Source organism: Eleutherodactylus coqui, chromosome 1 (assembly GCF_035609145.1).
Source record: "Eleutherodactylus coqui strain aEleCoq1 chromosome 1, aEleCoq1.hap1, whole genome shotgun sequence".
NCBI classification, from domain to species: domain Eukaryota; kingdom Metazoa; phylum Chordata; class Amphibia; order Anura; family Eleutherodactylidae; genus Eleutherodactylus; species Eleutherodactylus coqui.
Genome location: NC_089837.1, coordinates 471,934,937 through 472,007,025, shown reverse-complemented (window position 1 = coordinate 472,007,025; position 72,089 = coordinate 471,934,937). Strand labels below are relative to the sequence as shown.

At 45.3% G+C, this 72,089-nt stretch overlaps 2 protein-coding genes across 4 annotated transcripts in view; both read left to right on the top strand.

Moving 5' to 3' along the window:
- KIF5A (kinesin family member 5A) overlaps positions 1–11,708 on the top strand; it is a 141,467-nt gene extending 129,759 nt beyond the window's left edge. For 2 of the 3 annotated variants that reach the window (XM_066584422.1, XM_066584421.1), the window contains exons 26-29: positions 2,086–2,168; positions 4,463–4,490; positions 9,086–9,206; positions 10,906–11,708. In XM_066584422.1, coding sequence (XP_066440519.1) covers positions 2,086–2,168; positions 4,463–4,490; positions 9,086–9,164 — 190 coding nt within the window. In that variant the 3' untranslated portion in view covers positions 9,165–9,206; positions 10,906–11,708. The remainder of the gene's footprint in view (positions 1–2,085; positions 2,169–4,462; positions 4,491–9,085; positions 9,207–10,905) is intronic. The other variant, XM_066584423.1, reaches the window with a different exon arrangement.
- Positions 11,709–24,381: 12,673 nt separating this feature from the next.
- Positions 24,382–69,181, top strand: PIP4K2C (phosphatidylinositol-5-phosphate 4-kinase type 2 gamma). The gene is given in 11 exon segments (XM_066584420.1): positions 24,382–24,729; positions 42,205–42,302; positions 47,145–47,241; positions 51,824–51,970; positions 55,616–55,655; positions 55,658–55,761; positions 57,717–57,755; positions 59,874–59,987; positions 65,029–65,278; positions 65,525–65,628; positions 68,222–69,181. Coding segments are annotated over 11 exon segments (1,422 nt in total). The 3' UTR covers positions 68,303–69,181.
- The last annotated feature ends 2,908 nt before the right edge of the window (positions 69,182–72,089 follow it).

The window sequence follows — 72,089 nt, the reverse complement described above, 5'->3', positions numbered from 1 at the left end:
GCTTCTCATCATATGCCAGTGATTCGGTTGGTGTCTGCTGACAGCCGCATTGTTTTGCTTGTTGACTTTTATGCATGGTAAATTTTTTATTTGCTGTTTCGATTGTAATGCTTTTACTTTCCTCCTATAGTTCGTCTGGCTCTTTTTCAGAGGTATTAAGCAATTTGAAACGTTTCTTTTTCTGCATTAAGTGGGAGGAACTGAGTCAGCGTTGAACTACAATGATGTTGCTGTCCTGCGATTGCAGAAATGTAGTTTAATTTTGGCAACAAGCAATTGGTGGTCAGTAGAGATGAGCGAGCACCCAAATGCTCGGGTCCGCGTTATTTGAGTCAAGCTTTTCGTAAAATTCGAGAGCTCTACTCGAGTAATGAACCCCATTGACTACAATGGGAGACATTTTTGTATGTGGGACACCGGGTGCCGAGCTTTTTCTTTTTTTTTCTATGTTCGTCTCTCTCTCTCTCTCTCTCTCTCTCTCTCTCTCGCTAATACTCGAACGAGCATCAAGCTCGACAGAGTACGTTCGCTCAACTCTAGTGGTCAGAGCCACAATTTATGCCTGGAATGTTTTTGCTGCTAGATAATCGTTAATCGATTTTTCTTGGCAAAATTGGAAAAGTCAGTCACCGGCATCATTTTGTTCTTCTAAGCCAAATTTCCCTAATATTGGTGTTTCTTCTGCGTCAATTTTTGATTGAAATTGCTGATTATGTAAACGATGTCCCTTTTCAGGATTTGCTGCAAGGTTTCCTTTTCGATGTGTTCATCCATTGCGCCAGCGCTAGGGGCATAAATTGTGTATTACAGAAACGCTGCAAGGTTTTCCGTTGAACGTCATGATTTTATCGCTTATGGCACAGAAATCATTGACAGCTTTACTAATTTTTTGTTCGCAATGAAGGTGACAACATTCCTTCGGATGTTTTAATTTCCTGAGTAATAAACTGTGAAATCGCTGCTGGTAAAGTATCAGTTCCCTGTCCAGTGAAGATCACCGCTCCCCAGAAGGTCCTTTTTATAATGTGTACTTTTCCAGTGTTCATTCCACATTGGTTACATTTTCCAATTTTATGCATTTTAGTAAAGTGCGAGTGATCTTTTTCGCCGCAGGCAACATCAGCAGGCCGGCGCCTGGACGAGTTTCCCTTGTCTGCGTCACAAATTCCTGAGTTACTTGAAGTCCGCCGTTGCTCTCATTGTAGGAGCTTTCCCACCAAGGCGCCCAACTTCCGCCACTGTATCTTAAAACGTGTTTTCGAGAAAATGCATTATTTTGGTGGTATACAGTGGAGTAGTCACAACGTCTTTCTCCACCACTCCCCATTTTACGAGGAACTGATACATAGCTGTGTTACGAATGTTGTGTTTAGTCGTCAACCCAACCATGCGGCTTGGTTGGTCTAGGGTACACAAGCTTAAATATTAGAAGGCTTAATAACTTCCCGCTTACTAATGTGCTTAGATTAGATAAATTACTAAAGGATAATTATAATTAATGCCTTCAGTCTTTTAGATGCAATTATTTTCTTTTCTCTTACTTTTTATGCATAATACACTTCTAAAGAGCATCTCATTTAGTAGTTGTCACTAAGTGATACTACGATATCAGGAAAATCTACAGTTTTCCAAGTGGGTTTTAATTTGGTGTACATTCACATACGGTATATCCTTTGTGTTCCTTTTAACCTGAGGTGGACACATCTGATGGAAAAAGTTGTCGGACAGAAAAGTTTTGTGCAGTGTTTCAGTTTCCATCTTGCTCAGACGTCTGGCATCACAACTAGTGTCACTGCATGCAAAACTGACCCCGTAGGCAACTATGAAATCTGTTTTGTCATCAGTTTCCCTCCTGCAGTTCTATACTACACCGGAGTGAAAAGAGACTGGAGAGCTAAACCTCTGCGAACAGGTCCTTAGAAAATACTATGGTTAATGGCTTTCTCAGGCTTCATTCCCTGGAGTGATCATATTAAATCTACTTATTTTGTGTATTACTACATATGTAATATTCAACAGCATTTAAAATAGAGCGAAAAACCCCTACATACTGCATTAACTCAGGGCTAACTTTTTTGTCACTAGTTTCTCCAACCCATGTTCCACTGCAAGAAGCAGTTCTTCCACTAGCAGCTTGCTTCCCTACCAGAAGATGAATGTGGACAATGGTAAGACAAGTAAATTACAGGGCAGGAAAACTATATTAATGTGTGTTCTTGCAGTGCTTTGCAAACTGTGTGGTGCCTCAGTTGTTGGTCAAGCCGGGCTGCTGAGACAGTTTTGACAGGAGGGATGATATGCTGAACCCTCCTCCTGCACAGGCCTTTAACTGCCCGCAACCAGATCTGATTTAGCAATACAATTTACCCTTATTTTATAGTTTTATTGGGTTCGTGAGAAAACTGTAATATAAAAAAAATATTAAGTTAATTTTTTTGCATGGATTTTGACTATTGGTCAAGCCCAATCATGATCATGTTCTTACTTGGGCATTTCGAAGCTTGAGAAGCCCTGTATTGTATCTTACTACATGATATATTAAGCTGGCTACAATTGGGGTTTTGTAATCTTCTTTGCACAGTAATATTCAACTAATCCGACACATATTAGTCAGAAAATAATATTAATTTGGCATGTGACGAATACTTTCATGCTGGATTAACAAGAATATTACCTGGCAATTTGGCAAGTCAACAGTAGCTGGCTGCCAACACGAGGCATCATACTTTTATCCCTGTCAATGGAGCTGAGGGGAAAGTAGCACAACATGTATGTGTGGCAGCATCGACCTACATTATATTCAGAGGTCATATAACCTGCACATGCATCATGACACTGGTGCCTACATGTCTACATCAACACATATGAAGGAGCGGTTAGCTGGCCCCTGAATGTAATATATGCCAATAAATGTATATGCTTCGCCTCTTTCTCGCTGAGCACATATGAGAAAATATTGTCAGCGACACAACCAGGGCCTACTAGACATCACTCACAACATTTCCAATAGTTTGGACTTTCCAGTAATCCAGCACTCCAAATTTAATAAGGGTGTTAGATTCTTAAAACTTTGTGAAAAAAAAAAGACTTAAAGGGGGCATAATAAGATTTAAAGTTATACCTTGTTGACAGGATGGAGGATTACTGTCTGATCGGCGGGGGTCGACCATTTGGATCCTCCCTCGTCTCTCCCCCCCAAAAAAACACTAGAGCAAGGATCCCATGTCCATCCGTGAATGGGGTTGTTGTTGAGTATGTGTTCTGCCCCTCAATTCATCTCTAAAAGGGCCTTAATACACGGGCGCATATATGCTTGCCACAACGGAACGTATTTTCACATGAAGCAGTCAAATTTTTTTTAACTGTTCATACTGCGCACTATTGCGCACAAAGAAAAAAAAAACGAAAAGATGGGGCAAGTCCTGTTTATTTTTTCTCGCTCGTAGCAACATCGTGCAAAAATCACGCTAGTGAAAATGAAACCATTGAAATTAGAGATGAGCGAACGTACTCGGTTCGGGTGTTTTTGCACTCGAGCACCGCTTTTTCCGAGTAACTGACTACTCAGATGAAAAGATTCGGGGGGGGGGGGGTTGTTAGCAGTGGGAAACAGGGGGGAGCTCTCTCTCTCCCCCGCACCCCCACTCCCCTCTGCAACCCCCCACTCATCCCCGGCGCCCCCCGAATCTTTTCGTCCGGGTAGTCAGTTACTCGGAAAAAGCGGTGCTCGAGCGCAAAAACACCCGAACCGAGTACGCTCGCTCATCTCTAATTGAAATCAATGGTTTAGTTTCATCACTTTTTGCGGCCGTGATTTTGTATTGATGAAAAATACTCGCTCCAGCAATGCACCAACAGGTCATGGGAAAAACAGGACTTCCAGCACTCTCATAAATGAAACCTACATGTTTCAAGCCATATAATCCACAGCCAGGGTTATATGGCTTGAAACATGTAAGTGTTCCTGTTTCTATCTTCTGCTTCCCACTGCGTTGCCTTTTAGAAGATGCAATAAAAGTTACATTTATTTATGAGAGTGCCGGAAGTCTTATGACTGATAGCCGAGTGCTTGAGAGTTACTAAAAACCTACAAGCTCATACTTTAATTGGATCCCAGAACTCCCTGCTGACTTCTAGTATTTGTAACACTAGAATTCCTTCACGCCACAAGGCAGGTTAGATATATTATTAGAGCTGCTACAGCAGGGGAAAGAAATAGAAGTGTAGAGATTATTACTGCTCAGCCATGGAATTATTGCTAGTAGCCATGTAACATAGTAAACCACTGGATAACTGGGTAAAACCATGATCTACCGATCTCCAAGTGTGAAAATACATTTTCCTGCCAATGTGACGTTAGCGTATTATACACTATGGTATATAGCAGTAAAGTTCATGCCTAAATGCCATATTAAGAGAATCTATAACAACTTGCTCTTTTTGCCCATTGTGCTGACAACAGGCAATGCTACAGACATCAATGATAACCGGTGAGTCACAGGAATACATCTTCATTGTGGGATTACTATTGTTGCTGTACTGCATGCCTCGCATTTACTATGTGATTGTTCGCAGCAAGAGAAGCCAAGTAATCTTGTAGATATGATAGCTTTTAATGACTAACAAAAATACATGATGTAATAGCGAGCTTTCGAACCTCTCAGGGTCCTTCATCAAGGCATAATGAAATAGATCCAAAGAGGCAAATATATATACACACATACGTATGACAAGGCATATGTTAGCCATTAAAAGGTATCATATCTACAAGATTACTTGATTTCTCTTGCTGGGAACATTCACATTTTACTCTACGGGCTAACACCGCACCAAACTTTTTTCGCATTTATTAAACGTGGGTGTAACTGGGCTCGTCTAGTCGTTCGTGCACTGATATGGACTGGCAAGGTTTGCTAAGATTTCAGTTATTCTAGGTAAAGGTCCTTTGGCACTATTGTCGGGCGCTTTAAGTTGTCCCATTGATTATTGCTCCTTTGGTTTCATACAGGAGTGATAATCGTACAGTGAATGGAGGTGGAGTGCGCCAGAGATCGCTTCCAGCCAACTGCTTTCATTCGCAGTGAACAGGCAGTCATTCATGGATGAACAACTGCCTGTTCACATGACTCAGTCGTCGTTTGATTTTTATGCCTGCATAAACTGAACGATAAGCGGATGAATTATTATTGGTCGTTCAGTCGCTGGCAGAGTTTACACTGAACAATTATCGTTTAGTTTTGCACGGTTCAGCAATAAACTGAATGGTTATCGTTCCATGTAAACAGGGCCATAAGATGTGGAGACCTTGTACTAACCATTTATTAGCCATTACGTATATAGCACCTACATTCTACGACCCTGTATTAAGATTGTAATCGCAGTAGTTCCTGTGCCCTGAAGGCTCGCAGCCTAATGGTCCTTTTGCATGCAAGGATAAATTTGTGAAAGCAAGCTTCGTCAGTATGGCGACTTTTAACATTTAAAAGATATGCATTTTTCTCATCCATATCATTGGGTATAGCTATCACAATGACCTTGGGTCTAGCTACCACCACTAGGGGGCAGACACTAGGTGCAAAACGTGTTTCTCCCTCCCACCAGCTGTACCTTTCCTGTAGGCACTAAATCTAAAGCAGTTCTTCTCTGGGCCACACGCTCGACATTGCTAGCTGCCAGTCATGGTCTTTGCCTTCCTGGTTCCCCGCTGAATGCACCTCATCGGCATAGGGGGCTAATGGCCTTCTCTGAGCATCTGGTGCTTAGTCCTACACTGGCATCGCTCGCAACAGATGCAACCAAGCTGGCGCTGCTAATTTAAGTCTTGGCTGCACAGGATTGGGGCTGGAACTTCTGCTTTGTACACTTAAGGGATGCGGGACCTCGTCCCACAGAGTGCCTTCTTCCTCTTATACACTATAGGCCATCAGTCCCTTCAGCCTCCGTCCTGGGTCTCATCCTCACACAACCCTGGGCCTATCCACCTCCTCCACTTGCCCAGTGTCACCACTTACTACTTCTATAAACTCCTAGGTCCTCCAGCTTTCAGCTCTACAGTTCATAACCTTTATATACTGCTTCACAAACCAGGTGTGCAGCAGACACACATGACAGCCCTATGGCAGATTTCTAGTTGACCCTAGGTGTCCTGCATCTGACCAGGTGAGCTCAGCTCCTGATAATGTCTCCACACCTCCCATCTCTCTATTCCACAGAGGGAATGACCATTGATCCCCTTGGTGATACTACTTTTTCAGTGTGCCAGCCTGAATCCCCCTATCCTAATGGTTGGGAACCAAGACAGCCATGCGGTGGTCCCCATACTCAGACCCTAGTGGGTGCTGATGCTGCTTGCAGTGTTTGACATGTCTTTTACCTTGACTACACCACAATCACGAACTCAACCCTATTCAAAATGAGTCCAGAGTTGATTATGTGGCAGGTGTCACTTTCTGCGTCACAGGGTATCCATCATTAAGCATGGCTGCAAAAGTTTCTATGGTTTCACATTACCCCCCTTCCGTAGGTGGAGTAGTGGTAGCGTGGTGAGCCCTTCGACATTAGCCGTGTCTACGTAGCATTTGGGAACCTTACTCGCCTAATTACCCTTTTCCATCCAAGGAATGGTATCCCTGCTAGAATCTGCATGACTATGCAGTTACGGCGAGCATCAGATGTCTCATTACTCTTTCCATAGGAGCGTAAGAGTATCCTGGCTCGACTCTGTACAAGTCATAAGACATATCCACTGCCACATTTCCCTTTCTGTAGAAGGCTGAGCATGTTACTGCTTGAATCTATATCTGATACAACAATGCAGTTACGACAAGCATCTGCAGTCTCATTACCACTTCCTAGGAGGGTACATGTTGTAGTGCCAGACCCTGTATACGACATGCCACCAAGTCAGGAGTGTCATCCACCTTACTTTCCTTCTCATAGGACGGTATTTGTATTGTTGCTAGCTTTTGTATTGCATAACACTAGTAGTTTTCATTAGCTCTTTCATCGAAGAGGAAAGTATGACGGTTGGACTTAGTATTCAACATGTCTGCATTCCTGTACAAATCCAACTTTATTATCTTCTAACTTCAAACCATTGTTGCTTCTCTTCAGCACCGGACCCACCTGCTGTTCACTCTCCGTTCCATTCCAAATGCTTCAGCATTGGTGCCATGGCTCTGTCAGAATTCCGCCACACATCAGTCAGTGTGTGGAGGTCCACTTTCCAGCCCCTTGGCAGTCTGCATACCTGGAGTTGACAACGGGGTTGTCAACGTCCTCGACTGAGATCGTGTCGATCCAAGGGTTGAGTCTTTCACCCATTCATAGCCAAGGTAGCTGGTCATCTTCGACTTTGGATCGATCATAAGATTGTTTTTTCTCTTTGCCTACTAGCATTGGAAAGACATTCTTTTTTCCACTTGTACTCAGGCCCACTAAGAGGTTGGCTTTGGCCCTTCCTCTTACCTCCTTCCGTCACCAGGTATCCTTGCAGAAGTAAACCCTTGCTCTGCATACCGCCCCCCCAACCATTGTTTTGTGGGATATTCCTCAGGTTGTGGCTTCCTTACCTTCTCTTGGTGATCCCTCCATAATTGCCTCTGACTTTTCCTTTCACTTAAGTGGTCTCAACCATTTGCTGTTGTCCAGCACATTGTCATTCCGCAGTTGCCTTTCCACTTTTGGCTTTTGCAGGGTATTCCTGAAGAGTAGCAAGAACTCACCCTCCTGGGGGTCTATGTAGTTCTTTCTGATGCTTCTTTCACGGACAGTTTAGCATTGAACCTTCTCTTCACACTCCCACTAGGTTTTACAATGCAGCTTGCCGTGCATCTTCAATTCTCATGCCACGAGCCATATGGGTTGGGAGTAAAGATGAGCGAACCTACTCGTTTCCAGTAATTACTCGATCGAGCACCGCGATTTTCGAGTACTTCCGTACTCGGGTGAAAAGAGCCGGGGGGAGGCGTGGCGGAGCGGGGGGTAGCAGCGGGGAACAGGGGGGAGCCCTCTCTCTCCCTCTCCCCCCCACTCCCCACTGCAACCCCCCACTCACCCACGGCGCCCCCCAAATCTTTTCGCCCGAGTACGGAAGTACTCGAAAATCGCGGCGCTCGGGCGAAAAAGGGGCGTGGCCGAGTAGGTTCGCTCATCTCTAGTTGGGAGCAGACTATACATGAGCAGCACACACTATTCCTTTTCCCACTCCTTGGCCATTGCTCTAGAACATCCCATGGTCTTGCTGTATCCCCCAAAGATACGGACGAGTAAACAAGATTTTTGTTACTTACCGTAAAATCCATTTCTTGCCATGTTCATTGGGGTACACAGTGCCCACCCAATTGTTCGTTCCTCGCTACCTTAGTGTTTTTCTCCAGGGAAGCCTCTAACTGGTCTGCTTATATCTGCTTCTTTGTTTCTTATGGTCTGTATTGATTGATTTCATGAGTTGTTCTCTCCTGCTGCTTTTGTACAAACTGATTAACTTGGTGCCTGCAGGAGGGGTAAAGCTGCTGGGAGGGACTAACACTTTTTACACTTAGTGTCTGCCTGCTAGCGGCAGCAGCTATACCCAATGAACGTGACGAGAAAGGAGTTTTATGGTAAGTAACAAAACTTCTGCTAAATGTGACAGTAATTTTACATCTTTTATACGCAAGCATTATGAAACGCCCTTCATTTTCATACACACACAAACCATTTCATAAACTCCAGTTAACCCCTCATTATAGTTCTGTGGGAGCAAATTAGAGTATCTAGAGGAAACCAATGCAGTTTTCCCATTGGAGTGCAAAAATTAGTCTCCTCTCTTCCACAAGTCGATTTATGCATGTTTATTCATTGTAGATTTATTGTCATTTGGTACTCTAACTTTATAAATCAGTCCAACAGTTGTACCGTACCTGTATAAAAACTCATCCAGATCGGGAACATAAAGTCGTACATACCAATCATCATACTAGTTTGCAAATGAAGTTTAGAAAATACTTGCCACCATTGTTGATCGCTTGTAATAGTCTCTACATGATCACCCTTTATAATATATCTTTATTAAACATTTCTTTTCTATTGTATCTATTTGTAGAAGTGACTTGCCATGCGGCTGTGAGGCTGATGAACAGTCCCAGATATTTCCCCTTCACCAGGAGACTGCCGCCAGCTAATAACAGGGTTCACTAGATACGTCTTTTCACCTGCACTTCCAGGTAAGTCAGCAAAAGTCAGGTTTTCCCATTTCTAACATTTCATGGTATTAAAGGGGATTGACATCTTAAATATTTATGGCATATCCACAGAAGACGGGCTTTAAAATACCCATCTGTTGGGGGAATAGGCGATCCTGTGATCCCCATTCACTGCTTCAAAGCAACTGATGGCTGATTTTCCCATTAAGTCAATAAAGAGTTGGCCATGCATGCATCCAGCTCTCTTTCCACTGAAGTTTATTGAAGTTTTGAAATGGGAAGAGAGTTGTTCTTTTTTTGATTGCAGTTTAAGGGTTAATGCCCATGGCCAGATTTTTGCTGCGTTTTAGGTGGCGGAAATCCGCAGCTATTAGGTTCTATTGAGCCTAATCGCCCAATGTTCATGCTGCGGAATTCCTCCGCTGAATTCCCCAGCGTGAAAGAAAACGTGGCATGCTGCGGGAATACGCGCGGCCGACTAACATTGTAGTCAATGAAAGCTGGTCGTCACTCTATACTTCCGCTGTAGCACAACGGACGTATCGTGTGAATACGTGTCCGCGCTGGCTGGTTATCTGGATCCGGAGTGGTGAGTATGGGGTTTTAGGGGGCGCCGTGGCAGACTCCGCTGTGATATTCCGCTGGCAGAGTCCGTCACAGCTGTGGGTATGAGACCTAAAAAGTGGATGTTTTGGCTCTGCAAATGGGATCACATAACCCTCCCCCATTGTTCCATTAGGGGATGGTCTTATGAATTGGATCCATACTAATCTGACACTTATGCCGTAAAAGATAGGAATATTCCTTTAATACTCCAATTTTAATCAGTCACCCCTAAAATGGGAATACCAGCCTGTATGCCAGGGTCACAGGTGGCCGAAAGAACTGAAACGGCTGAGCTTGCTGCTCTACGCTTTTTTTTGTAGTTCCCATTTACTTCTATGAGAGTTGCAGAAACAGTGTAGAACAGCCAGCTTAGCTTTTTCTATAATCCAGGCCACAGCATACAGAACCGTGTTTCCATTTCAGCCCTCAGTGACTGAGTTGTAAATATTCATTTAAAGGGGTTGTCCAATTGCAAATTATTGATGGTGTTATGCACAAGACAGGCCATCAATACTAGATCACTGGCATCTGCCGCCTGAAATCCCTGCTGTTCAGCACGGACTAGTGTGCTTGTGCGCTGAGCTGATTTCTGAAGGAAGCAAACAGTTCCGTTCTCACTGCAGTGACCATATTTGGAATTGCAAGCCAAACGAGCCATTGAAGTGAATAGGAGCTTTACCTGTAATACCAAGCCTGGCCACTGCAGTGGGAACAGAGCTGTCTGCTTCCTGCAGAAATCAGCTTAGTGCACGAGCACACTGGCCTTGCAAACAGCGCATCGATGGGGTTCCTGGGCAGTGGAGCCCCCCCAATCTACTACTGATAGCAACTGGACAACCCTTTAAGCATACCCCTTCACGACTTTAAGTATCCAGTTTTAGGGCTCTTAAATAGTTTGCAAAAATACAATATTTGATGTGGAATTCTTCTTTCGTACCATTAGATTTTGACATATCTTGATCTCATAAGGTCAGGCACATTTCAGAACCAGCAGTGTAGCACTAGAGCAAGCACACAGTAGTATCCGTCAAGCAACGCACCGCTGTCCTTTCACCTCTAATGCACTAATCTATTGACCTTTCTCTGCTTTCTCTTCCTTCTTTTCCACTTCCAGTCTCCAAAGGAACTGAAGCTTATTCCCAGCATGCTGCAAGTTAGCTTCCTGTGGCCTCTGCTGCCAAACATTATCTTCCCTGTATGACCCTAGCTCAATGTCTTTCTACCGTGCTCTGTTAACGTACTGTATACTAACAGCTGCTAATGTTTATTCTATACCTTTGCAATGCACTAGATTATGTACCCACTTGTGTTTTAAACTCAGTCCCCTAGGAGAACTTCATGTATACCTGTCAAATCACACACTGTGTCATTAAACTGGGGTTAGTAATGTATCCAAAGGAATGGAATAAAATGTGACAATTCAAATTATGTATAGTTGTCTTTTCAGTGCTATGACCTCAACAATATGCCGGATGGGAAACATGAGTAAAGGGAAATTTCCATTAAAACCAGAATCTTATATTTGGGACTATGTGATTGACTATTTGTAAACGGTCTGCGTTCAGTCCTTGGTATGTATCAACAGTACTTGGATGCTGATGCAAGTAATGACCTCAGGGGAAACTTTATAGCAGCAAGCGCAGCGGCGTTGTATACAAATGGTCGGCTACTTTGCAGAGTAGAGAGAGTAAAACTTGTAGGCTGCGAAGAGCAACGTAGCAGAAGAGAAAACATCAGTCACTGTACGGAACATAAGAGGTTTAATGAAACTTTCCCTTGTAGCGAGCATGATCCACCGCACTGTCCTGTCTCCGGTGTATGTCTGCGTCTTGAATTTACAGATACTATTTATTATTGTTTTATTTTTTAATTATAGAGGAAGTTGGGCAATTTACAATAAAGATAATTCAACTCTTATTTTGTTTTATAACATTTTTTGGGGAGAATTCGGGAAATTACATAAAATGACTGACCCGTCCTGTGAGAAATGTTACATGGAGCTGACGATCGAAAGGAAGATAAGGACTGGAAACGAGCACTTGGTTCAGATAAATGGCTTCGATGTGAACCCAAATGGTGGATTTTGAGTTGAGTTTCAGTTGCAGCAAAAACTTCCTTCATCCAGTCAATTGGCTCATTGTGTAATAGAAAACTGGCGACTTAAATTGGTGAACGAGCGCACAAATCCAACGTTTGTGCGCCCGTTCAGATGGCATGGGTCCCGGCGCATATGCGCCGAGACTACCATTCCGTTGCCCCTCCCCCCGCCCCATCGCAGGCTCACCTCTTTTTTCCTCCTCGCTCATTCTTTGCAATGGGAGGGGACAGGGGCGGAGCTAAGCGCCGTCTCGTCCCGCTTAGTCCCATTGATGGCTATAGAGAGAGAGCGGGAGCATAGCTTCGCCCATATCGCACCCCTTGTCCACAGCCAGCAACGGGAGGAGGTGGGATGGGCCAGCGCTTAGCTCCGTCCATTGCAGAGAGCCAGTGGGGAGGAGAAGAGAGGTGAGCCTGCACAGGGGGGAGGAGAGCAGAGGGAGGGAGTTTAGCAACCATTCTGCTGAACTTCCTCCCACCTCTCATAGGAGCCAGTGCAGCGGCCGACGTATTCCGGCCCAAAAGATGGTTCCAGGACTATCTTTTGGGCCCGACGTAAAAACGCCCGGCGCTATATTGAGCCAGCCGGGCGCTTTTACGTCTCAGGGCTACAGCCTTGTGATCTGATGCATTGGAACCCAATGCATCAAATCACAGCATATATCAGCCGGACGTGAAAACGGACGGCTGATATACGCTCGTGGGAAAGAAGCCTTAGACACATTTTACGCCTTAGTAGATAATTTCAAAAGTGTATAAAAAAGGCTGTGTGGCTGAGATGAGTCTTAAAGGCAACCTATCACCAGTTCTTAGCCTAATAAATTCTTTTCACTTTAAAGTAGCAAACGTCTTACAGCAATCTGTTGTTTATACTAACCACATAAAAGATGCAAGGTTCTTAGCACACATTTTGATCAAAACATGTGGGCCCATCTTCCACATCCAAGCGAACCTTATTAATGGGTTCCTAGCTCTATAGACACGTCTCCTTGGGCTAAAATACCTCCAAATGAATGGGAAAGATGCATACCTGGCTATATACTCTCACTAAGCACCTGGGACAGATGGGTAAATTGAGTGCATACAGTGTAAGCAGCCACTCGACACAAATGCAAAAAGCAAAGCCAGCACTTCCAACAAATGAATGTGAAGATACATGTTAGGCATGGCTGCAACAGAGAGAAGATAAAGACTGAACACGAGCCCTTGTCTACAAATGGTTCAGAGGAAGAAACCGCTCTGATAGAAACTCAAATGGTGGATTTTTTAGTTGATTTTCAGTTACAGCAAAAACTTCTTTCATTCAATGAATGGTAAGGAGTGGGGAGGGGGGGGGCTTAAGGCCCTTTTACATGGACAGATTATTGTTCAAATGAGTGAAAATCATTCATTGTAAACACGGCCAGCGAACGAACAACTAACGATAACGATCACTTTTCGTTCATCATTCATTTTATGCAGGCATAGAAATCATCGTTGGCTCGTTCGCTAATTATTTGGTTGACATACCGATCATTTATTTGTTTTCATTCACTTATACTAAACGGTTCTCGTTTAAACAAGTCAAAGATGTATCTGCCTGCATAAACAGGCTGCCCAAGCAAATTCTGACATCGTTCGTTCAAACCATAAATCAATTGGTCAGAATTAGAGATGAGCGAGTATACTCACTAAGGGCAATTGCTCGAGCGAGCATTGCCCTTAGCGAGTACCTGCCTGCTCGAGACAAAAGGTTCGCGGGCAGGGAGCTGCGGGGGAGCGGGGCGGAACGGAGGGGAGATCTCTCTCTCCCTCTCTCCCCCCCGCTCCCCCCTGCTGACTGCCGCTACTCACCGCTCCCCTGCGCCAGCACCTGAACCTTTTCTCTCGAGCGGGCAGGTACTCGCTAAGGGCAATGCTCGCTCGATCAATTGCCCTTAGCGAGTATACTCGCTCATCTCTAGTCAGAATATTAGCTCATCGTGCACTGAACAACTAGTGTACACGGCTTGTGGTTAAAATGAGTCTTAAAGGTAACCTGTCACTAGGTTTTGGTCTAATACATACTATAATAAAAGTAACTTTTTGGTCTTTGCCGCGCTTCCATCATTTATTACAACTATGTTTTTTTGAGATCACAGTTGCTGCTTTCTGCCCCAAAACTTCATTTTATTATGGTGCACTCTGTATGCTAATTAGACCCTCCAGTCAACGGGGTGGTGCTGAAGACCTCCAAATTCCAGAATCACTCCTTTGTTCGCACTCATTCCACTTTGATTAACCATGTCCGCAACCCCTGATATCACATGCGCCTTCACTTACCCTTTTTCTTCATGTGCAATGCAGCTAGGTGTTTTCGGACCAGCTTCAGATTTGCATTGTGTCTGTGCCAGATCCTGTGGGTATGTGGCAGGGGTACTTTTGCAGCTCATTCAGGGGATGCCTAGCTTCACTGTGTATTACCAGAATGGATAAGTGAAGGCGCATGCATGAGAGCTGACATCTGGATCATTGGAGGTTGACAATCAAGGGGAAACGGGCGAGGACAAAGGAATGACTCTCTGACTCGGAGGCATGCAGCAACACCCCAGTGACCCCGAGAATCTAATTTATAGAGCACGTCAGAATAAAAGGTAGTTTTTTGTCAGAAACAGAAATGGTGATTTCAACAAAAAACCTAGTTGTACTACATATTGGAAGTGCTGTCGTGGCGTGTAGAGAGTTTATTGGCCAAAAGCTACTGACCGGTTCCCTTTAAAGTTTTAGTGCAAAATACTGGTCTAATGTAAGCCAACTAGAGATGAGCAAGCGTACTCGGTTCGGGCGTTTTTGCACTTGAGCACCGCTTTTTCCGAGTAACTGACTACTCGGACGAAAAGATCCGGGGGGCGGCGTGGTGGAGCGGGGGGTAGCAGTGGGGAACCGGGGGGAGCTCTCTCTCTCCCCCCCCCCCCCCCCCCACTCCCCTCTGCAACCCCCCGCTCACCCCCCGGCGCCCCCCGAATCTTTTCATCCGAGTAGTCAGTTACTCGGAAAAAGTGGTGCTTGAGTGCAAAAACACCCAAACCGAGTACGCTCGCTCATCTCTAAAGCCAACTAAGATAAAGTGCCTAACAAATGTGGTCAGATGTTCCATATCGCTCAGTGAGCCACTGGGATGGATTTAGTGCATCGACTGGCTTTCTTGTCTAGTTTTAAGCTGTCTATATTTAAGACAGCAGCCATAAATCTGCCCCCAGCGTTCGGGTGAATACTGTACATAACTCTATATGGATTACACTTCTAGTTGTGGATTAGGGAATGCAATCTGTTTTCCACCATCTCACCGAGATCATTCTGATTCATTATAGAACACCTATATACACGGCTCATGTACTTGTCAGCACTGCGCCAGCTTTCACAGTTTAACACTTTCACCAACAAGTTGCATCCTATTAATGAAGGGGCTTTTCAAGATTAAAAAAAATTGTATCAGCATAAAATGGGACAAAAAGAAAAAAAATAAGTAATACACATTAAATGGCCCCCTATCTAGTCCAATCACATGGTCTCCGCCACTGCAGTTCCAGAAGCTTCTGCAGTGGTTGTGTGCCGTTCATTGTTCATGTGACCAATGCAGCCAATCAGTGGCTTCAGTGGTCATGTGCCATTCATGCCAGTGATTGGCTGCAGTGGGCACATGAACATTAAACAGCAGGTGAGTTTTGCAGCAGGTTGTGAGACTGGAGTGGGGGGTACTGGTGTAGCCTCCCTAGGCTAAGGGACCAATAAACAGGTTAGTATTACTTGTTTGTTGTTTTATTCTTTTTCCTGCCCATAAGCCTTTTTTTGCCTTGATAACCCCTTTTAAATGCCTGATGAGACTGTAGTGAAAAGGAATTCACGGAAGCTCCCTATATAGTGGGGCAGTGATCTTCAGCCTTCGCCTACTACAGCTAATGAAGCCTGATTTGAGCCGTACTGTTGCAATAGCCACAGGTTAAATACCCAGGTATCTGTCTCTTACAACCCCCTGTAGCAAACCAAATGTACTGCCAATAGCCCTAGATGACCTTGTAAGTTGGGCTTCTCAAATTGGGAGCCACTTTTATAGGAGTGTTTGTGTGTTAATCTCTTCCACTACACAGACCTTACTTTGGATAAGGCCCATTGAGACCCAACGATTCTTGCTCAAAGCCATCTGAGCCAAAGCGATTCTGGTCTATGATATGGGACATAGTACGACATGTTAGGATTTTTTTTTCTTAGAACCATCAATACATCTGAAGAAATAACTGTGTATAGCCCTTGAAATACATCGACAGCACGAAGGCAGAAAACACGCCTGTGTGAATGGGCCGCAAATGTCCTACAGTGAATCTCAGTAAAAGGGGACTTGTGCTTTAACCCTTTAAAATTTGTATCCTGGTTTTCCTAGGGGGCTTACTCTTTTTCTGCCATTATACAATGGCGCTATCTGCTGGCTAAAGCCAGTACTGCATGAGGTGACACATTGGATAGGTTCCGACAGCAGAGAGACCTGGCAATATACAGTAAGAGAACCCAAACAGACGTCTTTGAACATCGGAGCTGTACAGCCTTAAATCATAATGTCTCCAGACGTCAGACAGTGGATTGGAAGGGTTAAAATGCAAAATAGAGGAAAAATTCCACTATTTGGACTATGATTCAGCAAGGGAACACTAGTTTATCTTACTTTTGCTATTCAGTTAAATGGAATCTAGTGTTGTCTGTAAGCAATTAGGGTCTAGGGATAGGGTGACTATAATGGTTCTCAATGGAATTACTGTTAGGGAGGCCAAAAACTATCTGTCCCAAATCAGGATTTTATCTCTAAGGCCTTATGTCCACGGGGAAAATCAGATCCGCTGCGGATTTGTAACGCGGATTTGGGCTGCGGATGCACTGTAATTGTCTTTTATTTTTCATGCGGGAGATCAATTGAGCTATGTGCTCTATGAGCTCCCGCACGCGTGATCCGCACTAAAATGGAGCATGTCCATTTTTTTTCATGCTCCAGAAATTTTTTAATTACCATCCACAGGTATTTATCTACCCGCGGGTGGTCAATGCAATCCTATGGGGCGCGGATCCGCATGCGGGAAAAACGCTGCGGATTTTAATTCTTATTTTCCCCGTGGACATGAGGTCTTATATCTCAGGTTCTGATAATTTCATTGACTATTCACATACATACTATATATCTGACTGCACATTATAAGCTGCACTTTTGTAAGATTCATACTTTAGGCTTAGGTTCAAGAATTTTTATTAAAAACCGGAAGAGTCTTTTAGGCTAAGGGTGCGTTCACACGAGCGCATAAACGGCGCGTTTTTGCGCCCAATCGTATAAACGTGACCATCTGAGGCAATGGTTTCCAATGTATTCATTCACACGGGCGATTTTACGGCGCGTAAAAACGGCAACCCGAAAAAAAAACGGAACATATGCGACCGAAATACGCGCCAACGCATATTCGATGGCCGAAAAGATAGTTTGCAAAGTAGGAACAAACGATAATACGCTTTCTAGCTCTGGTCATGATCGCCGAAAAACGTTCTTTCCGGCGATTAAACGCTGCGCACGTGCGAACGTAAATACGCCTACGCTCGTGTGACTGCGCCCTAAGGTATACAGGTATACAAAACCAGTACAAATTATACAGAAAGCAAGAATAGGCTCTCATAAAACTAGTAGAACAACCCAAATAATTGTATATGAAGAAAATGAATAGACAACCACACCCAACCAACAAGTAGACACAAGGGGAAGGAGGAGCAAGAAGCCAGAAAGGGAAAAAGGAAGGTGGACTAAAAACTGCTAATCCCAAGAGCTTAAAGGGGTTTTCCAGGGAGAATACGATTGATGACCTATCCTCAGGATAGGTCATCAATAGTTGATCAGCTTGGGTCTGTCGCTCGGGACCCTGACCGATCAGGTGAGTGGGCGCATGGTGTCAGCGTCACAAATACACAGAGGTCGAAGCGGAAGCCTCCGTGTAGTGGCCGGCGCTTGTAACTGCAGGCACGGCTCATGTTGATTTCAATATGGGTCAGCATTACACTTTAAATTAAATGCACTCTTCCTTTGGCGTGTGTATAGGGATTAGTCTGGGGGTTGCATGGAATATATTCTATCCCTGAAGAGCCTGAGAACTCAAGTAATTGTAAAAGATGTCATTTGACCTAAATTACCGTAATGAATTAAATAATGCCTGAAGAATTAAATCTTCTACGAAGTGTCACATGTCTCACTGCATCACATACATGCGTAAAAGTAAAAAAAAACTTTGTTTTTGCCTTATCCTGCGTAAGTATGTTAGTAGATGACTATATGGAGGTTATTAAAGGGTACCTGTCAGGAGTTACAAGCAGGTAAATCACTTAAAGCTACAGAACACTTTCCAAATCTTATCTCGTTATAGTGCCTGACGACAGCATAGTCTATAACGTGGTCCCTATCTGGCTGAGTAACCCGGGTGGCATTTACTACATCACCCAAAGACGTTCCAAGTCTCGCACATGCAGGCCGCCAAATTGTGCAACTTTTTTTTTTTACACCGAAAAGCATTGATAAATTTCCCCCCATAGTTTGGAGACAGGAGGAAGCATGGTGGCTCTTTGTCACTGATGCATTGCAGTGCTTGGGCATTGAGATCCAGTCTGACCCTTGTCAACATCTGGATGGAGTTTGTGTGTTCTTTGTATTTGCATGGGTTTTCTCCCACATTGCTAAATACATACTGAGACAAGATTTTCCAAGAATTTGAGGGGAGAGTTATATTACTTGGTGTCATGTTTTTCCCTGTTTGGCTGTCAATCCATCTATTCTAGGGGCCCCTCTTCATACTTCCAAGATGGCCATGGCGATTCTTAGACTACCTATCTTAGTTGTCTAAGATATTACATGCTGCTCTGAATGGCCACCGTTGTCAAGTACCTGGAAGAAGTTGTCAGAATTGACTTTCTGTGTCTGATTGTACGTAATGTTTAAATAAATAAATGATTACAGTATCAGAGCAAAAGGATAATTGATTGTGGAAAACTGAACGCTTAAGGCCGCCTGCAGACGGGCCGGGTCGGATCCGGCGGCGAGAATTCTCACCGCGGGACCCGACCCCAGCGTCTGCAGGGAGGAGCGCGTACTCACCCATGCTTGGCGGCCCCGGCTCTTTCATGTGCCGGCGCATGCGCAGACCGGAGCCGGCGGCCGGGTGAGTGACGTTTCTGTGCGAGGCTCTGCGAGCCCCGCACAGAAATAGGACATGCCGCGGTTTGTTTGCCAAGTGACATTTCGCGCGGCCAAACCGCGACCGTCTGCATAGGAGTGCATATAGTAATGCACTCCTATGCAGGCTTTCAGTGGCGGAAATCCCGCGGGATTTCCGCCCATGTGCAGGCAGCCTAAAGGGAGGCTCTAGTATCCTGCTGTACCGCCTCTAGCTTGGATACAAGATGTGATAAAGAGGGCATGGAGGCTCTAGTACCCGATTGGGCCCCCTCTAGTTTGGGTAGAAGATGTAATACGGGTGGGCATGGAGGCTCTACTATCCTGTTGTACCTCCTCTAGCTTGGATGCAAGATGTGATACAGATGGACATGGAAGCATACAGATTACATATCGTATCCTGCAGTGTATCACTCCACATTTGCTGTAGCTGAGCCTCTAGATCGTGCAAATTTGTAGGCTGTAGAAGTTGTCGTCCCAGATAGTCCCATACATGTTCTATTGGCCGTAAATCTGGCTATTGGGCAGGAAGTGTGACAATGTTGGGGACATTCCTGTGACCCCCTTGTGTTTGCGGCCGAGCATTATCCTGCTGGAAAATGCCTCCTGGAAGCCGCCATGAGAGGAACACATGTGGCTGCAGAATGTCGTGAACATATCTCTGAGCTGTCATTATCCCTTGTACCACTACTAGGGGGGACCGACTGTCATATGCGATATCACCCCCTTCCCCCCAGACCATCACACTAGCGGGGGCAGTGTGCTACTCCACAGCAAAGGCAGGATTGAGGCTCCCACCCCAGGTCTCCAGACATGAACACGGTCATCGTCAGTGCCCAAACTAAACCGTTGATTTGTTGCTGGCTAAACTCCATTTGCAGTGTTGTTCACGACACCACTGCAAACGAAGACGGGTGGGTGTCATAGGCAGTACACATAATGGGCACCATCAGACCAAATCTTCAGCCAAGCGCCTGGAAACGGTTCCAACAGACATGGATCTGTAACAATGATGCGACCTGTCTTTGGATGGTGGACAACAAAACAGCTGGAATGCCTTGTGCTTGTCCGATGATCCTCTCTACTGGTAGCCTGTCAGAGATGTCCTCAGCCCGGTCGCCTTGTGTGCCCTTACACATCCATTCTTCTCAACACCTCCTAACAGTCTGGTCAGAACAGCCCACGTGGTGGCAATTTGTCGATACAACCATCTAGCTTCTCACATTCCAATAATGCGCCCCTCTCAGACTCTGGTAACGGGGTGAAATCTCTTTGACTGCGTCGTAGAGACGTCTAGTGGTCAACAGGCTCTGCACAAGCGGAAGAAGAGGTCACTACACACAAGGAGCCTCTGAGAGCCTTTTTATAGACCAAGGGTGGAATGCCTTTTAGGGCCTTAGTTGACACGACTGTTCATCTAATCACACCACAATCTAATCACTTCTATATCTGCCTGAGATGTAATTGCATGCCGAGTTTTGCACCAAAATTACAACTCCCTCCAAGGGCTTGATCTTTTTTTTTTTGACAGTATAACTCACATCCCCTCTGGTCTGTGGACAACTTTATGTCCCTGGGACTGGATGGTTACCTTAACTGACTTCTTATGAAATTGACCCGAATGTGTGCATGTCTGAGAAAGATGCAAATAAGGGAGATGGAATAATACATCCACAGCGCCACCTATTGGAAGGCAGCATTCGTTCAAGCCAAAGTTAGACTCTTTATACAAGCCTTGTAACTATGACTAGGAATTAAAAGCAAAGCCAGACTCCATGTACATACAGCTGTTTCAGGGTATTTGCCCTTCATCAGTGTGCATATTATCCCAGTCATTGTTACAAGGGTTATAAAGACTTTGGCTTAAAGGAATCCTGTCTTCCAATAGGTGGCATTGTGGAGGTATGATTCCATCTCCCTTATTTGCATATTACCCAGAGGAGCATGAATGGCCTTTTGAGTCCCCTCATTCACCGTCTTGGTGCTCTCCCTAAGGAGAAAAGATGACCCCTGTCTAAAAAAAGAGAAATGAGCCCCATTGGGGACAGTAAGTTATGGAAGCTTCTGGAACGTGTCATGGAATATGTTGGTGCTATATAAGTTAAATCAATAAACAGAAGTGTGACTTTAGCTGCTTTGTTCCTGGTGATGACTGGTTTTCAGCAGAGTTTGTTCTGCTTTTCCTGTAAAGAGTGCAATGTTTTTAGTGGCCAATTCCTCCGGCATACAGAATCCAATGGAGTAGGCTACTTTTTGGTCAGATTCGTATGGTACCCCAAAAACTGCAAATTAAATCACTTTTCTGGGCTCTATATTCTGTCCCCATACGACTTGGCTGTTGTACGGAGCAGTAATACAGCTGCGCGAGTCCTGGCTCACTTTAAAGCGGTTTTCCAGTGAAATACTATTGATGACCTATCATCAGGGTAGATCCTTAACCCTTTCCAGTCCAATGTCGGGCCTGCCCCGACATCATAATTTCCCTCCACAACTCCGATGTCGGGGCAGGCCCGACACTGCAGTGCAGGAGTGGATCTGCACCTGATCGTCAGACACATCGGGTGCAGATGCATTCCTGCACTGGTCCTCATCAAGGACCCCCGAGGAGAAGGCAGAAAGGGTTTTTAACCCTTCCTGCCTTCTCCTTTACACATTACATAGCGCTCAATTAGCACTATGCAATGCATAGAGATTTCGGCGGGCGATCATGTGACCGCCGGTGTTACCTGACCCCCAGCTGTCACATGATCGCCGAGTCGGGAGGCAGAAGGAGAATGTGGAAGACGCCGGACAGGTAAGCAGGATCCCTCCACGATGCAGTGAGCACCTACACCCTCCTGAACTCTGTCAGTTCAGGAGGGTGCAGGAAAATTTATTTTTTCTCACCCATTCTCCCCAGCTCCAATTTATTTGGAGCTGGGGAGAATGGGTGAGAAAAAATAAATGGATTGGAAAGGGTTAATAGATGATCAGCGGGGGTCCATCGCACGGGATACCGACCGATCAGCTGTGTGGGCACATGCTGTCAGTGCCGCAATAACACAAAGGTCTGAGCGGAAGCCTCTGCGCCGACCTCCCATGTAGTGGCCGGCACTTGTAATTGTGGGCATGGCTCTCATTGAAATCAATGGGAGCCGTGCCTGCAGTTACAAGCATAGGCCACTACATGGGAGGTCGGCGCAGAGGCTTCTGCACTGACCTCTGTGTATTTGAAGCGCGGGCGCAGCTGATCGGTCAGGGTCTTGAGTGGCGGACCCCGGTCAATCAACTATTGATGACCTACGCTGATGATAGGTCATCAGTAGTACTTCACTGGAAAAACCCCTGTAATAGAAAGTCTCAAAAAATTCTGGTCGCTTCTTCAATAGGGTGCAGTAAGGCCGCTCTCACACCGCCCACTTTTCACCATAATTAGCGCGGTGTTTCGTGCGCCGTGCTAATCGCGGTACAACACTCCAATTGATTTCAATGACGCCTCGCAGACCTGCGCTCAAACGCGGCGATTTTTGAGCGCCGTCTGTTCTATTCTTCTGCGTTTTTTTATGCTTTTCATCACCCATCACAATGACGGGTTGCGTTAGAAAGCGCTGTCAAACACTGTACCGTGTGTTCAGATAAACAGCGTTCTAAACCGTCATTCTACCGCGATTTCGAGCAGCGTTTTTGAACGCATGTGTGAGAGCGACCTTACACGGACCAGTGCAATATCAGTCCGAGTTCACACTTGCAAACCTGCAATCTTTATGCAAGTGCGCTGCACTTTTTTTTTGAGAAAATCACCCTCGCATCGCTGCGCTTGTGATTTTTACGTGCGTTACAATCTGCCATTATACTCTATGGGAGCTAAAAAACGCATCACATTGCACTCGCATGAAATTTGCATGTATATGCAGGTGCGATACGATTTTCTTTTCTGGTCCCATGGGTAAGGATGGGCGATTCTTCACTAGAATCGCCCAAAAATAGGACACGCTGCAATTCTTTTTTCGCATCGTTTTTTCTTGCATCTCACGGGCAGATATTATGCACCCCTAAATCTAGTGATTAGAATGGCTGGGCAGACTTGTGGGACCCCCATTAGGTGAGGGTCCCAGCGGTCTGGTGCCTATGTGCATATGCGGCTAATGTACATGGGCCGCCCACACTGCCATATTGTCATCTGTGAAACGCACGCGTTTTTACCCCAAAAAGCAGATGAAATTGTAGCGTTTAACAGACTCATAGACTACAGAGGGTTAAACTGCTTAGCAAGTCGTAGTTTTCGCGAATACATATTTTTTGCGGGGTTGAGAAGCGTAGGCTACTATACGTTTTTTCTATCGATGCAAGACGATATGAAAATATATGGCTGTTCGCGTACGTTTTTTGTGATGAAATGCTTTAAAGGCAAAAGAAGGCTTAGGCCACACCCACACGGGCGAGCACGATACCCTGCCATAAAAACTCAGCCCGATATCGCGCTTGTCAGCGTGCATTTACCTGCAGATGCGAGGCGTTTTTCATGGAAAAACACCTCACATTACTTCTCTCAAATTCCGGCGCTTGTTTCACGTGCGTCAGAGAATCGGCAAGTGTTTCCCATTCATTTCAACGGGAAACGTCACATCGCGCGGCATGCGATGCGTTTGACCGTTCCATTGAAAACAATGGGCAATGCTTTCCGAGGAACGCAGAAAAATAGAGGACATGTGGCGGTTCTTAGCATCGCAGTGAGGGGGAAAAAAATCGCTCATGTGTATGACCCCGTTCAAAAGAATGGAGTTCATATTTACGTAGGTTTCGCGCTCGTGTGAATGTCGCCATAAATCACAACTTCGTTAAGAAAAAAGATTGACAAGTTTTTCATATAAAAAACATCAAAGCGTATCAAAATATTTACCACGCATGGGATTTAAAAACGTTAACGTATGCTTAATATGTGCGTGTTTTTACACGTTTTTTGAGAAACTTATGTTTCTCAAATTCGTGACAGTGCCAGTGTGGGCAGGAATAGGGTGAGTGGTGCACTTAGTAAGGCTGCCATGCACAATAATGTAAGATCTGGGGACTAAAAAAACCCAAAATGGAACATTTCAGGAGCAAGAAGGGTCAGAAGAATTTGAGTGAGAAGTCTGGACTCCTGCTGGCACAAGCCCTGGGCAGCACTGTGCAGAGAACCGCTGCCATCAGTAGCAGGACTGCCCTTTCTTGCCCTCAGTCAAGATGGTTCCCGAGGTGGCATTTGGCTTCTCAGGATAAAATCTCCATGGTGACGCGGGCGCGCCAGGCGGTTGGTCACGTGACCCTATGAGCGGGCTGGGTGGAGGTGGGGAGCCACTGCGCAGGCGCTCCCAGCGCCCAGGTGAGTTCGAAGGGGCGGAGAGAGTCAGCAGCCCGGCCGGGCGGGGGAGCACCCGCTTGGGACAGAAGAAGCAGAAGAGGAGGCGGCTCGGGGGTCGTGGTCGCTGGCGGCCCCGCGGTGCTGACATGTCTTCCAGCGCAGTGCCCGGGACTTCGTCGGCAGCTGTCAGCATTCTGCCCGCCACCACAGCCAAGACGAAGACCAAGAAGAAGCACTTCGTGCAGCAGAAAGTGAAGGTGTTCCGGGCCAGCGACCCGCTCGTCAGTGTCTTCATGTGGGGAGTCAATCACTCGGTGAGGCCCGGCCTGCGCCCCCCGCAGGGGGAAGGGAGGAACTGCTGACACCTGTAGAGTAGTGAGCGCCCCCCGGAGGCTGATGGAGGGACAGCACAGATCTGTCAGTGAGAGAGAGCTGTATGTACTGCCCTTCCAGACGCTGTATATACTGCCCTCCTAGACGCTGTATATACTGCCCTCATAGGTGCCCTGTACGCACTGTATATACTGCCCTCATAGGTGCCCTGTACGCACTGTATATACTGCCCTCATAGATGTCCTGTACACACTATATACTGCCCTCATAGATGTCCTGTACACACTATATACTGCCCTCATAGATGTCCTGTACACACTATATACCGCCCTCATAGATGTCCTGTACACACTATATATACTGCCCTCAGAGATGTCCTGTACACACTATATATACTGCCCTCAGAGATGTCCTGTACACACTATATACTGCCCTCATAGGTGTCCTGTACACACTATACTGCCCTCATAGGTGCCCTGTACACACTATATACTGCCCTCATAGATGCCCTGTACACACTATATACTGCCCTCATAGGTGTCCCGTACACACTATATACTGCCCTCATAGATGCCCCGTACACACTATATACTGCCCTCATAGATGCCCCGTACACACTATATACTGCCCTCATAGATGCCCCGTACACACTATATACTGCCCTCATAGATGCCCCGTACACACTATATACTGCCCTCATAGATGCCCCGTACACACTATATACTGCCCTCATAGATGCCCCGTACACACTATATACTGCCCTCATAGATGCCCCGTACACACTATATACTGCCCTCATAGATGCCCCGTACACACTATATACTGCCCTCATAGATGCCCCGTACACACTATATACTGCCCTCATAGATGCCCCGTACACACTATATACTGCCCTCATAGGTGTCCCGTACACACTATATACTGCCCTCATAGGTGCCCTGTACACACTATATACTGCCCTCATAGGTGCCCTGTACACACTATATACTGCCCTCATAGGTGCCCTGTACACACTATATACTGCCCTCATAGGTGCCCTGTACACACTATATACTGCCCTCATAGGTGCCCTGTACACACTATATACTGCCCTCATAGGTGCCCTGTACACACTATATACTGCCCTCATAGGTGCCCTGTACACACTATATACTGCCCTCAGATGTCCTGTACACACTATATACTGCCCTCAGAGATGTCCTGTACACACTATATACTGCCCTCAGAGATGTCCTGTACACACTATATACCGCCCTCATAGGTGCCCTGTACACACTATATACCGCCCTCATAGATGTCCTGTACACACTATATATACTGCCCTCAGAGATGTCCTGTACACACTATATACTGCCCTCATAGGTGTCCTGTACACACTATACTGCCCTCATAGGTGCCCTGTACACACTATATACTGCCCTCATAGATGTCCCGTACACACTATATACTGCCCTCATAGATGTCCCGTACACACTATATACTGCCCTCATAGATGCCCCGTACACACTATATACTGCCCTCATAGGTGTCCCGTACACACTATATACTGCCCTCATAGATGTCCCGTACACACTATATACTGCCCTCATAGATGCCCCGTACACACTATATACTGCCCTCATAGGTGTCCCGTACACACTATATACTGCCCTCATAGATGCCCCGTACACACTATATACTGCCCTCATAGATGCCCCGTACACACTATATACTGCCCTCATAGATGCCCCGTACACACTATATACTGCCCTCATAGATGCCCCGTACACACTATATACTGCCCTCATAGATGCCCCGTACACACTATATACTGCCCTCATAGATGCCCCGTACACACTATATACTGCCCTCATAGATGCCCCGTACACACTATATACTGCCCTCATAGATGCCCCGTACACACTATATACTGCCCTCATAGGTGTCCTGTACACACTATATACTGCCCTCATAGGTGTCCTGTACACACTATATACTGCCCTCATAGGTGTCCTGTACACACTATATACTGCCCTCATAGGTGTCCTGTACACACTATATACTGCCCTCATAGGTGTCCTGTACACACTATATACTGCCCTCATAGGTGTCCTGTACACACTATATACTGCCCTCATAGGTGCCCTGTACACACTATATACTGCCCTCATAGGTGCCCTGTACACACTATATACTGCCCTCATAGGTGCCCTGTACACACTATATACTGCCCTCATAGGTGCCCTGTACACACTATATACTGCCCTCATAGGTGCCCTGTACACACTATATACTGCCCTCAGATGTCCTGTACACACTATATACTGCCCTCAGAGATGTCCTGTACACACTATATACCGCCCTTATAGGTGCCCTGTACACACTATATACTGCCCTCAGAGATGTCCTGTACACACTATATACTGCCCTCATAGGTGTCCCGTACACACTATATATACTGCCCTCATAGGTGTCCCGTACACACTATATATACTGCCCTCATAGGTGTCCCGTACACACTATATATACTGCCCTCATAGATGTCCTGTACACACTATATACTGCCCTCATAGATGCCCCGTACACACTATATACTGCCCTCATAGGTGTCCTGTACACACTATATACTGCCCTCATAGGTGTCCTGTACACACTATATACTGCCCTCATAGGTGTCCTGTACACACTATATACTGCTCTCATAGGTGCCCTGTACACACTATATACTGCCCTCATAGGTGTCCTGTACACACTATATACTGCCCTCATAGGTGTCCTGTACACACTATATACTGCCCTCATAGGTGCCCTGTACACACTATATACTGCCCTCATAGGTGCCCTGTACACACTATATACTGCCCTCATAGGTGCCCTGTACACACTATATACTGCCCTCATAGGTGCCCTGTACACACTATATACTGCCCTCATAGGTGCCCTGTACACACTATATACTGCCCTCATAGGTGCCCTGTACACACTATATACTGCCCTCAGATGTCCTGTACACACTATATACCGCCCTCAGAGATGTCCTGTACACACTATATACCGCCCTTATAGGTGCCCTGTACACACTATATACCGCCCTCATAGATGTCCTGTACACACTATATATACTGCCCTCAGAGATGTCCTGTACACACTATATATACTGCCCTCAGAGATGTCCTGTACACACTATACTGCCCTCATAGGTGCCCTGTACACACTATATACTGCCCTCATAGATGTCCCGTACACACTATATACTGCCCTCATAGATGCCCCGTACACACTATATACTGCCCTCATAGGTGTCCCGTACACACTATATACTGCCCTCATAGATGCCCCGTACACACTATATACTGCCCTCATAGATGCCCCGTACACACTATATACTGCCCTCATAGATGCCCCGTACACACTATATACTGCCCTCATAGATGCCCCGTACACACTATATACTGCCCTCATAGATGCCCCGTACACACTATATACTGCCCTCATAGATGCCCCGTACACACTATATACTGCCCTCATAGATGCCCCGTACACACTATATACTGCCCTCATAGATGCCCCGTACACACTATATACTGCCCTCATAGATGCCCCGTACACACTATATACTGCCCTCATAGGTGTCCCGTACACACTATATACTGCCCTCATAGGTGTCCTGTACACACTATATACTGCCCTCATAGGTGTCCTGTACACACTATATACTGCCCTCATAGGTGTCCTGTACACACTATATACTGCCCTCATAGGTGTCCTGTACACACTATATACTGCCCTCATAGGTGCCCTGTACACACTATATACTGCCCTCATAGGTGCCCTGTACACACTATATACTGCCCTCATAGGTGCCCTGTACACACTATATACTGCCCTCATAGGTGCCCTGTACACACTATATACTGCCCTCATAGGTGCCCTGTACACACTATATACTGCCCTCATAGGTGCCCTGTACACACTATATACTGCCCTCATAGGTGCCCTGTACACACTATATACTGCCCTCAGAGATGTCCTGTACACACTATATACTGCCCTCATAGGTGTCCCGTACACACTATATATACTGCCCTCATAGGTGTCCCGTACACACTATATATACTGCCCTCATAGATGTCCTGTACACACTATATACTGCCCTCATAGATGCCCCGTACACACTATATACTGCCCTCATAGGTGTCCTGTACACACTATATACTGCCCTCATAGGTGTCCTGTACACACTATATACTGCTCTCATAGGTGCCCTGTACACACTATATACTGCCCTCATAGGTGTCCTGTACACACTATATACTGCCCTCATAGGTGTCCTGTACACACTATATACTGCCCTCATAGGTGCCCTGTACACACTATATACTGCCCTCATAGGTGCCCTGTACACACTATATACTGCCCTCATAGGTGTCCTGTACACACTATATACTGCCCTCAGAGATGTCCTGTACACACTATATACCGCCCTTATAGGTGCCCTGTACACACTATATACTGCCCTCAGAGATGTCCTGTACACACTATATACTGCCCTCATAGGTGTCCCGTACACACTATATATACTGCCCTCATAGGTGTCCCGTACACACTATATATACTGCCCTCATAGATGTCCTGTACACACTATATACTGCCCTCATAGATGCCCCGTACACACTATATACTGCCCTCATAGGTGTCCTGTACACACTATATACTGCCCTCATAGGTGTCCTGTACACACTATATACTGCTCTCATAGGTGCCCTGTACACACTATATACTGCTCTCATAGGTGCCCTGTACACACTATATACTGCCCTCATAGGTGCCCTGTACACACTATATACTGCCCTCATAGGTGCCCTGTACACACTATATACTGCCCTCATAGGTGCCCTGTACACACTATATACTGCCCTCAGAGATGTCCTGTACACACTATATACTGCCCTCAGAGATGTCCTGTACACACTATATACCGCCCTTATAGGTGCCCTGTACACACTATATACCGCCCTTATAGGTGCCCTGTACACACTATATACCGCCCTTATAGGTGCCCTGTACACACTATATACTGCCCTCAGAGATGTCCTGTACACACTATATACTGCCCTCAGAGATGTCCTGTACACACTATATACTGCCCTCATAGGTGTCCCGTACACACTATATACCGCCCTTATAGGTGTCCCGTACGCACCGTATATACCGCCCTCATAGGTGTCCCGTACGCACCGTATATTCCGCCCTTATAGGTGTCCCGTACGCACCGTATATTCCGCCCTTATAGGTGTCCCGTACGCACCGTATATTCCGCCCTTATAGGTGTCCCGTACGCACCGTATATTCCGCCCTTATAGATGTCCCGTACGCACCGTATATTCCGCCCTTATAGATGTCCCGTACGCACCGTATATTCCGCCCTTATAGATGTCCCGTACGCACTGTATATTCCGCCCTTATAGATGTCCCGTACGCACTGTATATTCCGCCCTTATAGATGTCCCGTGCGCACTGTATATACCGCCCTTATAGATGTCCTGTACACACTGCCCTTATAGATGCCCCGTACACTCTGTATATTCCGCCCTTAGAGATGCCCTGTACACACTGTATATTCCGCCCTTAGAGATGCCCTGGACACACTGTATATTCCGCCCTTAGAGATGCCCTGGACACACTGTATATACTGCCCTTAGAGATGCCCTGGACACACTGTATATACTGCCCTTATAGATGCCCCGGACACACTGTATATACCGCCCTTATAGATGCCCCGTACACACTGTATATACTGCCCTTATAGATGTCCTGTATATGCCACCCTTATGGATGCCCTGTACACACTGTATATACCGCCCTTATAGATGTCCCGTACACACTGTATATACCGCCCTTATAGATGTCCCGTACACACTGTATATACCGCCCTTATAGATGTCCCGTACACACTGTATATACCGCCCTTATAGATGTCCCGTACACACTGTATATACCGCCCTTATAGATGTCCCGTACACACTGTATATCCGCCCTTATAGATGTCCCGTACACACTGTATATCCGCCCTTATAGATGTCCCGTACACACTGTATATCCCCCCTTATAGATGTCCCGTACACACTGTATATCCCCCCTTATAGATGTCCCGTACACACTGTATATTCCGCCCTTCTAGATGTACCGTACACACTGTATATACCGCCCTTATAGATGTACCGTACACACTGTATATACCGCCCTTATAGATGTCCCGTACACACTGTATATTCTGCCCTTATAGATGTCCCGTACACACTGTATATACCGCCCTTATAGATGTCCCGTACACACTGTATATACCGCCCTTATAGATGTCCTGTACACACTGTATATTCCGCCCTGATAGATGTCCCGTACACACTGTATATACTGCCCTTATAGATCTCGTGTACACACTGTATATATCACATCTACGCACCCAATACGCAGAGTAGAGCCCATGGACTTCAGTGGCTTCGGTCACAGGCTTGTATCCTGTGCATTTTCACACCTGAAGCCCCTGTAGAGGTCAGTGGGGAGGAGCGGGCGCCCGCGCAGTAGGCAAGGCTATGCTTTAGACAAAGATATCTGGAACTAATTAGCCATTTAAATCGGTGTTTTTGCCATGTGCCAAGGAGCGTACCCTTATGTGGGCACAGAGAGTACAGTAAAATACCCCGATGCTTGTGCAAAAAAAGCATTGTGCGGGGCGCAAAAAAGTGTCTCTGGGGCACGCACCAATACTCGTACGCTCGTGTGAAGGGGCCTTATGGTGTATTGATATGGGTGAGTGCATTGCAGTTCAGTGATAATCTACACCGCACTCGTATCGTTTTGTTTTTTTTCTTAGTTTTTGCCGCACGTACGATGCGTTCTGCTTTTTAAAACGCACAATTCTCCACAATGGACCCATGTTTTGTGGCTGAAAGAAAATTGCATCTGGTCCAAGTACTTAAAATGGCAAAAGAAAACGCGTCGCACTCGCATGCCAATCACATTTTGATACGGCTTTCGTATACGTATTTAGCATTCTAGGCAGTTGGGTTTGGCAAAAAGAAATAAATGCAGTACAGAACTTCTTAGTGTTGTCGTCCTAGCTGTGTAGGGTTGGGTTGTCAGCTGTTAGTCACCCCCTTCTGCCTTCTCCTTTCCCGAATACACAGCGCTCAATGAGCGTTATGTACTAACAAGTGGAAGTGTTTCTTCTACTACACGAGCCGGCGATCACATGACCGCCAGGATCTCCTGGCACAGCAGAGCTGCAGAGTCCTAGAAGACCCTGATCAGCTCTTTCGGTGGCTATTGTCACCACAGGGGATGTTTTCCCTGTAACTAGGGCTCCTATGGATGCCCCAACTACAGTGGGAATGTCCCCCAGAGGTCTTACATGATGTCATGGGGGACATAAGATAGTAAAAAACATAATTACATAAATGTAAAACAATTTACAGAGTAAAATAAAAATATATACGTAAAAAAAGAAAATAACCCAAAGCCGATGCCAACCAAAACCGTCGCCGTGTGTGCTCTGTAATCCCAAACCATACATACTATATATCAAAACGTCCAAAACAAAATGAGGAACCCGTTCCTGTACTTTTAGCGTAAATATACTAATTAAAAAAAACTATAAATGTAAAAAAAAATATTTTTTTTTCTAGCTTTTTACCCCCAGTAAAACAAAAACCATAGGGGAAAAAAGTCAGTAAAAGAGATATTTAAAAAAAAAAATAGCCCTAAAAAAGGCAGCAAAAATAATTCTGGTAGCTGAAAGAAAATAGGGCAGTAAAACCGCCATATGGGTAAAATCCCAAAAAAGTGTCTGGCCCTTATGGTGCAGAACAGCTTGGTCCTTAACAAGTTAATGTAGGTTGTTTTATAGCGCATATCTGTCCTATACTTGATGATACCATAAAGCAAACCTGTCTAAAGGCCCGTTTACACTGAAAGATAGTCGCTCAAATGACAGTTTGAGTGACGGTTTTGGGCGATCATCTTTGCATAACTCTAAGTAGCTAATAAACTACTAAAGAGTTAATGCAGGCAGAGCGGGATACCGCCGCAATGGCTCCAAGAACAAAGCAGCTGTTTTGTATATGCAAACAGCTGCATTGTTCTCAGAGCTTTCAGCTGGTGTCCCGCTGAGAACTGTTAGCGGGATACCAGCTGAAAGAATACTACCAGCGCCGCCTGCTAAGAAAATCAGTGTGCAGTGCTGATAACAGTCATTGGTGATTTCTAGCTTTTGAGTGATAATCGTTGTGTCTAAATGGGCCTTAACACAAGGCCCGGATCGGAGCTGCAACCTGGGGGAGTGTAGAGCCTGTAGGGATGTCGCCCAGCCAGAGGCCGATTGGGAAGTTGCTGGCCAAGCAGCATCCCTGGTGCTACTATGATGGCAATATTGAGGCTCAATCACACGGGGGCGTAAGTGCATTTCAGTTATGCAAATACACTGTGAATCAGCTTATGCCCTCTGGGGAGAGTACAGAAAGGAACAAAGGGGAGGTGGGTTACAAGTACAATCGCACAAAGGTCCAGCGTTTGTGTGCAAATACACTTCGAAGGCAACCATAATGCTGATGTGGCCCCGGTGAAAATAAGTTAGACCCCTCCCCCCACCCCACCTTAGAGCATGCATAGGGCTACCATAGTGCTCTCTGGGGGTCTACTTGGTGGCGCCAGGATGCACAGAAGTTGGATTGCAGTGGTTTCAGTTAATCAGTTAATGTTCCTGCGTGTACCACGGGGGCTCATGAGTGCTGCGCACATGGGGGCACTCGGACGGGGCGCACCTGATTGTAAAATATAATACTGGCTACTAATTGGATGACAGTAAGAGGATTCTTCCTCCCTGCAAGGTCAGGAGCCGGGCTGCACACAACTTTGTGTATTTAGTCATTGTCATGGAGTCTATTACAGTTGTCGCCGCCGATTAGTAAGCAGCGGGCATTTGTCTACCCTGCAGGCTTGGCAAGTCCCCCTCTGGTTGGCATTGCCCTGCTGTATGTGCCAGGCTGCGGACCTCCTGCTCCTCAAGGCTATATGGCAGTTTCTGGGCTCAGTGGCTTCTGCATCCCGGCAGACCGCTCATCCAGCAGAAGTAATCACTTTGTTTCCCATCATTGGTGGGACAGACGCATAGCTGGGAGGCAGTGATGCAGATCTGGCCACTTCCTGACATCATGGATCACGGGCCTTTTTTTTTTTTTTTTTTTTAATTTAGGTTTTCAAAAACGTGCATTTCTCCAGTATATAATCTATACCATATATAGTCTCCAAACGGTCATTACATTCCTAGGCTATCACTGTGACAAGCGACGCTGGTAAAGGGCCTGCTGCCGCCTATGAGCGCTGAACCAACTCGATAAATCTAAATGTTGTTGGCGTTTCTGATCTTTGTCGCAGTTTTTGCATCGACAATACCTGAGCTGCTGTGATCGAAAATAATGGTACGTACAAGCGTGGTACTCCAGGGGCTTGGACAGATTGCTGCTTATAAATGTACATTCACATTGTAATTAGCCTTTACTTTCAGGGGTCTCGTTCCAATTCACGGCTGAAGTCCCTCATATGGGATCGGGACGGGACCCCTGGATGTGATCTGTCGTGGCCTTTATAGACAGCGGCTAAAATGGAGACGATTAGCTGTCCGTTTCAGCTGGACTCCAGCATTTTGTGCCTCGAAGAATAACCTTGTCCACCAGTTAGAACGAATGGGGGTCCCGCGTTCCCTTTACTCCTCGCTGCACGTTCGCTTCATGCTCCAAAATTAGAAGGAAAACGAATTCTGGTCATGTAAAGCGCACTGACGCTCCGTTAGCTTTCAGTGGGACTGTGGCGATGGCCGAGCAGCGTTTAGGTTTTTCTGTCAGTCCTATTGAAATGAATGAAGCGCCAACTTATAACCACAGCAAAAAAAAATCAATAACTCCGTTTTTTTGATGTAGTTAAACACCAAATGTGAACGCCGCCTCAGGCCCCAAACCGCTTTCTTCTGAAGCAGAAGTTTAGCGCTGCCGTAATTGGGCTAGAATGTCATGAACCGTTTACGGGTACTTTCACAAAGTGTGGTGATCTGATAGAAGCCGTACAATGTTTAGCAACAAGGTGCCGCATTTTAATGGATCTGTCAGCTTAATGTGACCCTTTAGTCTGCACAGGACCGGAGGTGTGGGGGGTTAATATGACCTGCCGGCCCCGTTTTGCACCATTTTGCAAAAGCGTTCCCCATCCTCCTCCACACCCAGGTACATCCATCAGATTTGAAGATGGAATAGCGCAATTTGTTACAACGTTCTTCCATTGCTTAACTGACTGACCAATGACACCATGCACCATTGTAGATTGGCTGTTGCAGATTCTTTGAAAGAACTCGACAGACATTTGCAGGATGAATGTAGAGAAATTCCAGCTGAAGTGTATCCGACGTTAGTAGAAAGTATGTCATGGAGAGTATCCGATGCCAAATGAGCAAGCAATCTCCTGTTGGCTGGCGAAACGGGCGTAGCGATATCCCGTCCAGCCTGTCCACGGGCGTAGCGATATCCTGTCCAGCCTGTCCACGGGCGTAGCGATATCCCGTCCAGCCTGTCCACGGGCGTAGCGATATCCCGTCCAGCCTGTCCACGGCCGTAGCGATATCCCGTCCAGCCTGTCCACGGCCGTAGCGATATCCCGTCCAGCCTGTCCACGGCCGTAGCGATATCCCGTCCAGCCTGTCCACGGCCGTAGCGATATCCCGTCCAGCCTGTCCACGGCCGTAGCGATATCCCGTCCAGCCTGTCCACGGCCGTAGCGATATCCCGTCCAGCCTGTCCACGGCCGTAGCGATATCCCGTCCAGCCTGTCCACGGCCGTAGCGATATCCCGTCCAGCCTGTCCACGGCCGTAGCGATATCCCGTCCAGCCTGTCCACGGCCGTAGCGATATCCCGTCCAGCCTGTCCACGGCCGTAGCGATATCCCGTCCAGCCTGTCCACGGCCGTAGCGATATCCCGTCCAGCCTGTCCACGGCCGTAGCGATATCCCGTCCAGCCTGTCGACGGCCGTAGCGATATCCCGTCCAGCCTGTCCACGGCCGTAGCGATATCCCGTCCAGCCTGTCCACGGCCGTAGCGATATCCCGTCCAGCCTGTCCACGGCCGTAGCGATATCCAGCAGAAGACAGCTGGCGGTTCTCTGCACTGAGCCGATCTGACAGGCTCACCACGGAGAATCGCAGCAAATCACAGCATGCTGCGATTTGAAACCCGTGAGCGGAGAATCGCTATGGTTCTTCGCTCATGGACGCCACGGCTGCGCTTGCCATAGCGACGCAATGGAAAGCTTCAGACAGTGTGATTCGCCGACGTGCCTGTATCTCACAGGCATTGCTGAAAGCGCCGCAATTTAAAACGCGTCGCTTTGCCGTGTTTTACTTCTCATTCTCGGAGTATTAAACGCCCCCCTAAAAAAGAATCGAACAGCGTCCGTTCTAAAATTGCGGCACTGGAAAGCGCCGCGATCAAGTGGCTGTCTGAGGCTGTGCGAGTGTTTCCCACTGATTTCAATGGAAAACCTCACAATGTGTGCAGGCCTCCTAGAAGAATGTGCGTAATGACAACGGCTAATTCTGGTTGTCCTTACAGCTCTTATTTAATTACCGTCCGGTCACGTGGCGCCCGTGCCAGCCGCTCAGTAAACTGTTTTGTTTAACTTGGTGTCTGCTGTCATATTCCGTTCTGTTACAGTCATGCAAATAATCTTCGTGCCAACTTTTAGCGTCATCAGTCTAAACATTGGAAAGTTTGTTGGCGGGCGAAGCGATCTGCACGCGTCTACGTGAAAATCATCCGCGCCTTAAAGTGTACTTGGTACCTGCTTGTCAGAAATCTCATCATATACAGAAATCGTATTCTCCTCTGTATACGCTTGTATAGAATCATTCAGTCACATGACCACACGAAGGGCGAAGTTACAAGCTGGAAACATCAGCCCAGGCCTGGAGGGGTCCCAGGAATAACGCTGCTAATGGACCGAAAAGTAAAAGAAAAGCCGGTGTGTAACTTTTGGGAGTTTTCACTTGGCAGTCCTTATCTTTCCTTGCTCTGTGTAACTTCCTGCTGGCTCCTACGTTTATCTTACGCCTTAACATGGGATTATTTTATTCATCCGAACACTCATTATTGTTAATGTGAATTTAAGCAGCTTATGTATCGGCAAAAAGACTCGCATGTTCTGCAAAGTTCTGATATTCTCTGGGTTTTCGATTACTCCGTTTTCGAGATCTCTACTTCTCGTAGCTCCTTACAAGAGCCCTGTTATAGTCAAAGGGGTGGTTGTGTCAAGACATAGTCTAGCAAATAGGCCCTACTATAGCATGGGATCAGAAAAAAGGGGCTTAGACGCTCGGCAAGGGTCATAAATGACTGGAAGTGAAAGCAAATGCATTAACCCCTATGGCAAGTTTCCTAAAATATAACTTTAATTAGATATACATTTTTTTAATTCACTCGCTAAAGGTTAAAAATCTAGATTGCAGACTGCCTGAGTGCGATTTACCTAATACTACTTATTAGGTATATCGCCCGTATTAGAGTACAGATTTGCCCTATTTCCCAGGGACATGAGTGCAAGACTCCAACTCCCTCCAAGATAGGAAAATGTATTTAAAAAAAAAATTAATTTTATACATACATACATACATACATACATACATACATACATACATACATACATACATACATACATACATACATACATACATACATACACACACACACTTGAGAGCAAAGGATTGCATATAAAGAAAAAGGGGGAAAATCATCAGGTGATGCATCCAAACGCAGGTGAAAAACTGCCCTAAGCGCAATATGAACAGAGAGTAAGGCCGTCTGCAGACAGGCGGAAATTCCGCGGTGGAATTTCCACCCCTGGAATCCTATGCAGACAGCCGCGCGACAAACAAATCGCAGCATGCTCTATTTCTGTGCGGCAGCCGGCACATGAAAGAGCCGGGGCCGTGGGAGAGGTGAGTGCCCGCGCTGCTCTCTGCAGACAAGCGGATCTGGTCCCACTGCGAGACGGATCCAACCCGACCGTCTGCAGGCGGCTGAAGACTCAAACTCCCTCCTCTGTATCAAGGGGATTCATTGCAGAGGACAAAACACAGCCCAGCAAACGGTGCTTTAAAAAAAACAAACTGCTGTTAGCCCCCAAGGTGTTTCGCCAGCTCCCTGGTGTCCTCAGGGGATATCAATCATTAGCCTTATAAGCGATCCTTTGCCCCTGATTGTGATCATACATTTCAAGCAGTTTCTTGTATTGAGAAGGGAGTTGGAGTCTTCCACTCATGTCCCAGGAAAATAGGCCAAATCTGTACAGGTGACTTACCTAATGAGCGTTAATTTGTTTCAGGCAGCCTGCAATCTGGATTTTTAGCCTTCAGCAAGTGAATTTGAATTTATATGTAATAAAAGTAATATTTTAGGGACTAATGCCTCTGGCATTTCCTATAGCATGTGGACCGCTGACAACGATCTGCTTAGAATGCACCTACATGAGCAGAGAGCCACCAACAAAACCTGCCACAGCTTTCATTACTTATTTACAGCAGTACTTAAAAAAAACTTTTAGCCATGACTGACACTAAGTTTGCTGCTCCAGTATTTTTAGATCTTTTAGTCGATGTTTGATGTGCTGAAGCACAATTATATAAAGTATTTCATAAGTTTAAGGCTGGGTTCCCACAGGGCGGAATCCTGCTGGATATCTCGTGGCTTGGCCGCAGCCAGATTTTGCCTGATCGGTGCTCGGCGTTTCACAACTTCTGTGTTTTTTTTTTTTTTGTTTTTTTTTGTCCAATCTCCTTTTGAGGATTCGATCACAGGTTTTCATTTGGATTGTGATCTGTGGAATTTCCTGGCCCTGGGCCAAAAATGTCAGTGCTTTGTTTTCCGAGCCTCTTGGTTATCACTTTTTAGCTTTGTCTAAAGGGGGCTACATCAGAGAAAATACTATACAGGGACTGGAGTAAAGTCGTTTCCTTTTGTGTAGGTCTCAAACCTTCTGGCCACAACCTGGATTGACCATTTCATTCTCACCAAAGATTCCTGTTATAGGCCTCCTGCAGACGGGCGGAAATTCCGCAGCAGAATATTCGCCCGTGCCCGCTGCCATAGGAGTGCGTTACATAATGCAATCCTATGCACACAGCCGCGATTTGAAAACACGCGAGGAACACAAATCGCCTCGCAGAGGCCCGCACAGAAACGTCACCGGAGACGCGCTGGCTGGGCCACAGCCGGCACATAGAAGAGCGGAGGAGACGTGGTAGCAGGTAAGCCGCACTGGTCCCTGCAGCGGCACGGCTCACATCCGGCTGTGAGAATTCTCACAGCGGGATCCGACCCGTCCGTCTGCAGGCGGCCATAGGCAGAGGGCCATTTAATGTAATGAATGTTTAATATATTAAAAAAAAAGAAAATGCCCAGCACCCATACAATATATTTCGATCTCCGTATTAGCATTACACGATAGTAAGAATAATCCACCTGCGGTCATTTTGCGATTGTCAGAGCTGTAATAGTTGGAATCTTTTTGATAATAAAAACTAATAAAAACTTTGTCAAAACTTACGTTACTGCAAACTTTCTAAAATCTTGCGTGTTTTTGGGCAGGCATGGCTTTTGCTCTGCAATGTTCATGTTCCACATGGCAGTGCCGGATTCTCCACTTCCTATGTGCATTTAAAGCGATGGTGGTAGGCACCATAATGTAGAAAAGACAGCTGATTAGGAAGTATTGCATGGAGGCGAGTAGGAAATCTGTAACGTCTGTCCGGCCCTATTGGGATAAAAGTCCATCGGAATGCACAAACTATGACTAAAAGGGCAGAACCAACAAGATCTCACAACTAGAGCCAAAAGAAACAGTTGTTAGCATAGGAGATGTTGGTTTCTCATGGTGATACCAGTATATCAAACGTTGGCTCCAGGCACTCAGAAACCTGTTCCTGCAGATTGCAGATCCTTATCACTGAGTACAGCAATCTGCTGCTACTTGCCGTGAACGCCTCGGGCTTGGAGCTTTAACTTCAACCAATTGATCCTTACCTAAAAAATGAAACACAGGTTATTTAGAGGACATAAAAACTTAATTTATCTTCAGCTGGCAGCCTCACGGTAAAGCGTATGGGTCTTCAGAAAATGGCGTTTTTTAAAGGACTTTTGTGGACTAAGATATTGATCACTAATCCTCAGGATACTTCTTTGACAGACTCCCACTAATGTGATATTAATCAGCTGATTGAAGAGGCCTGTGCTGTCACATTCATCAGTCACATGGCCTAAGAGTGGCTCAATATCAAGTGCATGGGATGAAGATGCTATACCAGGCATAACCACTATGCAATGTACAGTGCTGTAACTGGTATGCGGTAAAGTGGCCATGTTACTCGCCTGATCATCGTGGTCACTTCAGACAGCTAATCAGCACATAGAACACGAATATCTTAATGCTGGAAAATCCCTTTAAGGCCACCTGTCCATGGGCGTTATGTTTTTCCGTCCACGGACAAGCGGATTTTCCCCGTTGGAGAACACTAAAGTCACCGCAGTTTTCCGCGATTTTTATACGCGAGCTGAAAATTTGCGTCGAATTTCCACTCGTGTACATCAGGCTGCGCTCTCCATAGTTATCCTCTGGAAAGCGGTCAATGCGTTACCTGCATGCGGATCATCGCCACGGATAACGCAATGAAGAATCGCCTGTAGACAGGAGGCCTAAGACTACCTGCAGACGGCCGGGTCGGAGCTTGCAGCGGAATCCGACCCGCGCCCCTGCAGGGACCAGTGCGGGGTCTCACCTGCTCCCTCGGCTCTGGCTCTGCGATGTGTCTGCACATGTGCTGAGCCGGCCCGGCACTACTGACATTTCTGTGTGGGTCTCGCAGAGCCACCTCATGCCACAGATTCTTATTTGGGTTGAGGTCTGGGCTTTGATGAGACCATTTCAAGATATTTTCAGGTTTCCTCCAGTGTACCGTTATGCTTATATTTAGGGATATTGTCCTGCTGGAAGGTGATCCTTGATCCCGGACTCATATTTCTGGTAGACTGAAACAGGTTTTCTGAAGACTTGCCCTGTATTTCCTGCGGTGTGGAGTGTGGGGGTTATATTTGTCATGTGGACATGGACTTTCACCTCCGCTGTGGGTTTTTGAGCTTTTACAGAGTTCTCACTGGTGTCTAAGTGTCTGATGCCCCCTGTCTGGTCTGTGAGTTTGATGGGCGGCCTTCTCTTGTCAGGTTGGTAGTTGTGCCATATTCTTTCCATTGTGTTATAAAGGATTTAACCCTTTCCAATCCACTGTCTGACGTCTTAAGACATTATGATTTAAGGCTGTGCAGCTCTGATGTTGGAAGACGTCCGTCGGGGTTCTCTTACTGTATATTGCCAGCCTCTCTGCTGTCGGAGTCTATCCAATGTGTCACCTCATGCAGTACTGGCTTTAGCCAGCAGATAGCACCATTGTATAGCGGCATGAAAAGAGTAAGCCGCCTAGGAAAACCAGGATACAAATTGGATTGGAAAGGGTTATTGGGGCTCCATGGGATGTTTAAAGTTTGGGATATATAACCCAACCCTGATAAATAGTTCTCCGGAACTTTTGTCTCAGGCCCATTTGGAGAGCTCCTTGGTCTTCATGGTGCAGACTTGGGGGGAACTATCAGAACATGTATTTTCTTGCGGGCATCCTGTGACACAGGGGACCGTATTCAACTTCTAGAGTTAATTTGTTGGACTAGACCTTATTTAGGGGTTTATAGCAAATGGGGTTAATACTTATATACTCACAATATTTCAGTTTTCATTTTTTAAGCTAGCTGTTTTTTAATTCCACTGCAACAATATGGATTATTTAGTCGGGTTCATTACATAAAATGTGAATTAAATTAAAAACCGTTTAAATTCCAAGTTGTAATGCAGAAAAACGGGAAACGCCAAAGGGCTAGCTGTGAATAGTTTCACAAGACACTGTCACAAAGTGTCACAATAATCATAGATGGCTATTCATTGGAATGCCCACCATATGATTTAGGGCTCCTGTCCACGGGCGATGATTCGCTGATCTGTCTGCCGCCTCCCGCTCCGGGGCGGCGGGCAACGCCCGTGGACAGGCAGCCTTACTTTGGCATTGTCACATTGGCGATCTCCGAGACAACCCTTATATTGTAATACTGCCGGCCTATCCCTTCCCTGAGACATTTCTCTGTCCATCGAGTCCCATTCATTTCAGCTGCCATAAAACAATACTGGAAGCATACATTCCCAATATGGACGATTCCATGGAAGGTTCTTTTATTTATTTATTTTTTTAATTAACTTAATTTCTCTTCTACAGACTTTCATATAAATAAACTAAAATAGCTGAAACTTTTCACTGCATCTAATACGTGTTTGTTTTTCAGGTCAATGAGCTCAATCAAGTTCCCGTACCAGTGATGCTTTTACCAGATGATTTTAAGGCGAACTCAAAAATTAAGGTCACTAATCACCTCTTTAACAGGTTGGTTGATGATGTGAGTTGTATTGATACGTTAGACGTTTAGGTGCTTTCCATCTTTGATGTTGGGATATGACCACGGCTGCATTGTTCTCTCTCCTTGTAATGAGAAGGTCCTGGACTTCTGATGTTTAGTACATCAAGCCTAACCGTCTGTTCAACCTGCAATATTTGGAGAAGAAAAGCAACTTTTCAAGCATGCCTAATATATGTATATGTGCGACTATTACTACACGAGCTTGTGGTGTTTTCAGGAACACATATGTAGAAACACATAATGGATGATAACATTGCAGGTACAAATCTTCCAGCATTAAATCTATAGCCTTAGGGTGACTGCAGATGGCCGGGTCAGATTCCGACTGCCAGAGTTTCGCAGAGTGATGCACCCCGTAACCCTGCAGTGACCACTCGCTTACCCGTCCGGTGTCTTCTCTCTACTCTGCCAGTGCAGTGCAGAGCCAGGGCCAGCGATGATGCAGCGAGGTTGGCACTGAAATAGGTCATGCCACGCGATCAACTCGCGGCTGTCTGCATCGGATTGCATAAATTAATACAATCTTATGGCAGCATGCAACGGTGGAATTTCCGCCCATGTGCATTCAGCCTTGATGGGGCTCTGATTTAGGGCGCTTTCACACGACAGTTTTTGTGAGCCAAAACCAGGAATGGGTCCAAAATACGGAAGATGTGCAAATCTTTCCATTCTTCTTCTTTTTTTCCTGCACTCCTGGTTTTGGCTCACAAAAAACTGAACATAAAAACTGTCATGTGAAAGGGACCCACCATGTCCAGGCATTACGTATGCAGCCCATGGGGGGGGGGGGGGGTCTTCCCCAAAATTAATGGAGCGCTGGTCAGGGATGCGTAGCCATCGCTCAGTTCTTTTCTTTTCAGCGGGGTTGACTGAAATACCAGAGTACTTGCCTCTCGGCTATCTGCAGATTTCCTATCCTCCCAGTAAATGTCCTCTGCAGCTTCTACATTTCAGTATAGGAAGTGCACAGGTTTTATTTAAAACTTCCTCATATTTGAGAAAGAAATGAGCCTGTCTGTCGTAGATTTAGGCCGCCTGCACACAGCCAGATTTCATTGCGGAATCCGGAGGGAGCGTCCGCCTCCGGATTCCGAAGCAAATACCTGCCATAGCATGCTATAGAAAAAAGTTGTTTGTTTTTTTTTCCCCGCTTGCAGGAGAAAATTCGCAGCATGGTCAATTTTTAGGCAGATTCTGAGCGGACTGTTTACATTGAAGTCAAAAGATGCCATTGCGGAATCTGCGTCATTGCCTAGCGAAGGCACGGCATAATCTGTACTGCGACAACCGGCACATCCGCAGTACAGAATATGAAGAATCCGTCAGGTACACAAGGTCACCAGTCAGGCACAGGGTCAGATTCCACTGCGGGATCCCGCATTCAGGATCTGACCCGGTCGTGTGCAGGCGGCCTTATGCTCTATGGAAAGTACAGTCATATCTCACATGCCGTATTTTGTTCTCTGCCAAGTTGTCTCCAAAAAATGTTTGGAATCCAGATAAAAGGTTTGTTATCTGAACTGCCAGCCGTAAGTACCGGACAAGTGGATGTTCCAGTCTGTCATGAGATTTACATGATGGCTTTATTCAGTGCAGGTGGTCGGTCGGTTATTCCTGTTGTGTATGTAATATTGGCATTACTGGGGCCTTCATGCATTACTTGCGTGGTACATGGCTGCATGTGTCTGGGGATTAACATGAAACAGAGGAGTACTGAAAACGTGTGACGTCCAGAGTGAACCTAGCACCATGAAACACTAGTAAATGCAGAGAAGTCTGACCCAAAAACACCAAAGTAGTAGGTGCTACTATGTTGTGTGTTTTTTTTTTCGTTCGTTTTTTTTTTTTTTCTTTTCTATCCCGGTCAACACCGCATGTGAGCACACATGGTCTCCTCGCTATCCGTTCAGTAGTGCCGTACTCTGGGATTTCTTACGCTGTCCATAGACATAACGATCCAAATGATTTTACAATAGTTCAATATTTCCCACATCCATTCTGGACCACCCAATGTTTCCAGCAATCACAGGGACATTTAAGGTTCATTGTGTGGCAGATTTATTTCTCTTCTTGCAGAATGATACACTTCAATAGTTTTTAATTTGTGCAAAAATCAACTAAATATAGAATTTTTTGAGAGCCAAATTGCAGCAAAACATGAAATACTGATTTAAAAAAAAAAAAAATGAAGCCCCTAGAAGGAGTTGTCGGAATGAAATGAAACTTTGTGTGATTGTAACTCTGATAGAAGTGATTACAATATCAGGGCAAAAGGAGACTTTATTGTGGAAAACTGAATACATGAAGAGAGGCTCTAGTACCCTGTTGTACCGCCTCTAGCTCGGATACAAGATGTGATACGGCAGGCATGGAGTTTCTGGTACCCTGTTGTACTGCCTCTAGCTTGGATACAAGATGTGATACGGCAGGCATGGAGGCTTTAGTACCCCGTTGTACTGCCTCTAGCTTGGATACAAGATGTGATACGGGCGGGCATGTAGGCATATAGGTCTCGTATGGTATCCTGCCACGTCTGTCTACATTTGCTGTAACTGAGCCTCCCAGTTGGTACACTACATATTCTATTGATGTTATATCTGGTGATCGGGCACCCACAGAAGTGTGACAGTGTTGTGGGGGCTTCCTGTGACCCCCTTGTGTGTGCGGCCGAACATTATCCCGCTGGAAGCCGCCATGAGAGGAACACATGTGGCTGCAGGATGTCTTGAACATATCGCTGAGCTGTCATTGTCCCTCGTGCCACTACTAGGGGTGACCGACTGTTGTATGCGATGCCCCCGCAGACCATCACACCAGCAGGGGGCAGTGTGCCGCTCCACAGCAAAGGCAGCTGCTCCCTCCTAGGTCTGCAGACATGAACACGGCTGTCATCAGTGTCTGGATTAAAGTTCAGTTAGTTGCTGAAGACAACCTGATTCCCCTTGGCAGTCCAGTTTAGTTGTTCACAACACCACTACAATGGAGGCGAAGGCAATTCATTAAAACGACCATCCAGCTCCTCACATCCCAATAATGCGCCCCTCTCAGATAACTGGGTGAAATCTCTTCTCGGCTGCATGCTGAGTTTTGCAGCAAACGACAATTCCTTCTAGGGTCTCATGGATTTATATGAACTGTAAAAACAAATATCCAGTGAGCTCCCTCTAGTGGCTGACAGCTGTTATGACAGTGTCAGGGCAAGCAGGGCCATTCAGTAGTGGGAACCCTTTCATCACGGACATCATCCCACCATAGCCCTGTCTTTACAGTATGGACGCTACTGAAGACGGGCGGCTGGTGTTGTTCTGATGATGCCGCTTGTACCAAACGAGCCACGTGGATAGGACACCCCGAGATCACACCTGAACTGATTTACAGCAATATATAATATCTGACAAGCCCCCCAATATGCTGACCTTCACTTCATTGGCCTCCAGCGCGTCCTGCGCTTTATCCTTCACGGCGACTTCTGTCACATTTTCTGACGGCTGATTATATAACGAGTTCATAATCCCCAGATGTGTCATCTGATGAGAGAACTTCCCACGTACAAGGTGATTAACCCATTACTGGTCCGACACATGGAGATACATTGCAGGACGAATATAAAGGAACGCACCGCACGCTGCTTCAGAGGACAATACCACCATATTGGTACGGGGTGAAGAGGAGGGAACAGGAGCGTGCCGAGTTTTGCACCAAAACAACAACTCCGTCTAGTTGCTGGATTACATGCGAGTGCAATGTGTGTGGGTTTTTTTTGTTTTTTTTTGTTTTTGTTTTTTTATCGATAATGCATGAAAACCGCATGTCCTGCTATGGGCTTTTCTCACAAATCACAATGCACTCGTAGTGGAGATCACAATTGTAAAACTGTGATATCTGTCTTAGTCTCTCGGACCGATATCCCGCTCGCCCATGTGAATGCACCATATGGCTGTGCTGAAGAGTTTTGGTGTGAATTTCCACACCATATATTAACCCTGTGTGGCCCCGGTAGTCGGCTCAAGGGTGACTCAGCCTTCCTTCTGAGGTCGGTAAAATGAGTACCCAGCTTGGTGGGGGGGGGGGGGGGGGGGTAATAAATAAATTACCTGAAAGCGCTGCGGAATAAGTTGGCGCTATACAAATAACAAGTCTCCCCCCCCCCCCCCCCCCCCCCAAATAAACCTTCGTCACCTAAACCTGAAAGATTCCCAAAAGTGGTCAAGAAAGGTGTATCGTTTTAACTTTGTGACATAGATTAACCATTTTTTTTAACCACTTTCCATCAAGGTACTAGTTAGTGCAACCCTTCCCCGTTTCATGTCATTTTGCTGCTGTAATACTCGGGCCAGTAGCCTACCTCACAAGTGTCGCTCTATCGGTGGGGTAGTCCCTACTTTCAACCCTAGTTTCCTCCATCCCGTCTTAATCGCTTAGCCACTTAGACTTCAGTGGTGATCCTTCAATGGCCGCTGGAGCGTGTGAGTGGCGCTGAGCGGTCACGTCACCAACCGCCACTTATTCCAGGTTCCTGAAAAACCCCTTTGTAAAGGGTTAACTAAAAAACTAACCCAGGTTTGTATAATAAAAGGATTCCTTTATGCCGTGACTGATTGCAGTAGCTACCACCAAGGTGTACCAGTGGGCATTGTATACACTATATTGTAGCTTTTCCCGAGCTGCACAGGGCGGACACAGAGTTTGTGTAAACCTACTGGATCTGAAAGTCCTTTAACTTATGCAGAAAATAAGACTGTTTCTGCAATTGTTTTTTTTCTTTGCTAACCTTTTCAGTTTTTTTTTTTATCTGTATTATATTTCAGGGAGAATTTACCTAGTCACTTCAAGTTTAAGGAGTACTGTCCACAAGTGTTCAGAAATCTTCGTGAGCGGTTTGGAATAGATGATATTGATTATCAGGTAAGTTGGCAAAATTGCAACATACTTCTCAATTGTGGCAATTGTATCAAGCTGGAGGTAGGTAAGGCTTTTTTCACACTTTTTTCTCTCCAGCTCTGGCTCCATCTTTGATTTCCGTCTCCTCTGCATACACCTGCATGGGAATGGAAACCGGGCCTGAATTGCATTTAACGTGTGTGATGGAGACCTCTCTGGTTTGTGCGTCACGCAGTTTCTGTCCATCTTTTTAGTTGGATAAAAAAGCGCCACAGGCAGGGCTTAAAGGGGTTGTACACTAGTGATGGCCTACCCTTGGGATAGGCCATCCTTAATGTATCTGCAGGAGTCCACTTTTAAAGGCCCCCAATTAGCTGTTCACTGGGCCAGTTTGTTCATTCATTGAGCTGATTCCTGCAGGTAGCAGACAGCTTCGTTCTCGTTGCAGTGGTCAGACTTGGTAATAGTTCCCATTGATGTAAATTGCCTGTGATACCAAGCCTGGCCACTGTAGTGACAACAGAGCTGTTTTGCTTACTGCAGAAATCAGTTCACTGGACAAGAGCTTTGGTCGAGCAAACAGCTGTTCGGTGGGGATCCTGCAAAGCGGACCCCGACAGACTTACTATTAATGGCTTATCCTAAGGATACACCATCAATAGTATTCATTCAGATAATGCCTTTAATAGGCATTCATACGTGGCAACGCTGGAAACCTTTACTAGGTACTGAACTGCCATGTTAACCCTTCAGCACTTTGGGGTTAGGAGGGGGTTGAAAGGCCCTCCCTCCAAATGGCTGCTTAGACACTTGGTTACTTTGACGTTAACCTCTAAATAATTACTGGCCATGATCGGCACTTGATCTAATCAAAACTGTTAATGGCTGTCAGAAATCTGTGATTGCCCTTGGATAAGCCATGGACTCTTGCTCCCAAGTCAGCTGCATACACCCTTCACAACCACATATATTTGTGATGCATCTGGGAAGGGGTTAAGCAGGGAAATGGGGTGGATAGCAAGCTTTTAGGATGCCATAATTTTGTCCTTTTTAAAAATGGAGTACCAGCCAATAGTAAACTCGCCGAGGTGAGGAGAACACTTCGCTGTACTCTGTTCTGCTCCAGAGCCACTTATCACTTTACCAGAGCCACTTATCACTTTACCAGAGCCACTTATCACTTTACCAGAGCCACTTATCACTTTACCAGAGCCACTTATCACTTTACCAGAGCCACTTATCACTTTACCAGAGCCACTTATCACTTTACCAGAGCCACTTATCACTTTACCAGAGCCACTTATCACTTTACCAGAGCCACTTATCACTTTACCAGAGCCACTTATCACTTTACCAGAGCCACTTATCACTTTACCAGAGCCACTTATCACTTTACCAGAGCCACTTATCACTTTACCAGAGCCACTTATCACTTTACCAGAGCCACTTATCACTTTACCAGAGCCACTTATCACTTTACCAGAGCCACTTATCACTTTACCAGAGCCACTTATCACTTTACCAGAGCCACTTATCACTTTACCAGAGCCACTTATCACTTTACCAGAGCCACTTATCACTTTACCAGAGCCACTTATCACTTTACCAGAGCCACTTATCACTTTACCGAACTTCTTGTTGCTTCCAGTATATCAAACGCCCATTTTAGATGCAACCCTTTATAGTTTATTGTATGAAACAACTGGCATAGCTTTTAAAAATCACTAGATGCCACACCAAATACTAAAGGCATGCACTCCACTTACTGGTCTCGAGTTGGGAAGTGCAGTGATAGGGATGGTATTGTGGCCGTTTCTTGGACACGCTGGGTCTCTTGCATAAAATCCTTTGATATGATTTGCTAAACCAGCGAGCATCGTAGGGGTTGAGAACTGATTTAAAGACCCTCCAGTAGTTAAAACACTGTTGATGATTGGCAAAGCGTTTCCTTCATGAGTCAGAGAGTCCTGGTTGTGGCTGCAGAGTTCGTAGCTTGTAAACGCTGAAGTTCTTTATAGGGGTTTATGTTCTCATTGAGTTTTAAACACTACTGAAGTTATACGCCAAGTAGTTTATATTCATGAGTCTGTTTTTACTTTTTGGAGAAGAATCCATAAAATCCTCTTATTAAAGCAAATCTGCTTATCGCTGTATAATGAAAAGTCTTTGAATTTCTAAAGACTCCGGTATTAAAGCGGCAGCAGGAAACGATGGAGTCTTCTGAAGGCCATAACACAGAACTAATCCTTTTTTTATGTTTGTTCTCATATTGGCAAGCCATGCTGCAGTCAGTGTACGCTGCGTCCTTAGTATTCCGGATGTGATTGCGCCTTGTTAGAAAGGATGTTTTTGGGTCTTGGATATTGACGTCTGGGATTCCGATTCCACCGTTCAGGTCACTGAAGGGGTCCAGTAAGTGCCAGATCCCTTTTATTGTTTATCGGGCACAGCAGCACACATATTATTATAGCAAGACCTCCACCGATTTTGGATATTATTGTCAAGATCGAAGTCGTGAAAATCCCTTTAAGCGCTTTGCTTGCCAACAGTTTCACAAGCCGTAACTTCCTTCATTATCTCCCTGCCCATTTTACATAGAACTGTAGGTTACTAGACACTTTCTTGGAGGTAATACAAAATCTTAGGCCCACCTCTGACATCCCAAGCTTTGCTGCTTTCAAACCACATAACCGTCCCCCACCCTCGTTAGTGAAAAATCTGCATGTGCCCAGACTCCCTCTCATGCACCATCGGTGCTCATGAAACGCGTTGACACGAATATAGAGCTGCTTGACTGTTTAGATCAGTGTTTACCAACTCCAGTCCTCAGGGACCCCCCAACAGGTCATGTTTTCAGGATTTCCTCAGTGTTGTACAGGTGATGTAATTATTATCAGTCCCTCAGACATTGCCACAGGTGTTCTTACTATAGGATATCCTGAAAACATGACCTGTTGGGGTCCTTGAGGACTGGAGTTTGGGGAACACTGATTTAGACTCTTCTCTGGTCAAGGAATGGGGGGGGGGGGGGGGGGGGGAAGTGAACATAGGGTTCAAAGTTCGTAGGAGATTACACTGGACCCTGAACAAGTGTTTAACCTCCGGATATTGAATATTAACCCTTCGCTGCCCTAGACCCCCAGGTTCTTTGTTACACGCCATATCTCTAGGGGCTCCTCACTACTCATGTTGTGCTTTGAATGTTCAGCATAGTAAAATTTTGGGTTCATTTGATGAAATTTATTTCACCCCAATAGGGTGCAGGAGAGGCAACATTTTATCTTGTCGGTGACACAGAAAATAAACTCCAGCATGCATTGTTCTACCCCTATAGTTGTATAGTTTCTAGATTATCGGTGGTCAACCTGACATTTTTGGGGCCCACGATGTGGGCTGTACGCCAGATGTGGGAAGGACTGCGGGGTTGCACTTTAGACATCACAGTTTTACAATATCTAGAAGAGAAGACAATCTGGCTGTTGCCCAGAACTAGTTACTGGATGTTGTGGCGGGTACATGTTTGGCTAATCAATGGATCGAGCTATATGGCAGTGTTTGATCCTGTTGTGGGTTGTAGATCACCCACTTAGAGGGCCCAGGTATTTATTGAGCGGACAATGACTACCACCATCCTGAGAGCAGAGGGCAAGGGTTCTTCATCATTCCACTTGCCCAGTGGACCTCATAGTCACTTGGTATGTGCGGACGTGCAGCATGGCTCCATTCAGGTGATTGGTGCTGTTACTGTTCCCTCTGCAACTGGTGTTTTTGGACCATCGCTGTGCGGAGAGAAAACTAGAGGCGCTGATAGCTTAACACTGTGGTCCGTTCATTCTGAGGTTTCAGTTTGTAACCAAACAACCTGATTTTACTCAGTGATGGCAAAGCGGAGTGGATTGCCGTAATTTAATTCGGTAGGAAGAGACCGGTTAAACTTTGGCTGGTTTTCTGTAGGAAGTGTAATCCACAATTCTCCTGTGTTATCTAATAAACACTTACTTGGATATTTCTAAAGCATTTTAGGACCGTTTCTGTTGTATAAAAAAAAGTTGCACATTTTTGCACAAACAGGGATTTTTGCTAAAGTATGCGACTTTTCAGCTTTTTGCGCCAGTCTACCAAAAAAAGTGAGCAGGACATAGCTGCCCCAGGCTGAGATAGATGACTGGCATAAATGATGCCAGAAGTGTACGCCAGGTTGGACCTGTATAGGCCCACAGAGGTGCTAGGATGCGCCTAATACACGGTGAGATGTGCGCTGCTTCATGTATTGGGTGCATCTTGCGCCGGGGAAATTACACTATGATTAGCGTTGGAAACACCAGTCTTTAGTTAATTTACCCCTTGGTTTCAGATTTTGCAATATTCAGACTTTTATTTTTTTTTCTTCCACTGAGTCAATTAAAGCCATTATGACAATTTAAAATAAAACGTTTTAACTAAAATGCCCGATAATCTGACAGTCTGATTAGCTGCGCTGCCACTCTGATCTATTTCTGTGCACCGATGAGTGACTGCGGTGCGGCTGGGTGTGATGTGAACATTTGCCCCCTCTTCTTTCATGTAATAGCAGCAATACTTTATTTCTGACTTCTGGTCTTTTCAGGTCTCTCTGACGCGTAGTTCTCCATACACTGAAAATGAAACTCATGATAGACGATTTCTTTTGTCTTATGACAAGACTTTGGCAGTTAAGGAGATCTCCAGTGAAGATGTGGCCAACATGCACAGTATCCTATCTGACTACCACCAAGTAAGTAAAACTGAAGCTTGCATTTAAAGAAGCATTTCCCTGAAAACCCATTTTTTTCCATTCCTGCCCCCCTCACTTGATTGCCTGTTACACTCTGGACATCTCTGTATATTGCATTGTCTTTCATGTAGTTCGGTCTCCTGTTTGATGCTTATCAGGCACCATCTTGAGATTGCTTTCACTTACACATAAGTTTCATAATGCATTGCTAGCAGCTGTACCATTTCTGCCTACTGGGAGGGCAGTGTGAATATCCTTAATCTCTACATTTACCTGAATAGGCTAAAGATCATCAGTATACAGTCAGGAGGATGAGCTATCCTCTTCTTCATTATAACTGGAGCCTCTAATCAGCAGTAATGCAATAGGAGTTTGTCTCCTCTGAGAACAGCATGCGTGGTACATACCATTTAATTTAATGACACAGGAAGTACTACTGGTGACCCCCTCAGAAAACCTAAGAGATTAGAAATTTCCAGTGGGGTCACGATGAGATCGCATGACCCAACGAAAGGGAATTTTTTTCAGATAGGCCCCATAGTGTTTTTACATTCTAGCTTAAGTGGGCTTTAATCCTCAGATGTAAAAACATGAATCCCCTGAGGATTAAAGCCCCATGGGCTGTGGATGTGACAGCTCCATGCTGTCAGTTCCCGGAGGTGGCTAACAACATGGAGCAGTCACCTCCCCCACCCCCCGGTAATGCCATACACGCTATCCAATAAATTGCGCCAATCGCAATACGGTAAAGAAAAAGTTTTAAAAAGCTAGTGTCATGAAACGGTTGTAAGAAGTAAAATAGTTAGTTTCACCTCCCCTCGGATCCATGAGGAGAGGTGAAAATACTCACCCCCGCCCTCAGTGATGTTCGTGGCGATACGGTCCTTCCAGGATCTCATGTTGCCTTCTGCGCATGTGCGCCCCACGAAAACGTTGGTCATGTGCGCAAAAGGGCTCGTGCTCTGGGAAATTTAGAATCCCTCTGCCCCAGAGCCAGCATGTGCACTCAGGAGCAGAGAGATGTCACTAGGGACCGCTGTATGCGGTTCTCAATAACAGTGATCATGTAAAGTTTTTTTTAAAAGTGTTTAACTTTTAAACTTTTTGTCTTTTTTTTTAAGTTTCATCTCCCCTCACATATATCCGTGAGGGAGGATGAAATTGCATACCTAAGACCCCTGGATTTAACTGCGGACCTTACCATGGCTTCTGCGCACGTGCCTGTCGCCAAAGTGGCAGACGAATGTGCAAAAGTCGCAGATTGCCGGGGTAACTTAAAATTTCCGTGCTCCTGGCTACCGAACGAAGCTGAGAGCCTGGAGATTTCATGGGGTCCCTGGTCAAATTTTCTAATGTTGGAAAAGTTTATCACATACTCGGTACAGAACTGAGCACAGGAGGGTTTTTTTCAGTTTTTTTTTTTTTTGTTCGCACTTATATGACGTTTATGGTTGTTGAGGGGGGGGGGGAGAATATAATAAAGAAAACTAATCACTGCTGACACCAGCATAAACTATTGCCATATTTCCCCAGTAATCTAAAATTGTACAAATTATATATCAAACCGTCCGAAACAAAATGGCAAACCCATTCTTCTACTTTAAATGTAAAAATAATAGTTTTAAAAATAGAAAACTTTAAAATTTTACTTTTTCCAGATTTAGAAGAAAAAAGAGGAAAAAAGGTATTAAATAGCCTTATATGTGGCAAAACAAAAAAAACCTAAATGTAATTTTGGCAGGCCAGGGAAACAAATAAAACCACCACACAGGTAAAATCACTAAAAAGTATGTGGTCCTTTAGGACCAAAACACTCTGATCTTTGAGGATTTTTTTCTTCATTTTTGATGTTGCAATCTATATATTTTAACCCCTTAAACATTCTTATAAAATCTCTGCAAAAAAGGGACATGAAACACCTCTGCAGCGCCACCTATTGGATGGCAGCATTCCTTCAAATCTATGCCTGACCCTTTAAACGGGTCTTTATAACAATGACTGGGAATTAATTCAAATAGTGAAACAGTGCCACGTGCGTTCTCTGTAATACATAATTATGTATTGAAAAAATGTGGTGTAGCAACACTCACCTGGTGCAAGGTGGAAAACCCACCAGCGCCTGTCATCCAAGTTGGCACGTAGAATATATCCCTTTCCACAATCCAGACAGATAGCTGGAGAGAGCGCTGGGAGTCCAATACAGGCTTCACGGACTGGGGAGCTTCACTGCAAACAGGAAAATCCAAGGGTAACTCCTCCCGGACCCAGTGAGCGTGGAGTTTACCTTTTTCCTTGGATTTTCCAATGATTGGGAACTGAAAACCAAGCCAGAATACCATACACAGACAGCTGTTTCGGGGGGTTTTGCCTCATCAGTGTGCAGTAGGATCCTGGCTTGGCTAGTGAGAGGCCATTGATGTGACTCGGGAGGGGTAACATCACTCCTTAGGGGGAGCACCTAGAAGGTGAGGAGACTTAAAAGGTCACGCATGCTCCTCTGGCTAATATAAAATATCTTTAACATGGCCTATTGTATAAATAACATTTATACAGTGCGCCATTTTCTGATGACACATTCCCTTGAAAATGATTTGTTTTCATTTAGAAAATAAAGTCCTGGGGCACTCATCCCCCCCCCCCCCCCCCGTATCGCTGGCTGCTGCAGATAAGCCTGTCTGTCCACGGGCATTGCGATATCCAGCGGCAGGTCTCCCCTGCAGGAGCCACCGCCCGGGAGCAGGAGCATGCTGTGATTTGCCGCCCGCGAGTGGAGAATCGCAATGATTCTCCGCTCGTGGACGGGGGACTGCGCTTTCCATAGCAACCTTATGGAAAGCATTAAAGGGGTTGTCCCGCGCCGAAACGGGGGTTTTTTTTTTTAAACCCCCCCCCCCCCCCCCCCCCCCCGTTCGGCGCGAGACAACCCCGATGCAGGGGTTAAAAAAACAACCCGCACAGCGCTTACCTGAATCCCGGCGGTCCGGCGTCTTCATACTTACCTGCTGAAGATGGCCGCCGGGATCCTCTGTCTCCGTGGACCGCAGGGCTTCTGTGCGGTCCATTGCCGATTCCAGCCTCCTGATTGGCTGGAATCGGCACGTGACGGGGCGGAGCTACTCGGAGCTACACGGAGCCCCATAGAGAACAGCAGAAGACCCGGACTGCGCAAGCGCGGCTAATTTGGCCATCGGAGGGCGAAAATTAGTCGGCTCCATGGGAACGAGGACGCCAGCAACGGAGCAGGTAAGTGAAAAACTTTTTATAACTTCTGTATGGCTCATAATTAATGCACAATGTACATTACAAAGTGCATTATTATGGCCATACAGAAGTGTATTAGACCCACTTGCTGCCGCGGGACAACCCCTTTAACTGCGTTTCCCACAGACTGATTATCGCCACGGGAATGCAATGCAGAAGTACCTGTGGACAGGCAGCCTAAGGTAGCATAGGAGATCAGATGGGTGCAGCTTTTACGTCTCAGACTTGGACCTGAATATGTTGGCATTTACATTTCCTGGTTGCTGTAAAAGGTTTTCGTACGTGCCTAATTTATTCTTGAGGTATGCCTATTGTGCCATTTTACCAGTTTTATGTTGAACTTGCAGTTAGTTGCCTGACTTCACTTTCTCTTTTGTCTCCTAGCATATTGTGAAATGTCACGGTAACACACTGCTGCCTCAGTTTTTGGGATGTTTCGTTTGAGCGTAGATAATGAAGACTTTTACATGCTGGTAATGAGAAATATGTTCAGCCATCGCCTTACGGTTCACAGGAAGTACGATCTTAAGGTGAGCCTCTGTTTTAGACTTTGTATTATCCCTGCAGACTGCAGCTTAAAGAGCATCAGTCATCGCTTCTGACATGTCTGGGGTAGTAGATACGTGCATTCCCCATGTAATAACCATTCTGGAGAATCTTTTCTTATAACCCTCTGTTGTTCCTCATGAATATTTTATGGAAAAAAAAAAATCGAACAACCGGTGTTAAAAAATTCTCCATGTCAGAGGGCTGTGTCCCTACATGGATGGTGGCAGAGTGTGGAGAGAGTCGGCCATAATTAGTAACACTCAGTTGTCCATTTATTCATACATTTCTAGGAGGAATAACAAAGGGATGATGTAATATGGAATTATTAGAAAAGCATAGATTTACTAGAACAGGTGTGTCAGGAGTGGTGACAGGTCCTCTGTAAGGTGGCCATACATATTAGATAGAAGAAAAGGCCCATTTAGACGGGACAAATGTCGGGCGCATGGTGCCCGACACTCGTCCCCACAAGTTCCTGCTCACATGCTTTTGCGCAATAGCAGATATCACCGCTTCATGGCGGGGCGACTAGAGGAGATTTCTCTCCTCACTCTCCCCCCGCCACCCTCCATTGACTTAACATAGTGGTCGTTCAGTACTGCTTAAAATCCTGAACGATGATCGCACAGTATAAACAGCAGCTGTTCAGTACTGAACGACCACTATGTTAAGTGAATGGAGAGGGGTGGGGGAGAGCCAGGAGTGAAATCTCCAGCCGCCCCGCTGTGAAGCAGTGATACCCGATCCTGTGCAAAAGCACGTGAGCGGGGACGAGTGTCAGGCATCGTTTGCCCGACATTTGTCACGTCTAAATGGGCCTTTAGTTTAGGGTTGAACCATCTTATGGTGAACAATCATTTTGGAGACACAGCCATACACCTTTTAGTAAATAATGGCCAGTACATGTATTCAAACTGGGGGTCCATCTTCCATGAGACCGTCCAATGGATGAGCGTGCTTTCAAACATTTCAAGCACAGCGGACTTACCAGTAGATGGCCTAATGTGTATGGGGACCTTTTTAAGGGGTTGTCCAGTTACCAGACAACATTGCTACTATAGCTGTAACCATCTTCAAAATGAGGAAAAAAGCAGTACTTGCCCGTCCTCGGCTGCGGGGATCCAAGACAATTGTCCCGTCATCCTCCCGGTGATTGTTGTAGAAGGTGACCTCTCAGGTTGACACTTGACCACCGCAGACTGCAGCACCTCCATTGTGAGCTCCTGGTATCATGCTTACCAGGGTGTGAGCGGTGAGGCCAGGAGACTGGGTGGTAATGTAGCAGTCAGGGTACTTCCTGTGATGCCCTCTTCTACAGAAATCACCAGCGCACCTATATGCAATTACGCATGCAGCGCTTTACGCTTAGGGCCGTGTGAGCCTGGCCTCAAGGGAAGCAGAAAAATAATTAGTTTATTCAAGACTATTTGGCATGCAAAAACTGTAGATGGAGATGTTAAGTTTAGGCTTTCATACGAACCAGATTTTGGTGTGGATCTGTACCAAAATCCACAGCATAATTTGCACTGTGGATTTTGGTGCAGATTGTCAAAATCCTAACGATATGGTGAAACTTGATGTGAATCCACATCAAAATTTGTGCAGACTTTTCGCTGTGGAAAATCAACACCAATTCTGCTACGTATGAACGTCCCCTTAAAGACAACTGACTCATCTGAGCAACAAATCACAAATAAAGTATGTGCAGCTCTTCTTCCTGCTAGATAAAGTGCAGGTCCCGGCGCCGCTGCATAGCTGTGCGCAGGCTGGCTCCGGCGCCGCTGCATAGCTGTGCGCAGGCTGGCTCCGGCGCCGCTGCTTACAAGCCTTATAGGGCAATGAAAGTACAGAGTGCAACTAATTTGTAGTCTTGCACTATGTGATTTGCTACTGGTGGTAATGCGGACATCGTGCCATTCTGATTTTATATTAACAGGGATCCCTGGTATCGCGAGAGGCCAGTGATAAAGAGAAGGTAAGGTTTTTCACCTCCTGCTCTTTGCATTGCTGCAATGGCTTTCCTTCTGCTTTCCCTCTTCTGTACATTGGATAGGAAGCTGGCTTGTTTTTCACTAGTCAGAATCGTGGCTACACAAAAAAGAGGTCTACAGGATTTTGCGGTTCATCTTTACTATTACTTACCCTTAAAAACACCATCAAGGATATATTCACAAGCTTGGAAATGCTCTGGATTTTCTGCTGTGGAAAATCGGCCACATTTGCAGTACAGGCATTGTGGATGGGTATTAAGAAATGTCACCCACATGCTGCATAGCAAAGCTAAAGCATAAATTGACCGGCGGTGTGGATTTTAAAATCTCCAGCATGTCCATTTATGCTGCAGACTGCACTGCTGTCAAAATTAGCACCATAGAATCATAGACTGGTAAAGTTGGAAGGGACCTCCAGGGTCATCGGGTCCAACCCCCTGCTCAGTGCAGGATTCACTAAATCATCACAGACAGATATTTGTCCAGCCTTTGTTTGAACACTTCCATTGAAGGAGAACTCACCACCTCCCGTGGCAACCTGTTCCACTCATTGATCACCCTCACTATCTAATATCTAATCTGTGTCTCCTCCCTTTCAGTTTCATCCCATTGCTTCTGGTCTTTCCTTGTACAGATGAGAATAGGGCTGATCCCTCTGCACTGTGACAGCCCTTCAGATATGGGCTGAAGAAAACCATGTTCTAAAATGGCTCCATTCAGATCAATTGAACTGATTTTTAGTTGCAGAATCACTAACTCATCATCATTTGATGTGAATTACATGCGGCTTTTATGTAGAAAATCTGCAGCAGGATGTGACTTTTCTGATAGCATGCTCCTAATAGAAAGGGTATCCTCTGTTAGGATCCATCTTCCGGATCCCATAATTTCATGTTTTGGCAATCGCCTATATTTTTGAGTATAATGGCCGTGTTCATAGGGTGTCGCCTTCCATTGTTACACTGCCCTTGGATAGTTATGTGCAGGAAAGGTCGGTCTATTGTGGATTATAACTGGGCAGTTTGAAAACTGCAAGCATAATATAGGCAGAACATGGAAATGTCAAAGCTGATTTTCTGACAGTGAACTTCTAAATATTTAATTCCACAGAACAATCCACGTGTCGGTACCGGCATTATTATGGTTAGAAAATTGTATTTATCTGTTTTTTTTTAATATTGTAAGACTCGCTAGTCAGAAAGCCTTCCTGTTGGGATTACTGCAGCCCAGTATTTCCCTGCACACGGGGCTCTGGGCACAGCATTCCTTTGTGTCTGCTGCTCAGAAGTGACACGATGCCTTATTTGGATTTTATAGAGTTTATTAAAGTTGAGTCAACACTGCTAAAAATGTAACGTTGCATACATTCCAGAAATCACTTTTTCCTTTAGGAATATTTTTGTGTGGTGAGACACAGCTGCTGGTTTTCGATATTTTCTTGTCTTCTATTTCCGTTCCCCTGTATCAGTGACATCAATATAAATGGACAACAATGTTCATTTAAATGATACAATGTGCGCGGTGTACAGTTACAAACTATCGTAGCCCATTCCTCCTTCCATAGGCCTCATTCAGGCAGGTGTAGCGATTACCTGGACATGTTCCAGATGAATGTACGCATCTGAATATGAAATGTATAGATCTGTAATGGATGGATAGAGATATTATTTCAAATGTTTTTTTGTTGTCCAAACTGCCGGCATGATGTTATGGAGGAGGAGCTGAGCAGATTGATATATAGTTTTATGGGGAAAGATTCAATATAACTTGTGTTTTTATTCATTTACATTTCTGCACATTCTGAGCTGAGGAGTCCAGTGGGCGGTCCTATCAGTGATTGACAGTACAGTCTTATAGATCGCTGTCAATCACTGATAGCTCCGCCCATTGGACTGTTCAGCTCAGAATGTGCAGAGATATAAATGAATAAAGCCCAAGTTCTACTGAATCTTTCCCCATAAAACTATATATCCATCTGCTCGGCTCCTCCTGCTCTATAGCATCATGCCTGCGGTTTGGACAACATGTTCCTGCTGACAGATCCGTTTAACAACCATTCATTTTGAAATGCTCCACTCATTTGTTTTTTACTTTGTCTCAAGATAAAAGAACTTCCAACTTTGAAGGACATGGATTTTCTAAACATGAGCCAAAAAGTGTACATTGATGAGGAACAAAAGAAATTCTTCATGGAGAAGATGAAGCGGGATGTTGAGGTAACACTTATTTTTGTATTTCACTTTAGTATTTTACGCAGAGCCGTGGGGCGCGGGGGGTGGGGGTGGTGGTAGAAATGCAACAACTTCAATGCCAGATTCAAAATAAACATATGAGTATATAATAATCTGACTACAGAACTGGTTAACCCCTTAATGACACGGCCTATTTTGGCGTTGAGGACCAAGCGATTTTTGGTATATTTCCATCTCCATTTTTCAAAAGCCATAACTTTTTTTATTTTTCCGTCGACGCGGCCGTATAAGGGCTTGTTTTTGCGTGGCGAGCTGTAGTTATAATCGGTGCCACTTTTGGGTACATAGACTATATCGTAAAACTTTTATTATTTTTTTTTTTATGATAGCAGGGGGAGAGAAAACGCATCAATTCTGCCATAGATTTTTTTTTTTTTTTTTACAGCGTTAATCATGCAGCATACAGAACACACAATTTTTTCTGCGGCTCGGTACGGTTACAAGGATACCAAAATTCTTATTTTTTTTTTTTTTTTTAGGTTTTTACCCTTTTTTGCAATAAAAACCCTTTTTTTTTTGGAAATCTTTTTTTTTTTCTCTCTAGCTGCATTCAAAGTCCTGTAACTTTTTTTTATTTTTCTATGTACGGAGCTCTATAAGGGCTTATTTTTTGCGAGATGAGCTGTAGTTTTTATTAGTACCATTTTGGGGAATGTACTGCTTTTTGGATCACTTATTGTTGTTTAAGGTTGTTTTTTTCTTACATTTTTCTTCTTTTTTTACACAATTTGAGTCCGTCTGAGGGACTTGCAGCACTGTGCTACTGCTCTGCCATGTCTTATTGCTTATACAGCGATCATAGGCATTAGCAATACAGGACGCAAGTGTCTGGCGTCCTGTTGCCATGGTGACAGGCCGGGCTCTCGCGATAACATCACGGGAGTCGGCCGGAGACACAGAGGGAGCGTGCTCCCTCTGGGAACTCTTTCCCTGCCGCGATCTACTTAGATCGCGACAGGGAAGGGGTTAACAGCGTGGGGCGCATCTCTGATGCCCCCCCCCCCCCCCCCCCCCCCCCGCTGCAGGATAGTGCGAGGTCAGTCATGACGACGTACCGGTATGTCATTTTGCGCAAAGTACTCGCCTCCAATGACGTACCGGTACGTCATGGAGCGGGAAGGGGTTAATATATGAGCCATTTATGTAATTTGGGAAAACAGAGGCGTTAAACATTTGGCTTACTGACCCCACAGTACTTGTTTTATTGGTCTTAGCCTGCGTTTGCCTGAACCCTATTTACACACTCTCCAATCCATAGCAGGCTTACCAGTTTCATGTATTGCCATTCATATGGTATAATCTGCTGGGCTATGCAGCTTATTCTCCGCTGCTGCAGACGACTGTACCTGAGCGGTAATGAACGCCTTATGGAATGGAGCCATGACTTGTGTGAACAGAACTTTAATTGATCTAGTAACATTGACTAACCTGCGGTTACTTTGGATCTGTGTGAATGCTCGAGGTCTATCACAGTGCTGGTTATGACTCTTGGCAATAGCACACCGTAGTCCATCCTTTATAGAATGTTGGATCTCTTCTTGCAGGAGAGAACACCGGTGACATTATCTCTATTGCAGCTACAAGCTGTTCTCGCTCGTTTTGTGAAAGCAAACATTGCTCATGCACGGCGCCTTTTTTTTTTTTTCCATGTCCTCTGGCTAAGTTTGTTTCCTTACATGATGTTTTATGCTCCGAACAAAATGTTCCTACTGCATGAGTTTAGTATATATGCCACCAGTGTCTTGTTATGCTGATGTGCACTTAGAGAAATGGATGCTTCTGTCACATGCATATCTGCTGATTCACCTGCATCCCTCACAGGGGGTTTTCTGAGTCTTTTTATTATATATATCTATCTATCCATCCGCAGCTGACACTAATATGGGTGCAGATACCTTGGGAAAACAGGAGTTGAAAAAAAGAAAGCTCCACTGTGAATGTGTGGCGGCTGGCACTTCCACACGCGTCCACAGTGAAGAAAATAAAAGACCCTCTAATCTCCCCATATCTAAACTCCTGCAACGTCTGGTCGACTCATTAATAAGCGATCTATCGCAAAACTCTCTTCTTGACCCCTTTATAATGTAGTTTTCTTGCTTTATATTCTACAGAATCCGCTCTTTTTAAAGTACCAAAAAATCTCCAGACTGCTAAATCAAATGGTGACCACACTCTGCTGATCCTCTTGGATTTCCCTGCAGCATTTGGCTCTGTAGATCACCAAATTCGCCTCATTATACTCTGTTTTAAGGATACTGCACTCTCCTGGTTTTCCTCTAACCTCTTCAACTGCTCGTTCAGTGTCTAATATGCCGGCTCTATTCACTTCTCAAAAACGAAACTGTTTCTGCCATTTTTTTGATTGATCTAAACCTCCCTGGGCCAGTCACTGCACCGATGCCTCTTCCCTGGGCCAGTCACTGCACCGATGCCTCTTCCCTGGGCCAGTCACTGCACTTGCTGCCCTTCAAATATGTAATACAATTTAAACTCTTCACTCTTAAGGCCCTTTTACACGCAACGGGTATTATTGTATCTTGTCACCACCAGGAAGATAGGGGTTTGACAGGGCTTGGATACAGGAACGGCCCTGTTACACCCCTAGCTCCCGATTGGGGACTTCTGAAAGGTCTTAGCAGCACAGTGAGTAGTGATTTTTGCCTTGGCTGGATGGTTAGGGATTAGTGTACCTGTTAGGTTTTCATTATTAGCTGAAAATGCTCCCATGTTACAGCGGTAACATGGAAGCACGTAGAGCAAATAATGTAAGCCTAACACCAAAACATCCCTAACCCTCCTGGCAAGGCAAAAATTACTATAGCGTTTGCCCGGGGAACAGGCAGTTTCTTTATGTGGACGGACTTGCAGTGCTGCCAGCAAACTGCTCCATTGATCACAATCTGTCCCACCGGCGCTCATCAGTGCTTATGTGTGCAGACCAACGGTGCTCTGCTTCCTCCTTGCCTCCCAGGGTCATGGGAAGGGAGGTGGGAGAACACAGGCGGCACGGAGAGCCACAGCGGGGCTGCTACAAGGGAGTGGAGGTGATCGTTGGGTCCCCGCTGCGTTCGCCGTGGAGGACTACAGCCGTAGGGGACAGTGCTGCTGGGTAGAGTGACAGCTGCCCCAGTAAGGGGAGCCCACAGTGAGTGCAGCGCTACTGGGGGGAGGCCGCCGCCTACAGTCACAGCAAGGCCAGCAGCACACGTGCTGTACCGACATGAGGTGACCGCAGTGCAGAGTGCCAGGACCTGCTGTGAGCCCGAGAAACGGAGCCTATCGGGAACGGGGCGTCACCCCCTACCTGTCAAGCACGACGTATCAGTTGTGCACTATAAGGCTTTCTACAGTGCTGCACCACCTCACTCATCTGTCTACCACACTATCCGCTTTCTCCACTCTGTTAGTGACCTTACATTAAATTCCTCTCTAATCTGGACCTCTCTCCTGCCCCCAAGATTTTTTTTTTGAGCCGTACCAGTTCCCTGGAATGCGATACCTCAGACACCTCTTTTTAGAGAAGTCTACCATATTCCCTAATCTAAACTGCCTTTTCAATCTACACTCCCTCTTTGAAACCCTTTTTCCCGCTGCACCTCCCATACACATCACTGCTCCTCTTATCTGCTTATTCACAAACATGGCTGGTGATCACCTCACACAGCATTATGTAGGTATGGATATATGTATAGGTATGCTTATACTTATAGTTGTAAGATGTTCTGAGTAGGGCCCCCACCCCTGTTTAAGATTGACGTATCATTTTATACTGTATATTATGACTCATTTTGTGTACAGTGGACATAAAACGTCTACACACCCCTGATTAAAATCCGACAAAGATGATTCATTTCTTCAATGTGACCCGGTATCTCTACAATTCTATTGAAAAACAAACTGAAAACTCTTAAGCCTCATGTCCGTGGGGAAAATCAAGCCTGCCGCGGATTCTCCATGCAGAATCCCGCAGCGGGTCCCTCCTTTCCCGCGGACATGAGGCTAAAAAGATGAAACTTACCTGTCCGGACGCTGCAGCTCTTCCCTCCGTCCCGGCCGGATCATCTTTCTTCGGGCCGGCGGATGTGTTCGGCACGCCGGCAGCGTGCTGCACACATGCGCCGGGCACTCCATTTTTTTTTTTTAAACTCCTGCTCTCCCGCGCTACCGCGCCGGAGAGCAGAAATTCTGATACAGGTGTTCCGCGGATCCGGACGGCTTCCATAAGCTTCAACAGAAGCCTGTGGGAGACCCGCACTAAAAATGGAGCATGCCGCGGGGGTTTTCCTGCAGAAGCAATCCGCGCCTCAGGGGAAAATGACATCTGCATGAATTTAACTACCTGCAGGTGTCCAATACATCCCTGTGGGGCGCGGATCACGCTGCGGGAAAAACGCTGCGGATTTTAAATAACAATTTAGCAGTGGACATGAGGCATTAGGGTGGATAAATATGCACAGCCTAAAACTGACACATTGTTGCTGTACTCTGAGTTTATGACAAAGTCAAGGGGTACATCAACATTCAGAGCTATGGAATATGGTGCTATACAAACAAGGGGGGTTGTTATTTATTACAAAGTGTTTAAAAAAATAAATAACCCTCTTTCCTATTAAAAAAAAAAAAAAAAGTAAAACCTAATTGGCATTACCATGTATGTGAAAGTCCCAACGATTAGCACATCGCAATGTTTATTCTGCACACTGAATGTTGTAAGAGGAGGGGGAAAGAATCACAATGCTGGAATGTGGTGTTTTTGTTTTGTTTTTGTTTTTTGCACCTCTTCTCCTTAAGAAAATTGAATAGAAAGTGATCAAAAAGTACCGCCGGGCACCCCAGTGGAGTTGGGGAACCTGCCTATGTCTAGTTCTGATTGTATGGTACAAATGTATCTGTAATGTTTGTTGGTGCCGGTCTGTGTGAAGATCACCATATAGATCCCGGAACTAAGTGATTTTTGCACTTTATGCAATATACATTTTTTTTAATGATGGTTTTTGTATTGCAGTTTCTGGTGCAGTTAAAAATAATGGATTATAGCCTCTTGCTGGGAATTCATGATGTCCTTCGAGCGGAGCAAGAAGAGGATGATGAAATTGAGGAGGAGGATGCTGAAAATGACGGAGCGGTTCATGCAGCAGTTGGTTCCTATGGGACCTCTCCTGAAGGAATAGCTGGCTATCTAAACTCCCATAAGCCTCTTGGCCCTGGAGAATTTGAGCCATTAATCGATGTTTATGCCATCAAAAGTTCTGAGTGTGAGTGTTTACTTTACATTTTATTACAAGTGTTTTGCGGCTTTTTTTTAAATGGGGGTGTTATGTTTTAGCATTGCTGTTATGAATTCTTCTAGTATAAGCGGTTACTACACAGGGGTATTGCTTCATCTTCCAACACCTTTCTGAATAGTTCTAAAAATGTCCGATCCTTCCGGAGTTTTGTGAGCGTTTTTAGCTTTGCTTCATTTACTTTTGAAGAAAAAAAAAAATCTTGTGTTTATACAGGTGCTCCACAGAAAGAAGTCTATTTCATGGGATTGATTGACATTTTCACACCGTACGATGCAAAGAAGAAAGCCGCTCATGCAGCCAAAACCGTGAAGCATGGGGTAATTATATGGATCTTTAGTAAATCTGTGCACGTAATGCTATCTTAGGAGAGCTGTAGCATAGTAACATAGTTTGTAAGGCTGAATGAAGACAATGTCCATATAGTCCAGCCTGTTTATCCTCCTGTGTTGTTGATCCAGAGGAAGGCAAAAAAACGCCAAGAGGCAGGAGCCAATTAGCCCTTTTGGGGGACAATTCCTTCACGACTCCCTAATGGCAATCAGACTGTTCCCTGGATCAACCCCTAATAGTTCCTACCTGCCTGTATACCCGGATTAACAATTAACCTAAGATTTATATCCTGTACTCGCCTTCCCCTCTAGAATCGTAATACATTTTAGACTGCATTCATCCTACGTTCGGAATGTCCCAAAACGATGTCCCCACAAAACCCCTCATGGCTCAATGGACTGCAATTAGTAAAGCTGAAAACTTTGGCTATGATTTTATTTTATAGTTCACTGTACTCAACTATTATATCCGACCAAAATGCTGGAAATTAACCTGCGGCATCTGGGACTAAAGCTTTGTAGCTTTGGTCTTTATTTTTTCAAACTTTTACTAATTGCAGTCAATAGAGCTGTCCAGATGCCGCTTTCAGCCATGCAGAGAGGTCCCTGAGATGGTACCCCCAAACAGGGTTCCGAAAGTAGTATATTAACCCATTTTGGTCAGTAGTGTCGGCATCCATTTTTAGGATATCTGCTGCATGTTCTGTAGACCACCATATGGCTTTGGGCTACCCAACAAAGCTGTATTGCATGTAGCTTTTAAAGACAGTAGGAAATGTTTAATAAAACTAGTGCAGGGTAAATGTTGAACAGCTAATTGTCCATAGAAGCCAATCAGATTCCAGCTCTCATTTTAAGAGCCTCTTCAGAATTTCTAATCTGATGTGGGCAACCGGATATCAAAAGAAATTGTCCAACAGGAAGACTTTGTACGTCGCCTGTTGCAACCAACAGTCATTTCCTAAACTGATTTTGAAAAAATGAATTATGCACTGTGACATGCAAGGAGGCCAGTTCTTCTGATACAGATCTCATAAATGAGGGCCTCGAGCATAAAATCTAAAGAAGTATCATCAACCAATCTCTTTCCAGCTTATTTTAAAATGGGTGTGATCTGATTGGTTGTTGAGGACAACAGATGTGCTTTTAGGTTTGCAACAGTGCTGTACCTTCCATAGAGGCAAGCGGTTTTTAGTTTTATTGGGGGTAAAATGCTAAAAAATATATTTTTTTTTAAACATTTATAGTTTTTTTTTTTTTAATTATTTTTATATTTACACTAAAATAAAGTATGGGAACGGGTTCCTCTATTTGTTTCGGACGTTTTGATATATACTATGTATGGTGTTGGTTTATAGGCTGCATACGGCGACGGTTTTTGTTGGCGTCGGTTTTGTGTTATTTTCTTTCTTATGTATGTATGTATTGTTTTATTCTGGAATTTTGTTTTACTTATGTATGTAATTGTGTTTTTTTACTATCTATGTCCCCCATGACGTCATATAAGACCTCTGGGGGACATTCACATATTTTTTCTTTATTTGACACTTTCCCACTGTAGCTAGGGCATCCATAGGAGCCCTAGTTACAGGGGAAAGCAACCCCTGTGGTGACATTAGTCACCTGCAGAGCTGCCAGAGTCTAGTCTGACCCTCCAGCTGTGCAGTAGCAGGGAATCCCTGGAGGTCACATGACCCCCCCCCCCCCACCCCCCCCCCCCCACCCCCCGAGGCTCCCGTAGTGAAATTAAATGTTACTCTCATTTTGCCCATACAGTGCTCATTGAGCACTGTATATCGGGGAAGCAGAAGGCAGGAAGGGTTAAAAACCCCTCCTGCCTTCTGCTTCGGGTTATCAGCTGTCACTAACAGCTGATAACCTGTTCCTGTCTCTGACTGATTGCAGAGGCAGGAGACTTAGAGCACTGCCATAATTTTACTATCGGCGGTGCTCTAAGCTGAGGACCAGCCGCCGTAAATTTACTGTGGCTGGTCCTAAACAGGTTAAGGCATCTATACCAATTTTTCCAGCACATAGGAATGTCAGGAAAAGTGGGTTTGGGTTCACTCATGTCATGCATAACTTTTACGAACAAGTTTGAAAACTAGTTTAATTAGAAGAGTGGCAGAAAACAGACCAGACTTAGCTTGACAAATTTATCAACATGGAAGAGATACCGGTGCGCTGCTCACGTGGTATACTACTAGTATTAATAAATCTTCCGCTCTGGAAGGAAAATCGGTCAGCATTTTTCAGGTACTTAATCCAATGCCATGTTATACTGCCAGGTACTGGCATACCCATGTCGAAATGCTAGAACCCAATGCCTGGTAAATGTAAACTTTTTGACAACTAGTCATCTGGACAGTGCCGGTGCGGTTCAAAGCCCTGCAATCCTGGTTGAAATCCTGCCTATTCTGCCTTGCTTGCTGCCCGCAGTGATTGTACTAGCAATGACTTTACATGCCCCTTGCAATATAAGCAATTTGCTTTTACACTTTACGTTTTGGCCTATATTTTTTGATGTGCAGCTATTCTTTGCCTTTTGTAATTTGCTATTTTTTTTACCTTTATCTTCTAGGCGGGTGCTGAGATTTCTACTGTACACCCTGATCAGTATGGAAGACGGTTCCTGGAGTTTGTCACAAATATCTTTGCATAAAAATGTAAAAGTTGATTTATTGTTCTTTTCCCCCATGGATTTATTGAAGTCTGACTAAATTGAAGAAATCCTCTTCTGACTGCTAACACCACTTCAAATGGTGTCCTAGACGTCTGTCGGACCATCAGAGTTCTCGGAGGCAAAATACCTTGTAAATCAAAATGCAAAGCCGTTCTGGAGTTGGAGCTATACTATAAAAAAACAGTTTATTGCCCATCTAAAGGGAGACTATCTATATCCAATGGTACCGGGCTTTAACGGTCTTTGTGCAAATCGCTAACCAGCACGCGATTAAAGCGCTCGCACCTTCCGCACATTCTTGCCACCCTTTTTACAAATGAGCTGGGCTGCAGTATGTCACAGGAGTCCGCCATAGAAATATTTTTGTATTTTTACGCAGATGCTCAGTAACTGCGTGCGCACAATAGATCCAGCGGCTCGTGTATGGAGGGACCGCATAGATAAGCAAATGAGGGACTACTTACGGGAACTGTTCATGATTGCAGTATGATACCAAGCGGTCTTTACCGTTGTTTGCTTCTGGCTTAGCGCTTACTCTTTCTGTTCCCTCTGCTCAGACCACATTCCTGTTTTAAATTTGACTGAAGCGCTGACCAAAAATAGAGGTAGAAGCGAACCAATTAGCTTTTATAAATGCCCTGTTTTCAGTTTTTTTTTCTATATCCACTGGGGCTTGGTTTATTGAAAACAAATGAATTCCTTCTTTGCTTGGTTCTAGGTTATTAGCAGATACTATTTGTTTATATAGATGTATACATTTATGTTCCATAATTTATCTGTGTGCGTATTTTGGGTTCATTACTTGGAGATGACTTATTGTGGTGTATTTTAGAGGATAAAAACTTATATTTATTTTGAGTGTGTTTCTTGTATTTTAAACTGTTAAGACCTGTTTTTTTTTGTTTTTTTTTGTGTGTGTGTGTGCTTTTTTTATCTTTAGATTGAAATATGTGTAAGCCATCATTTGACACCAGGAGGCAAATCGCTAATTGGACTTAAAGGGGTTGTCCCGCGAAAGCAAGTGGGGTTATACACTTCTGTATGGCCATATTAATGCACTTTGTAATGTACATTGTGCATTAATTATGAGCCATACAGAAGTTATTCACTTACCTGTTCCGTTGCTAGCGTCCCCGTCTCCATGGTGCCGTCTAATTTCAGCGTCTAATCGCCCGATTAGACGCGCTTGCGCAGTCCGGTCGTCTCCCTGGTGAATGGGACCGCTCGTGCTGGACCCAGAGCCCACGGTGCACCATGGGAGAAGACCCGCGGTGCATCGTGGGTGAAGATCCCGGTGGCCATCTTAGTAAGGTTTGGAAGAAGTCGCCGCAGCGCGGGGATTCGGGTAAGTACTAAACGTTTGTTTTTTGTTTTTTTTTTTAACACATGAATTGGGTTTGTCTCGCGCCGAACGGGGGGCCTATTGAATAAAAAACCCGTTTCGGCGTGGGACAACCCTTTTAAGGCCACTATCACACAGGCGTCTTAAACGTGGCATTTTTAACGCACTCCATCACTACAGTGGGTGATGGAATGCATCAAAAATGCGCTTAATCCACAAAAATAGAACCTACAGTGTTCGTTTAACGTGGCATTAGAAACTCTTCGCCCCATTGAAATGAATGCCAGCTCAGTGCAGCGTTTTTAGTTCCCGCTAAACGCTGTAACAAACGCCTGTGTGTGATGGCCTTAAAGGGTTTTTCTGGGACGAAGATATTGATGCACTCTTCTCTGGATAGATCCTCATCTATCTGCTTGGGACCCCAGCTGTCTGATGTGAGCACAGCGCCCACTTCACTGCTTGCCAGGTACATAACCAGCCAGGGAATGGGCCACAGAGCATACTGGCGTGTAATGACTGAATAGGTCAGCAATATCATATGGCCCTTTTACAAAGGCCGGTTATTCAGATTCCTGCGGGAATTTGAATGATGATCGTCCCCTATAAATGCATGCAGACACAGAATGACTGAATGATGCACCCTTCAGTGTAAACGGCAGATGTTCACTTTTGAACGACTGTCTACTTACTGTGAATGAAGGCGGGCGGGGGGACAGCACTCCTTGGCCCCCTTCACCACCATTCCGGCAGCACTGTGAGCGACGCTAGTGATGGCACGGGAGCGCGCATCACTGGGACGGGTGTCTGGCATCATTTGCTGTCTGCTCCTCTTGTGTAAAAGGACCATTAGTCCTGGAAAGTCATTTAAAAGTTTTTCTATGCTGGCACCTAACTTTTTTTTTTTCTTCAACTTTGTTTTCGATTGTGACATCCGCTGGCTCCTGGAGATATGTAATTGGCACTACCTCATTTCATCCACCCCTGTTATCAGCTACACATTACCTGACCATGATTATAGTCATTACAGTACTGAGCCTGGTATATGTGCATAGAAGGGAAGTGCTTGTCTCTGGTATGTCCTACTAGAAGTAAAAGGCTGTTTCATACGCACTATTTTTTTCAGAGCTTTTTAAAAGCTTGTAAAAAATGTCAAGAATTCTTATTTTTCATATCATAGCATTTTAAATGTCACTTTTATTTTGTAATTTTCTAAACATGCAGTTTTCAAGGCCTATAGGGAAACCTATGGGAAAATGTAAAAAAAAAAAGCCACTGATGCGAAAAAAGTCCACAAACCAAAAGGCTTTCAATAACTTTTTTTTATACACTTCAACCTGTACTTTTTTGACCTCTTTGGGGAAAAACACTATGAAATACACAGCATGATGAGCGAGAGTCTCTGATCTATAGGTGTGCACTCCATTAAAGCCTAGCAAAAAAGGATACTATAACATAGTGCAGCCAATTTTTAATGATAATCCATGGAGAATAGGTGTCATTCCTCTATTGCCCACTATGTGTGTTAGTGCCACACACAGCCCAGGACAAGAGCGGCGCTGGTTTATGAGGCAATGTACAGATCCCATTTCTAAGCTCATATAGAATCTATCATGGCCATACACCTAGGCTGCTGGCTCAATGATTATTTGGGTGATGCTTATTTCTCCAACCCCCCCTCCAAATATGTATGCATGCTCAGCTCGCCCAAGTGTGCAGGGGCTTATCACCCATAAGAATAAAGGATTGGGCATGTTGGCAAATGTTGAAGGTAAGAATGTTTACACTGTTGGATTCCATCAGGAGAGAGTGGAGACCCCACTATACACATTAGATGGGTGACCGGACCCAGCAGGTTTAGCTGGCATTCATCTAATGGCATACTTTAATATCTTGAACCATAGCCCCCTTATTTAAAACCGACTTCTAGAATTATTTGCAAAGACCTCTACTATGAAAATACCCTTCATACGTCATGCTTTCTCATTCTCTAGATGTCTATATGCGGTACAGAGCAGAATTAATTTAGCATGGAAAAGCCAAGTGATGAGCTGTGCTGTTCTCCCATGATCCTGCGCTCAATGAGTACAGCTTCCCAACATGTTGGTCAATAATTTCAGCAGGTCTTTTTGTGTAGCTTGTTTTGTATGTCAGGTTAGTGCCTCTTATATTCTGGGTGGTACTTTATCTCACTGGGGATGTAGGCAATACTAAACTGTAAGTGCAGGAATTTACAGTCCCCCCGTTATGCATTCATAAAGTAAGTCTTGGTTGAGTTTGTTCACTTTTTATATAAAATGGAGCTGCTACAAAAAACAAACTGTTGCCAAAAATCCAGCCTAAGGCCTTATGCACACGACCAATTATATGCTGTTGTTGAGCGGCGTCAAAAAATCAGACATGTGAAGCATTGGATTCCAATGTATT